Source organism: Salvelinus fontinalis, chromosome 36 (genome assembly GCF_029448725.1).
Source record: "Salvelinus fontinalis isolate EN_2023a chromosome 36, ASM2944872v1, whole genome shotgun sequence".
In the NCBI taxonomy this organism is placed as follows: Eukaryota; Metazoa; Chordata; class Actinopteri; order Salmoniformes; family Salmonidae; genus Salvelinus; species Salvelinus fontinalis.
Window position 1 is genome coordinate 3,366,526 of NC_074700.1, and position 72,089 is coordinate 3,438,614.

A 72,089-nucleotide genomic window follows, 5' to 3' on the forward strand; every position below is an offset into this window, starting at 1 on the left:
AGAGGGTGAATGGGCAAGACAAGAGATTTAAGTGTCTTTGAATGGGGTATGGTAGAAGGTTTGAGTGTGTCACGAACTTCAATTATGCTTTTTAATGATGCTTCTGTCACCCCCTGGCCTTAGTATTCTTTGTTTTCTTTATTATTTTAGTTAGGTCAGGGTGTGACATGGGGAATGCTTGTGTTTTGTCTCGTTTTGGGTGGTTATATGGAAAAGGGGGTGTTGGGTTTAGTGTATGGGTTTGTGTTGAGTGAGTGTTTCTAGGTATGTCTATGGTTGAGTGAATGTTCTAGGTATGTCTATGGTTGCCTGAGTGGTTCTCAATTAGAGACAGATGTCTTTCATTTGTCTCTGATTGGGAGCCATATTTTAGGCGGCCATAGGCATCATGTTTTTGTGGGGTCATTGTCTAGGTCTGTGTCTAGGTTGCATGTTTGCATTTCGTTCGGTTCTAGCTTCACGGTCGTCTATTTGTTGTTTTGCTTCGTTCGTTTTCTCCTACATAAAGAGAAGATGTATTTTTCACGCTGCGCCTTGGTCCTCTCTCTCTCCCATGGTCGATCGTGACAGCTTCCTGTGTGTATCAAGAATGGTCCACCACCTAAAGGGCAGCCAACTGGGGGGGGGGGGGTTTATCAAACCTGTTCACAGGGTTGGTTAACTACGGAGACTCCTTTGGTGTCTACAGAGTTAGGTAAGTCAGCCTTTAGTTTGCAAGTCTTCTTCTTTGGTGTCTACAGAGTTAGTTAAGTCAGCCTTTAGTTTTCAAGTCTTCTTCTTTGGTGTCTACAGAGTTAGATAAGTCCGCCTTTAGTTTTCAAGTCTTCTTCTTTGGTGTCTACAGAGTTAGATAAGTCAGCCTTTAGTTTTCAAGTCTTCTTTGGTGTCTACAGAGTTAGATAAGTCAGCCTTTAGTTTTCAAGTCTTCTTCTTTGGTGTCTACAGAGTTAGGTAAGTCAGCCTTTTAGTTTTCTTGCTCCACATGTTTGGCATGATCTCCAAAATACATTTAGAATAGATGCGTTAGTGTCCCTAGGGCAGTTCAGGCAGCGGACAGAGAATTTTTATAATGAAGAATGTGTTTTAGTTGACTGTGTTTTGTGTATATTGTTAATATTTATGTTTATCTGTGCAATATGTGTGGTGCTGTATTTTACTTGTTTTATATTTTATTTTGTGTGTATTTTATTGAATTGTACATTGGGGTTCCCTCATGAAAGAGACACTGGTCTCAATGGTGACAGATCGCCTCTTTGAGTGGGAGTGGTCGATCTGATCTGATGATATGTTGATTATTTCATGAGGTTGGACTGTCGGACTGAAAACTTCCATTATCCATATTTTATGACAGTATTAGTATCAACATTCTATCACTGGACTTGTCTGCTGCTGTAGAATCTCTCTCTCTCTCTGAATGTGTAGAAGATAGACTTGTTGTATGTTTCATTATGTTTGTTTACTGTTGGACTCGGACAGTCTCCCTGTTTTGTCAGCCATGTTGTTGTAACTGGTTGTGTAGTTGCGCGCTACTTAGCAATAATGACGGGCTTGTTTGTCAAGGGACATTTGTGGTGTTTTTTCCTGTCTACGCCACTGCTACAAATGTGTTATTAAGTCGTTATGGATGTAGGTACCCTTCAAGTAAATTGTTACCCTTCTCATAGTGTAAGGGAATGAGATAATCAAACAGAGTTAACAAAATCCCCATATCAAACACATTTGCAGCAAAAATAACATTTGCTCCTGCTTGCAGGTCTCTGGGCAGGTACGTATCTTGTTGTAGTTGTTAGCAAGTTTTTTGTTGCTCTGTACTCAGCCCAAACAAACATTTTCAATCTCTTTGAGTACAGGAACATATTTTATTTAACCATTTCCTACTTATGTATCTACAATGATCCAGACAAATTCCAGGCAAAATGGCTTTTTGACTACAAGAGCACAGAGCAAATATACCATTAATATTACACAATAAATAAACTGTAGAGAGCCTATCGATGAAGTGCAGTAGGAACTCACTCATGATTGTGCATCGTCTCATTGCTTGTGCAGCCTATTTCACACTTGATGGATTTTTTCACTCTGTTAAAACAGGCGCCTTTTCTTCACTGCAGGACATAAAAGGGAGCGGGTCAGTCAATGTCCTTTCACAATCGAAAGGCTTTTCATTCTCAGGTGAACTGTGAGACCAATCAATGGCAGCAGCCTAGCATAAACACACACCAACACACACAGATACACATACGCCCACTGTATATCTATCGAGTTGTTTGTTTCTCTGCCACAAATCTCTGAATCAAACGGAGGCTTTGAATGCATGAAAGGATAGGATAAAGAGAGGGAGAACATGTATCACTCGGATGATGAGGGTGTGTGTGTCCTCATGTCATTTAATATTCTGTATGTGTTGAAACAAAATATATTCCATCATAAGGGGGCAGAGTTAATAGCTAGAGATTGTTGTGTTTGTTTCCAATATCCTATGTTTGGTACTGCATGTTTAGTCCATGTGTAAATTCATTTTGTAATTGGTTGAGGCAACATTGTGTGAGGACAGACGCTGGGAGACGAGAAGCAAGTACAGGGAGTGAACATTTAATAAATAACAGGCATGACACAAATCACGGACAGCGTCAGGACAGGGGAAACAAAACAACATTAATGCAGAAACGGGGAAGAAACTGACGAAGTGACAGATATAGGGGAGGCAATCAATTAAGTAATAGAGTCCAGATGAGTCCCATGAAATGCTGATGTGCGTAACGATGGTGACAGGTGTGTGTAATAGTGGGTCCCCTGGCGCCAGAGAGCGCCAGAGAGGGGGAGCAGGAGCAGGCGTGACAGTACCCCCCGCCCCGCTCTAGGGGGGCCACCCGGAGTCTGACGGGCCTTGGGAGCCGGCCGAGGCCTGGGAGCAAAACGAGCCAGCTGAGGCATGACATGGGATGGGAGCCTGATGATCCGGCTGAGGCATGGGAGCCCAACGAGCTGACTGAGGCGTGACGTGGGATGGGAGCCTGATGAGCCGGCTGAGGGATGGGAGCCCAACGAGCTGACTGAGGCGTGACGTGGGATGGGAGCCTGATGAGCCGGCTGAGGGATGGGAGCCCAACGAGCTGACTGAGGCGTGACGTGGGATGGGAGCCTGATGAGCCGGCCGAGGCCTGGGAGCAAAACAAGCCAGCTGAGGCATGACATGGGATGGGAGCCTGATGATCCGGCTGAGGCGTGGGAGCCCAACGAGCTGACTGAGGCGTGACGTGGGATGGGAGCCTGATGAGCCGGCTGAGGGATTGGAGCCCAATGAGGCGGCTGAGGCATGACTTGGGATGGGAGCCTGCCGAGCTAACCGAGACAAGAAAACCTCTCGATCCAGCTAAGGCATGGAAGCCCCGACGAGCCAGCTGAGGCACCCCCGGTTCCTTCGGCAGCGCCATTCGGACCCGACGTCACCAACCCCCCCCCCCCAAAAATAAGAAAAACTCCCTGATGCTTCCAATATTAGTGTCTGCATTCTGTGAGGACAGACGTTGGGAGACGAGAAGCAAGAACAGGGAGTGAACATTTAATAAATAACTGAAATGAAACAAAACACAGACAGTGTCTGGACAGGGGAAACAAAACAACATTAATGCGGACATGGGGAAGAAACTGAGGAAGTGACAGATATAGTGGAGGCAATCAATGAAGTAATAGAGTCCAGGTGAGTCCCATGAAGCACTGATGCACGTAATGATGGTGACAGGTGTGCGTAATGATGGGCAGCCTGGCGCCCTCGAGCACCGGGGAGATGGGAGCAGGCGTAACACATTGTCATGCCCCAACCTTCACGAATAACAAAATTGATAATCACATTGCATTCCGACTTTACAAAAAGCTGGGCTAGATGCTGGAACCTCCATGCCTACATTACTGTTAGCTCAATCCATTAGAGAAATACATGTTTGCTGTGTTGTATGACATATCTCTTGTCATCCCTCATTCCTTGCTCCTATTGAAGTGCCTATTTTAGACATTCTTTCCTGTTTATCACTCCTCCTCTCTCTGCCTCTAGCTTTCTCTCTCTGCCTCTAGCTGTCTCTCTCTCCCTCTCTCTTTCTCCAGTGTCCTCTCTTTCCTTCATTAATTCTCTCACTCATTGTATCTCTTTCTCTCTTTTTGCATCCTCAGCTTCCCTCTCTCCTACTTTCTCACTCCCTCTCGCTCCCTTTCCCTCTCTATTGTGCAGGCGAGGCAGAGGCTCATTGCCATGCCTGGGAGCAGGTGGTGCTGTGCTTTGCAGTGCGGTAGTCCTGGGAGAGTGTTTGACGTGGCACTCAGTGACGGTAGTGGAGCGGTTAAGGGGAATTAACCAGCGGCCCCTCTACTGGGACGGGGCTCCTAATGCAAAACACGTAAACAGCTCTGTCTACTACGCCACAACAAACCCCTTGATGACACAACAGTAGACACCTCCTCCTCTGACTCTGAGCCACACGCATGGAGCTGTGACAAACCCTATGAATGTGCTCTTGTTACCCAAAAACTCAATGTTTTTCTTTCTTTCTTTCTTTTGCTCCCCATCTCTTTCTGTTTCTCTCTCACTACAATCCTTAGGATGTGATAATCTCTCTCTCTGTTTCTCTCCCCCCTCTCTCTCTTTCTCTCTCTGAATGCTTTTAACCAAACAGCATTCAGGATTAGACCCATCCGTTCGTTGTATAATTTGGGACACACATATGTCTGTATTTTTTTTTTGGTGCCCTCTCAGGTTCCATTAGACTACCATGGTACTTACTGCCTTTTCATTCTATTTATTTGGTCTCTCTTTTCATTTCCGGGTCTCACACCACAACTTTATTACACACCAAATATACTTCCCCTTTCTCATCTATTGCAGTTTGTAAAAATGTGAATGATTTATCCAAAATAAATATATACTGCACATTAACTGGTAGTTTATTGCTTCTTCTCCTCCATTCTCTTGCATTACTGTAGAAAATCACTATGGGAACCAAAGGGTATTTTTCTCCCTGTGTTGTGTTATTGCTGTGACTGTGATGCTTGCTGGAGGTCTTCTATTTGAGGCATTTTAGTCATCCCTGAGCATTTCCAGATTAGCAAGAAAACTATTTGATAGATGAAAATCATATTTGGAACGCTTAGTCATCACTCCGGCCTTCACCGATATATTTATATTACGTTTCGCAAGGTTATACAATATCGATAGTCTCATGAGAGAACACATACAGTGCATTCGGAATGTATTCAGACCCCTTTACTTTTTCCACATTTTGTTACGTTACAGCCTTATTCTAAAATGGATCAAATAAAAACATTTCCCTCATCAATCTACACACAAGATCCCATAATGACAAAGCAATAATAGTTTTTTAGAAATGTTTGCAAATTTATGAGAAAAGAAAACTGAAATACCTTTTTACATAAGTATTCAGACCCTTTGCTATGACACTTCGAACATTGAGCTCAGGTGCATCCTGTGATCATCCTTAAAGGTATTCTACAACTTGATTGGAATCCACCTGTGGTAAATTCAATTGGTTGAACAGGATTTGGAAAGGCACACACCTGTCTATATAAGGTCCCACAGTTGACAGTGTTATGCTGATGAAGGAGGACCCAAAAGCGACGAAATAGAAACAGAGTCTTTATTCCAGTCTTAGACAAAAAACGATACTCCTGATATATCTAAGGTAAAAACAAAACAGGAAAACTGAAATCCTCTCGTCAGTAGAGATGAACGACTGGAGACGCGACCACTAGACACCTGCTCACACGCAGCATCTGATGAAGGCAAAAACACGATAGGGCGGAACAAGGACACAGAACAGCAAACATCAAACAAGAATCCGACAAAGACAGAAGCAGAAAACAGAGGGAGAAATAGGGACTCAAATCAGAGGGCAAAATAGGGGACAGGTGTGAAAGAGTAAATGAGGTCGTTAGGAGAAAGAGAAACAGCTGGGAGCAGGAACGGAACGATAGAGAGAGAGAGCGGGGGAGGGAGAGAGGGAGGAGGAGAGAGAGGAATAGAAAGAGGGAAAGAACCTAATAAGACCAGCAGAGGGAAGCACAGGGACAAGACATGAAGATCAAAGACAAAACATGACAGTACCCCCCCACTCACCAAGCGCCTCCTGGCGCACTCGAGGAGGAACCCTGGCGGCGACGAAGGAAATCATCAATCAACGAACGGTCCAGCACGTCCCGAGATGGAACCCAACTCCTCTCCTCAGGACCGAAACCCTCCCCATCCACTAAGTACTGTTGACCACGTCCCTGAGAACGCATGTCCATGATCCTCCGTTCCTTGTAAATAGGTGCGCCCTCGACAAGGACGGGAGGGGGGGAGGGAAGACGAACGGGGGCGCGAAGAAAAGGCTTGACACAAGAGACATGGAAGACAGGGTGGACGCGACGAAGATGTCGCGGAAGAAGCAGTCGCACAGCGACTGGATTAACGACCTGAGAGACACGAAACGGACCAATGAACCGCGGAGTCAACTTGCGAGAAGCTGTCGTAAAGGAAAGGTTACGAGTGGAAAGCCACACTCCCTGACCGCGACAATACCTAGGACTCTTAATCCTACGTTTATTGGCGGCTCTCACAGTCCTCCCCGCAGACGAAGGCAGACCGGTACTAAAGTCTAAGGCGATCTGAGACCATGGTCGAGAAGGAATGGGAAGCGGTCTAAGACGACCGGCATGAGGAGAGTTACCTGACTTAGTCTGCGCGCAGTCCGGACAAGCAGCCACGAAACGGCGCGTGTCCCGCTCCTGAGTAGGCCACCAAAACCGCTGGCGAATAGAAGCAAGCGTACCCCGAACGCCGGGGTGACCAGCTAACTTGGCAGAATAAGCCCACTGAAGAACAGCCAGACGAATAGAGACAGGAACGAACAGAAGGTTACTAGGACAAGCGCGCGGCGACGCAGTGTGAGTGAGTGCTTGCTTTACCTGTCTCTCAATTCCCCAGACAGTCAACCCGACAACACGCCCTTCAGGGAGAATCCCCTCGGGTTCCGATGGCGACAATCGATGAGAAAAGTAAGCGCAGGGATGGACCTTATCGTCAGACTGGAAGCGCTGGGACAGAATGGCTCCCACGCCCACCTCTGAAGCGTCAACCTCGACAATGAATTGTTTAGTGACGTCAGGAGTAACAAGGATAGGGGCGGATGTAACACGCTTCTTGAGGAGATCAAAAGCTCCCTGGGCGGAACCAGACCACTTAAAGCAAGACTTGACAGAAGTCAGAGCTGTGAGAGGAGCAGCCACTTGACCGAAATTACGAATGAAACGCCGATAGAAATTAGCGAAACCGAGAAAGCGCTGTAACTCGACACGTGACTTAGGAACAGGCCAATCGCTGACATCCTGGACCTTAGCGGGATCCATCTGAATGCCTTCAGCAGACAGATAATCATCGAGAGCCTTACGTTCGGAAGCCGACAGAGAGAATAATCTACCCCGAGGAGAAGTGGTCCCCGGATGGAGATCAATACAACAATCATACGACCGGTGAGGAGGAAGAGAGTTGGCTCTGGACCGACTGAAGACCGTGCGCAGATCATGATGTTCCTCCGGCACTCCTGTCACATCACCAGGCTCCTCCTGAGTAGAGGGGACAGAAGAAACAGGAGGAATAGCAGACATTAAACACTTCACATGACAAGAAACGTTCCAGGATAGGATAGAATTACTAGACCAATTAATAGAAGGATTATGACATACTAGCCAGGGATGACCCAAAACAACAGGTGTAACAGGTGAACAAAAAATCAAAAAAGAAATGGTCTCACTGTGGTTACCAGATACTGTGAGGGTTAAAGGTAGTGTCTCATATCTGATACTGGGGAGAGAACTACCATCTAAGGCGAACATGGGTGTGATCCTCCCTAACTCTCTGAGAGGAATGTCATGTTTCCGAGCCCATGCTTCGTCCATAAAACAACCCTCAGCCCCAGAGTCTATCAAGGCACTGCAGGAAGCAGCCGACCCGGTCCAGCGTAGATGGTCCGACAAGGTAGTACAGGAACTTGATGGAGAGACCTGAGTAGTAGCGCTCACCAGTAGCCCTCCGCTTACTGATGATCTCTGACCTTTAACTGGACATGACATGACAAAATGTCCAGCAGAACCGCAATAGAAGCAAAGGCGGTTGGTGATTCTCCGTTCCCTCTCCTTAGTCGAGATGTGAACACCTCCCAGCTGCATGGGCTCAGTCTCTGAGCCGATGGAAGGAGATGGTCGAGATGCGGAGAAGGGAAGCCCCGCTGACGCGAGCTCTCTTCCCCGAGCTCGGTGACGAAGATCTACCCGTCGTTCTATGCGGATGGCGAGTGCAATCAACGAGTCCACGCTGGAAGGAACCTCCCGGGAGAGAATCTCATCCTTAACCTCAGCGTGGAGTCCCTCCAGAAAACGAGCGAGCAACGCCGGCTCGTTCCAGTCACTGGATGCAGCAAGAGTACGAAACTCTATAGAGTAATCCGTTATGGATCGATCACCTTGACATAGGGAAGCCAGACCCCTGGAAGCCTCCTTCCCAAAAACTGAACGATCAAAGACCCGTATCATCTCCTCCTTAAAGTTCTGATAAACGTCAGAACACTCAGCCCTTGCCTCCCAGATAGCTGTGCCCCACTCCCGAGCCCGCCCAGTAAGGAGTGATATGACGTAAGCGATCCGAGCTCTCTCTCCAGAGTATGTGTTGGGCTGGAGAGAGAACACAATATCACACTGGGTGAGAAAGGAGCGACACTCAGTGGGCTGTCCAGAGTAGCATGGTGGATTATTAACCCTGGGTTCCGGAGACTCGGAAGACCAGGAAGTAGCTTGTGGTACGAGACGAAGACTCTGAAACTGTCCTGAGAGATCGGAAACCTGAGCGGCCAGGGTCTCAACGGCCTGACGAGCAGCAGACAATTCCTGCTCGTGTCTGCCGAGCATTGCTCCCTGGAACTTGACGGTAGTGTAGAGAGAATCCGTAGTCGCTGGGTCCATTCTTGGTCGGATTCTTCTGTTATGCTGATGAAGGAGGACCCAAAAGCGACGAAATAGAAACAGAGTCTTTATTCCAGTCTTAGACAAAAAACGATACTCCTGATATATCTAAGGTAAAAACAAAACAGGAAAACTGAAATCCTCTCGTCAGTAGAGATGAACGACTGGAGACGCGACCACTAGACACCTGCTCACACGCAGCATCTGATGAAGGCAAAAACACGATAGGGCGGAACAAGGACACAGAACAGCAAACATCAAACAAGAATCCGACAAAGACAGAAGCAGAAAACAGAGGGAGAAATAGGGACTCAAATCAGAGGGCAAAATAGGGGACAGGTGTGAAAGAGTAAATGAGGTCGTTAGGAGAAAGAGAAACAGCTGGGAGCAGGAACGGAACGATAGAGAGAGAGAGCGGGGGAGGGAGAGAGGGAGGAGGAGAGAGAGGAATAGAAAGAGGGAAAGAACCTAATAAGACCAGCAGAGGGAAGCACAGGGACAAGACATGAAGATCAAAGACAAAACATGACAGACAGAGTATGTCAGAGCAAAAACCAAGCCAGTGAGGTCAAAGGAATTGCCTGTAGAGTTCAGAGACCGGATTGTGTCGAGGCACAGATCTGGGGAAGGGCCCCAAAAACGTTCAGCTGCATTGAAGGTCCCCAAGGATGCAGGGGCCTCCATCAGTCTTAAATGGAAGAAGTTTGGAACAACCAAGACTCTTCCTAGACCTGGCCGCCTGGCCAAAACGAGCAATCGGAGGGAAAGGCATTGGTAAGGGAGGTGACCAAGAACCCGATGGTCACTCTGATAGAACTCCAGAGTTCCTCTGGGGAGATGGGAGACCCTTCCAGAAGGACAACCATCTCTGCAGTACTCCACCAATCAGGCCTTTATGGTAGAGTGGCCAGACGGAAGCCACTCCTCAGTAAAAGGCACATGACAGCCCGCTTGGAGATTGCCAAAAGGCACCTAAAGGACGCTCAGACCATGACAAACAAGATTCTCTGGTCTGTTGAATCCAAGATTGAACTCCTTGGCCTCAAATCCAAGCGTCACATCTGGAGGAAACCTTGCACCATCCCTAAAGCATGGTGGTGGCAGTATCATGCTCTGGGGATGTTTTTCAGCTGCAGGGACATGGAGACTAGTCAGGGTTGAGGTACAGTTGAACGGAGCAAAGTGCCGTGAGATCCTTGATGAATCCTCGCTGTTCCAGATCACTCAGGACCTCAGACTGGGGCGAAGGTTCGCCTTCCAACAGGACAGCAACTCTAAACACATAGCCAAGACAACGCAGGAATGACTTCAGGACAAGTCTCTGAATGTCATTGAGTGGCCCAGCCAGAGTCCGTAATGGAGCCCAATCGAACATCTCTGGATAGACCTGAAAATAGCTTTGCAGCGATGCTCCCCATGCAACCTGACAGAGCTTGAGAGGATCTGCTGAGAAGGGAGAAACTCCCCAAATACAGGTGCGCCAAGCTTGTAGCATCATACTTAAGAAGACTTGAGGCTGTAATCACTGCCAAAGGTGCTTCAACAAAGTACTGAGTAAAGTGTCTGAGTACTTACTGTATGTAAATGTGATATGTCCGTTTTTTATTTGTAATAGATTTGCCAACATTTCTAAAAACCTGTTTTTGCTTTGTCATTATGGGTTATTGTGTGAAGACTGATGAGGGGAAAAAACAATTCAATACATTATAGAACAAGGTTTTAACGTAACAAATTGTGGAAAAAGTGAAGGGGTCTGAATACTTTCTGAATGCACTGTATCTCAGTCCTTATGATATACACACACATTTTCAAGTTTCTCTTGTTAAGTTTAAGCAAAACAAATTTCTTCAATCAAAACTTGTCGAGCAAGCACTACATGCACCATAAAAATAAATCTAACCCAAAACACCGCTATCCCTTGTCGCCAAACTCTGTGCCTATTTCTACCTCTTACAAATAGAGATGGATTTCCTCTGAAACCCAGACAGACAGATAGTAGTACTGGCAGTGGGCAGAGTAAGAAGTAAATAAGAACTTGGAATATAATGCTAGCCAGAGCCGATGCTTTTTGATCGAAGCGAGATAAGAGGAAGGGAGTGAAATCCGCCAGGGGGAAGGAGGGAGCCGGAGGAAGGATGTGTTTTTTTTTGCTTTGGAATACACCTGGGAGAGTCTGGGTGGGTACAAAATGGTTGCAGGAAGGGAGGGGTTGGCGGTAAGCAACCCAGAGACAACAGGAATGCATGGTCGCCCTGCGTTACGCTCCCACACATGTACATCCAAATTCCCCTTGAGTGGCACACATACCGGAGGTGACAAGGTAGCAACATGGTAGCTAGGGATTTATACCAGAGGAATCTGGTGGGAGGAGCTATAGGAGGATGGGCTCATAGTAATTACAATGAGGCTGTCGTTCTATAGCTCCTCCCACCGGCCTCCTCTGATTGATATGACATTGTTGCTCAGGGGAACATGATGCGACAGCGTACGCTCCCCCATCCATCCATTCCTTTTGTTTGTGTGGTGTGCTACAGCTGCATAACAGGTGTAGGATTTTCATTTGATCACCCTGTTTCAGGAGAACTGCATTGCAGGACATTTTTACATTTTAGTGTATGAGGTTTAAAAAGGCTTCTGAAGTTTGAAATGCTTAGACAGATGGATAATCCAAAGCAAGGGAAGAATTGAAGATTTCAGAGTGTATCATGGGCACATTAGTGGCAGCAAATCGACACAATAAAATCCTCAAACACCAGATACACACACACACGCAGGCACACACACACACACAAACTCTCCTCAATATAACTATTTCCCTAGTCAGATTATCTTTCAAGGAAATGTGTGTATCAGCATATAAACGTTAATCCGGTATGATTTTCAAAAAGATAGGAGTCAAGGAACATGATGCTTTTTGAGAGCTTGGGACTATATAGTTTTATCTGCAAAAAGATGACTGAGATAATTGGCTTTAATTAAAGTTCCGAACCCTCTTTAGTTTGAATGTTGTCAGCGTCAACACATTACTTTACATTGCTACTGACCCCAGGGTTAGGGTCTATTCTGAATTTAGTTGCAAATTAGTTTAAAATTAGTTTTCAGTTTTTTAATTTGAATTGGCCACACCCCACCGGAAGCAGAATTTGAATAGAATTTTAATTAAATTAGTATAATTTAAATGAATTAAACTAAATTCAATAATTTATTCCATCACTATGCACATGCTTATTTTGACATCATGTATGGTTACTAATACTACAGTGGTTCCTCCTTTAAAAGTTGCGAGCTTACGTTGCGGGGGTGATTTGAGGTGATTTGTGATTTAGTGGTGATTTGTGATTTAGTAAGGTACCCTGCGTCACCACTTCATTGCTCCAGACCAGCGCAAGGGGGAGTTAGAGCACTGATTACACTTTTGGGTCCTACTGTGTCTCTAACTGACAATGAATGGGTGATATAAAACTAATAGAAACTGATAATTATGCACGACTTCAGTGTTGCTTAGTAAAACTGTTGTTACACTAAGGTTTTTATTATTTGATTTTGTTAGGATTATTTTTCTCTTACTGTAGTATTGTATGCCACTCCTGACCAGTTACATTGTATAGTGCCTGAGCGGCACAACAGTCTAACACACTGCAAGCTGTGTTGCTAAAGATGCTGGTTCAATACCTGGTGCAGGCCTCAACTGGGAGACCCATGAGATGACTGTAGGTTTTTGTTTTTTCTCCCTCTGAAAACAGAAATAAGTAATTCTAAATAACACACTAACTTTATTTACAAATTAGTAACAATGTCTCACCCCATGTTCAAGAATGGCATTTTTCTTGCTCATTCTATGTTATTTGAAAAGGAAATCATCACCAAAATACATATGGGGCATTGCTTTAATAATGGCGCTGACTAGGTAAATGTTCCCGCTGTTCAGTTCTTAGTGCCAGTCTGCACATTCAAACTAAAACAATGTAACTATAATAATGGCATCTTTATGCTTTCATTAATAAAATTACGATAAAAATACTCTTAAAATGCCTATGTTTATTTAGTTATGGATCCATAATGAATTAATTATCATGGGAATAAATCTCACTGAATTACAGAAATATCCTCCAATCCTCTATATGTAATTATTGGCGGAGAGTCACGGCAAATCTTTCGATATACTGTACGCCAACAGTAGGCGACATGAGTCATCTCACTAGTGTTGAGTAATGTGCTGTTAAAAGTGGTGTAGGTCTTATTTATTTAAAGAGCATTTTGAAGTTAGAAGCAGTAGCCTACAACTATTTTAGCATCGTTTCGCGCTGCTCTGAGACAAGGATGGGGACTGGTCTTGATAAATCAATGAGATTTTTATTTTCACTGAATCTCCGTTTGGGTATTGGTTAGACTAGAATTAGAAAATTAGGGTGTAGAAATATTATGCTCTTGGTATAACCTTTATTTAACTATGCAAGTCAGTTACAAACAAATTCTTATTAACATGGACAGCCTACTCCTTCCTCCCCTTCGGGGAACTGAACCCCGGTCTCAGTACTGTACACCCGACTGTCATGTTGTACAGTGCCATATTTTCCATTCCGTCCTCCTTTTGTTTTCCTTGGAATAGAAACACCATGATATTAATGAAATTAATCCCAAACTCCAAAAGTAATTGTAAAGACATATATACATTATTTGTGACATTGTGGTTACAATAGAGAATGTAAACAAGATGTAGACAAGCTGCTGTGTTTTAATTCACAGTAGTGATGGACAGCTGGTGGCATTTTGAAAACAGGTTTTCAAACACATGTAGCCCGATTAGCAGGACAATAGACTCTTTATAGCCTGGCTAATGTAGGTGTGAAGTACTCCGAAGTGTTACATTTCTAACTCAAAATAGCAGTGCAGTATTTCTTCATCAATATATTTATGCATTCATTCATAAAATAATGATAAAAATACTCTTTCAAAATGCTGATGTTTATTTAGTTACCATGGAAATAAATATCAGTGAATTACAGAAATATTGGAACAAAGTTGCCTAATGAAGGTAAAAAATGTGTTGCTTAATGGAAAATGCTCTTTCAAACACACACGGTCACATTGTACAGTGCCAATTTGGCTATTAGTAGGGCTATATTTTGGCCATTATGGGCGGCGCACAATTGGCCCAGGGTTCCTTCCCTCTAAAAACGGAAATAAATGTTTTGGCCTTTACAAATATAATTTGGGCCTTTATTGAGATTACAATTGGCCCAGGGTTCTTTTGTTTTTTTTTAAAACAAAATAACCTCTAAAATATTGTTAAATATTATCAAGCGGATGACACAGTCATATAGCGGCACCTACAGTTGAAGTCGGAAGTTTACATACACCTTAGCCAAATACATTTAGTCAAATACATTTAAACTCAGTTTTTCACAATTCCTGACATGTAATCCAAGTAAAAAGTCCCTTTCTTAGGTTAGAAATGTCAGAATAATAGTAGAGAGAATGATTTATTTCAGCTTTTATTTCTTTCATCACATTCCCAGTGGGTCAGAAGTTTACATACACTAAATTAGTATTTGGTAGCATTGCCTTTAAATTGTTCAACTTGGGTCTAACGTTTCACAAGCTTCCCACAATAAGTTGGGTGAATTTTGGCCCATTCCTCATGACAGAGCTGGTGTAAATATGTCAGGTTTGTAGGCCTCCTTGCTCGCACAAGCTTTTTCAGTTATGCCCACAAATGTTCTACAGGATTGATTGAGGTCAGGGCTTTGTGATGGCCACTCCAATACCTTGACTTTTGCCACAACTTTGGAAGTATGCTTGGGGTCATTGTCAATTTGAAGACCCATTTGCGACCAAGCTTTAACTTCCTGACTGATGTCTTGAGATGTTGCTTCAATATATCCACATAATTTTCCTCCCTCATGACGCCATCTATTTTGTGAAGTGCACCAGTCCCTCCTACAGCAAAGCACCCCCACAACATGATGCTGCCACCCTCGTGCGTCACGGTTGGGATGGTGTTCTTCGGGTTGCAAGCGTCCCCTTTTTCCTACAAACATAACGATGGTCATTATGGCCAAACAGTTCTATTTTTGTTTCATCAGACCAGAGGACATTTCTCCAAAGGGTAAGATCTTTGTCCCCATGTGCAGTTGCAAATCGTTGTTTGGCTTTTTTATGGCGGTTTTGGAGCAGTGGCTTCTTCCTTGCTGAGCGGCCATTCAGGCTATGTCGATATAGGACTCGTTTTACTGTGGATATAGATACTTTTGTATCTGTTTCCTCCAGCATCTTCACGAGGTCCTTTTGCTGTTGTTCTGGGATTGATTTGCACTTTTCGCACCAAAGTACGTTCATCTCTAGAAGACAGAACGCGTCTCCTTCCTGAACGGTATGACGGCTGCGTGATCCCATGGTGTTTATACGTGCTTACTATTGTTTGTACAGAAGAACTTCCAACTTCAACTATATATAAACAATTCTCCACCAAGTCTCTTTCCAGCTCTGTGAATGAATCCCTCTCAGTGCTGGAGGAGCAGTCCAGTTGTGGGACCTGGGTGTGTTCATTGCTGGGGGGGTGACTATCCTTGTCTGCAGGACAGTTTGAAGAGTCACTCAGGATGGGGAAGTCATCACAGAGAGAGAGCTTTCTTGCTGTGCTCTCTCTTTGATCCAATAAAAGTCCTGATGGAACTGAATGCCCTGCACCATTACTGTCCCAGGCTTGTACACGTTGACAGAGGTTGTTTCAATCTCCTAAATGTCTAGTATTTTGAGTTTCCACCCTGGGCTAATACTCTCTTGAGTATTAGTAATACGATCTTACCTCCCTCACTAGCTTTTAGCACCAGCTGTCAGAGCAGCTTACATATCACTGCACCTGTACATAGCTCATCTGTAAATATCCCATCCAATCTACCTCATCCCTGTACTGTATTTATTTACTTGTCTTGCTCCTTTGCACCCCAGTATCTCTACTTGCACATTCATCTTCTGCACATTCTACCATTCCAGTGTTTAATTGATGTATTGTAATTACTTCACCGGCATGGCCTATTTATTGCCTTACCTCTCTTATCCTACCTCATTTGCACATGCTGTATATAGATATATATATATATTTTTATCCTACTGTATTATTGATTGTATGTTTGTTTATTCCATGTGTAACTCTGTGTTGTTGTATGTGTCAAACTGCTTTGCTTTATTTTGGCCAGGTCGCAGTTGCAAATGAGAACTTGTTCTCAACTGGCCTACCTGGTTAAATAAAGGTGAAAAAACAACAACATTTAAATATAGGGTAGAGTGCTCTTAGTGTGCCATGCCAGGGCATGGTCTGTGTGGAAAATTAAGTTGCTTACCTTCCCCTCTTTGTAGCAGTCAGCAAATAGTGTCTATGGATTGTCCTTGAGGAGCTTTTTTTATACTTATTCCGTGCAGTGTTATTTTTTATATCCATGGGGTGCTCTATTGTAATGACCTCTCCACAGGGATAAGCCACGAGGGCTTCAAAGGCCTCTGCATTTTTTTTGTGGGGGGGGGGGTGCTGTTAAACTCTCCTGCCATTGTGAAGCTCAAGACTTTTCACACCTCTCACTTCACACTTCAGTGCTAATTGAATTGCAGCCAGGTCAGCAGCTTAGCAGGCTTATTTTTTAAGCTATATATAGCAAACTTACCTAGAGATTATTGTCTTTTTACTTTTTGGTTTCAGAAGTAGGTTCAGACGGAACATTACTCACTCAGTGCTGTGTTGGAGGGTATTTCCAGGTTCCGATGTGTTTCTTCTGCAGGTTTGGTTTGTTAGACGTTTTTTCTTGATAGTCCTTGGTAGTTATAGTCCATTCAGGCAATTTAGTCCAAAATCAAGGTTATAGGTATGGAATGTGGATCTGGATTGAAGGTATTGATGTTGATCCTGTATAAGTCCTTGCGAAATAATGCATGTTTATCTATATTTATCCAACTCTTATTCTATCTTTTTGCAGAATAACTCAGGAGCCCATGAGCTCACTACCTCTCTCTCCCTCCTCTCTTTCCTCAGCCCCCCTTCACCCTCTCCCTCTCTCTCTCTCAGTTGTGTAGTGGTTCCTGGAGAAGTGAGTATAAAACATTTTGCCAAAATCTTTCCAAATGGCCTGCCCGGTGAAGGAAATGCGCCCTGTGTGACAAAATCTGTTTTTTATCGGTTTTCCTACAGATCTTTCAGATGTTCACACTACTTTTTTTTACAGAAAAACTGAACACAAACATGTGAGGTTCTAAGTCCACAACAATGCTAAACCGCATCAGGAGACAATTTTTGAGGTCTGGGAAAAATCAAAAATATATTCATTTGGAGGGTGTACTTGCCCTTTAATTAAATTTAGCAAAACAAATGCCCTCCCCATTGATACAAATCAGCATGATATCATTATGTCAGGGAGGTTTACTTTGCAGAAAACATTTAATTGGGAAGGTTTGTTGGGAATGCCATTAGAAGTGTTCATGCTAACAACGCATGATGACTGAATTGTGCATCGCAAAAAACCTACTAAAAAAGAATTCAGACCAAACTTTTTCAATACCTGGTTTGCATACCCATTGTTGCCTAAGTTAGCATTCACTAGTAGATATCATAAGTTAAAACGTCTTTCCTACCTACCCTACCAGCTAGTGATGCCGTTCTTCTGTGAGCTGCTCCATGTGACAAGTTGAGCGCTTCTCGCTCTTGCTGCCTGCAGATGCTTCCAATTTTGTGGACACAGTTTACAGTTTGGGAAGGCCCTTTCCTGATTCAGCATGACAATGCCCCAGTTAAAAAGTGAGATCCATACAGAAATGGTTTGTGAAGATTGACCTCAACTGCCTGACCTCAAAAGCACACAACAGTTTTTGGGGTAAGACAAACGGGAGATGTTAATCAACAGCAATAGACATCATCCATTGTCCCATGACATCGTAGACTCCCTTTCCTGGACACTGCTGCTGATTCTTTAACTCCTGTTGCAGTTTCTTTAAGTCATCCATTTGGTGCGTAATGTCAGTGTCCAAAGGATCCTCAGCTGTCTTCATCTTCCGGCCATTGGGTCGGCGAGATAGACTGGAGGTTGATGGAGTTGCAGGGCAGAGAGCACTGGTGCACCTGGACATTGTGTTGGGGGTTGGTGAGAAGAGCCTGGGCTTTAGGGAGAGGGGCCCGAGGGTTGATGAACCATCCTGGGGAGAAGATGAATCAAGGGGTGATGAACCACCTATATATTGGCAGTCAGGACTCAGCTCCATCTCTGGACTGTCCAAAACACCACCCCTCTCCAACACCTACAGTGGCTTGCGAAAGTAATCACCCCCTTGGCATTTTTCCTATTTTGTTTCCTTAGAACATTGAATTAAAATGGATTTTTTGGGGGTTTGTATCATATGATTTACACAACCCAGCTACTACTTTGAAGATGCAAAATATGTTTTATTCTGAAACAAACAAGACATAAGACCAAAAATCTTTTTTTCTTATTTCTTGCAAAGTTATTCACGACCCCAAAGTCAATATTTAGTAGAGCCACCTTTTGCAATAATTACAACTGCAAGTCTCTTGGGGTATGTCTCTATAAACTTGGCACATCTAGCCACTGGGATTTTTGCCCATTCTTCAAGGTAAAACTGCTCTAGCTCCTTCAAAGTTAGATGGGTTCCGCTGGTGTAGAGCAATCTATAAGTCATACCACAGATTCTTAATTGGATTGAAGTGTGGGCTTTGACTAGGCCATTCCAAGACATTTAAATGTTTCCCCTTTACTTCTCTAGGATAGGTGGGACGGCAGCGTCCCACTTGCACAAAATCCAGAAAAAATGTAGCGCGCCAAATTCAAATACACTGCTCAAAAAAATAAAGGGAACACTTAAAACCTGTTATGGCTGCACGCTGAATATTGAAAAAACTGGAAAATGTGTGCACATTTTCAAACGGCCTCCTAAGAAACTTTTTATTTTCCAATATGCATATATTTACTACTGTTGGATAGATAACAGTCTGTAGTTTCTAAAAAGGTTTGAATTGTTTCTCTAAGTCGAACAGAAATATTTTTACAGCCATTTTCCCAGCCGAATTGGGTTTTCCAAAATGCGATGTGTCTCTTTAAGACCTTCTCTATAAAAGGCCATTTGACTTGGGACGATAGAGACACGTCACAGGCGTTCTTCAGACTGTAATGCGGAAGTGAGAATTGAAAGGAGTCGAATATCTCGTCCCTGGACTGAATAACACAACTTCTTGTGAGACCTGCGCAGTTAAAAAAAAAATCCGGGCGCGAAGGATAATTTGGGCTCGGCTTCTGGAACAAGGTAGATAACGTTGAATATGATGCCTGACTACGATATTATTTGATACATGTCACAAAATCATCCTAAAGTATGTTTTTTCAATATACTTTAATTATATTATTGCAATTTATTCTGGACTTTAGATGTGAAACGACGGAAGAATTTTTTGAAGAAATGCTTTCTAGCGCAGCAATGCTATCGTGCTAGCTAACCAAAGAGGGAAATAATTCGTTCTGGAACCCAACTAAAGACTCTACTGGACATTGGACCCCGTTACAACATTCTGATGGAGTACCAAGAAAGATAAGACCCAATTTGGGATGCTTTTTCATATATATGTCGAACTGTTGAATGCTAACTCTGCTAACTGTGCTAGGCTAGCGCTTGACTAGAATCAATGCTGCCTTATGCTAGCTTATGATGTTAGCTAATATAACGATATATTGTGTTTTCGCTGTAAAACACTTCAAAAATCGGAAATGTTGTCTGTATTCACACGATATCTGTCTTTCATTAGTTATCCACCATATGTTTTTCTGAAATGTTTTATGAGGTGTAATTAGTAGCCGACGTTGGTGTATGTATTTTCTCTGGCTACTCCCGGCTGGATTCAGACTCAAGCTATGTATTAGCATTTTTGGGTAGCATCAATGTAAAACTGATTTATAGCTAAAATATGCACTTTTTATGAACAAAACATAGATTTATTGTGTAACATGTTATATGACTGTCATCTGAGGTCGTTTTTTCTGGGCTCTTTAGGTTGGTTTTAGTTTATTTCGGTTGGTTGTGCATGCTACTTCAATCATAATTCATACTTCATAATCATAATTCATACGTGTCTGTCCACTTTTGTATTTGGTGGTGAGCTAACATAAATATATGTGGTGTTTTCTCTGTAAAACATTTAAAAAATCGGACATGTTGGCTGGATTGACAAGATGTTTATCTTTCAAATGCTGTATTGGACTTGTTAATGTGTAAAAGTTAAATATTTTTAAAAAATAGATTTTGAATTTCGCGCCCTGCAGGGGTGTCATTTTCGGTCCGAGGTCGGGCTTGCACGCCAAACAGGTTAAACAACACAATGTAACTCCAAGTCAATCACACTTCTGTGAAATCAAACTGTCCACTTAGGAAGCAACACTGATTGACAATACATTTCACATGCTGTTGTGCAAATGGAATAGACAAAAGGTGGAAATTATAGGCAATTAGCAAGACACCCCCCAAAACAGGAGTGATTCTGCAGGTGGTGACCACAGACCACTTCTCAGTTCCTATGCTTCTGGCTGATGTTTTGGTCACTTTTGAATGCTGGCGGTGCTCTCACTCTAGTGGTAGCATGAGACGGAGTCTACAACCCACACAAGTGGCTCAGGTAGTGCAGTTCATCCAGGATGGCACATCAATGCGAACTGTGGCAAAAAGGTTTGCTGTGTCTGTCAGCGTAGTGTCCAGAGCATGCAGGCGCTACCAGGAGACAGGCCATTACATCAGGAGACGTGGAGGAGGCCGTAGGAGGGCAACAACCCAGCAGCAGGACCGCTACCTCCGCCTTAGTGCAAGGAGGTACACTGCCAGAGCCCTGCAAAAAGAACCTCCAGCAGGCCACAAATGTCACTCTTTGGTTTTATAACCTCTGAGAGCTACGTAGGAAGCCCATTTCACTTCTCATTGGTTACTGACATCCAGGGGAAGGCGGGTGCAGTTCGTGTCGTTCCATAGGATATACACACCCCTTTAAACTGAACTGAGATCAGAGCTTCGCTCTCAGACCTTCGCAAAACCTGTCATGGATTTCGCTGTAGAAAGAGTTCTGTTCCACTCAGAGACATAATTCAAACAGCTATAGAAACTAGATAGTGTTTTCTATCCAATAATAACAATAATATGCATATTGTACGATCAATAATTGAGTAGGAAGCCGTTTCATCTGTAGAGACAATTATGCTAATTTGAAACAGCACCCCCTATAGTCGCAAGAAGTTAATGCAACCGCTGTGTCAGATTTTAAAAAAAAACTTTACGTAAAAAGCACACCATGCAATAAACTGAGACAGCGCTCAGATTTAACAATATTTCTCCGCCATGTTAGAGTCAACAGAAATACAAAATTACATCATAAATATTCCCTTACCTTTGATTATCTTCATCAGAATGCAGTGTCAGGAACCCCAGTTCCACAATAAATTGTTGTTTTGTTCAATAATGTCCATTACTTATGTCCAATTAGCTAATTTTGCTAGCATGTATAGTACACGTGTCCAAATGCTATTCCAGGTCGAATAAGCTGGTCAAACTTAGTAGAGAATCAATCTTCAGTATGTTGTTATCATTTATATCCAATAACGTTCCAACCGAAGCATTCTTTCATGTCTGTATAAGTAATGGTACGCAGGCGACAACATGAGGAAAGTGCGTGACCAAGAACTGTCAATCTGCCAGACCACTGACTCATTCCCCTCCCATCCGATCCCACAACACAGTATAAGCTTCATTCCACGTTCTACTGACTGTTGACATCTAGTGGAAGGCGTATGAAGTGCAAACAGATCCATATATTACAGGGAATTGAATAGGCGATGACTTTAACAACGACCACTCTCAGAATTTTCCCTTCCTTTTTGGATTTTTTCAGGTTTTTGCCTACCATATGAGTTCTGTTATAATCACAGACATCATTCAAAAAGTGTTAGAAACTTCAAAGTGTTTTCTATCCAATAGTAATAATATGCATGTATTAGCATCTGGGACAGAGTAGGAGGCAGTTCACTATGGGCACGCTATTCATCCAAAAGTGAAAATGCTGCCCCCTATCATAAAGAAGTTAAACCACACAAGTGTTGCTTTGCAGTATGCTTAGGGTCATTGCCCTGCTGTATTTAACACCATCCATCATTCCTTCAATTCTGACCAGTTTCCCAGTCTCTGCCGATAAAAACATGATCCACAGCATGATCCTGCCACCACCATGCTTCCCTGTGGGGATCGTGTTCTCGGGGTGATGAGAGGTGATGGGTTTGCACCAGAAACAGCGTTTTCTTTGATTGCCAAAAACCAACATTTTTGTCTCATCTGACCAGAGAACCTTCTTCCATATATTTGGGGAGTCCCCCACATGCCTTTTTGGCATTGTTTTTTTCTTTAACTTCTTGGAACTATAGGGGGTGCTGTTCCGCATTAGCATATTTGTGTCTCCAAATTAAACTGCCTCGTGCTAAATTCTTGATCGTACAATATGCATATTATTGTTATTATTGGATAGAAAACACCTTCTAGTTTCTATAGAAGTTGGAATTTTGTCTCTGAGTGGTACAGAACAATTTCTACAGCACTTTTCATGACAGGGTTCAGATTTCAGAAATTTTTACCTCTGATCTGGGGTCTGTTTTTAAGGCGACAGTGAATGCTATGAAGAAACCGACACTGCCTACGTCTTCCTCTGGGTGTCTGTACGTCATCACGTTTTCAATGGAATCGATGGGACATTCACAGCCATTATAAAAGACCAAAATGTATAGAGACCGCCCTTTCTCGTCGTGCGCCTGAAGCGTGAAGGACATCGGACCTGCCTCGTTCCAAATCGTTTTCTAACCAGCAATATTTCTCCGGTCATGTTTTTACTCGTTATAGGTGTTAAAAACATCATAATGTAGTTAATTTGAACCGTTTTATAGCAATTTATATCCGTTTAGTGCGATTTTGAGGAATTTATTTGTTGTGCACTCTGAAACTTTGGACACGTTTTGGGGTGTCGGTCGTTGGTGGTGGACATTTCGAAGGACAGAGGACATCTATCGACCAAAAGACGTTTATAACATAGAAAGGATACATTGCCCAAGAATCTGATGGAAGAACAGCTCAAAGTAAGCAATATTTAATATGATAAATCGTGTTTCTGTCGAAATATTTTAAACGCATATTTCGCCATTTTGTTTGGTATAGCTTCACTTGGCGAACCCTGTATTGAAAAGTAAGGATAATTTTAAAAATGTAAATCAGCGGTTGCATTAAGAACTAATTTGTCTTTCGATTCCTGTAAACCCTGTATTTTTTAGTCAAGTATATGATTAGCTATTAATTAAACTAGATCACTCTGAAAGATGGCGACCGACATTTTCAGGCTTGTTTTGCTACTATTTTCATTGTGTAACCACGGTTTTGTATGGCTAAATATGCACCTTTTCGAACAAACTGTATATGTATATTGTAAAATGATGTTACAGGAGTGTCATCGGAAGAATTCTGAGAAGGTTAGTGAAAAAATTAATATCTTTTGGCGATGTTGACTTTTATCGCTCACTTTGGCTAGAATCAATGCTGGGCTGCTATGTGCTATGTGCTATGCTAATATAACGATTTATTGTGTTTTCGCTGTAAGACACTTAGAAAATCTGAAATATTGTCTGTATTCACAGGATCTGTGTCTTTCGATTAGTGTATGCTGTGTATTTTTACGAAATGTTTGATGATTAGTAGTTAGGTAAACACGTTGCTCATTGTAATTATTCTAGTCCATTTGTGACGGTGGGTGCAATTGTAAACTATGTCAGCTACCTGAAATATGCACATTTTTCTAACAAAACCTATCCCATACCATAAATATGTTATCAGACTGTCATCTGATGAGTTTTTTTCTTGGTTAGGGGCTATAAATATCTTAGTTTAGCCGAATTGGTGATAGCTACTGGTGTTGGTGGACAAATAAAAGATGGTGGATTATGCTAATGTGTTTTTAGCTAATAGATTTACATCTTTACATATTGTGTCTTCCCTGTAAAACATTTTAAAAATCTGAAATGGTGGCTTTATTCACAAGATCTGTATCTTTCATCTGGTGTCTTGGACTTGTGATTTAATGATATTTAGATGCTACTATCTACTTGTGAAGCTATGCTAGCTATGCTAAACAGTGTGTGGGGGGTGGGGGGTGCTCCCGGATCCGGGTTTCTGAGGCAGTAGAGGTTAAGCAATGGCTTTTTTCTATCCACTCTTCTGTAAAGCCCAGCCCTGAGGAGTGTATGGCTAAAAGTGGTCCTATGGACAGATAGTACAATCTCCGCTGTGGAGCTTTGCAGCTCCTTCAGGGTTATCTTTGATCTCTTTGTTGCCTCTCTGATTAATGCCTTCCTTGCCTGGTCTGTGAGTTTTGGTGGGCGGTCCTCTTTTGGCAGGTTTGTTTTGGTGCCATATTCTGTTCATTTTAAATAATGGATTTATTGGTGCTCCATGGGATTTTCAAAGATTCTGATATTTTTTTATAACCCAACCCTGAGCTGTACTTCTCCACAACTTTGTCCCTGGCCTGTTTTGAGAGCTCCTTTGTCTTCATGTGCCCCTGCTTAGTGGTGTTACAGACCCTGGGGCCTTTCAGAACTGGTGTATATGTACTGAGATCATGTGACAGATCAGATCATGTGACACTTATATTGCACACAGGTGGACTTTATTTAACTATTTATGTGACTTCTGAAGGTAATTGGTTGTACCAGATCTTATTTAGGGGCTTCATAGCAAAGGGGGTGAAATACATATACACGCACCACTTTTCCGTTTGACATTCTTTTGAATTTGTTGAAACAGTTATTTATTTAATTTCACTTCACCAATTTGGACTATTTTGTGTATGTCCATTACATGAAATCCAAATAAAAATCTATTTAAAAATGACAGGTTGTAATGCAAAAAAATATGAAAAACACCAAGGGGGATGAATACTTTTGCAAGGCACTGTACAAGCAGATGGCAAATACATTAGAATACAATGCAAGCAATCTTAAGACATCTCCATGGGCTCCTGTCAGTTAGAATGTTTACCCAAAAGGACTCTTTTTTTTATACAAACATCTCAATCTAATTAACACACACACCAGACTGTCTGTTGTCTGATGTTTGAACTGCAGTTGCTCTGCTAATCTCTATAATTTGACAACACAGTCACTGAATCATTTCCCACTGACAATTTCTCCTACCCAGAAAAGAGCTGATTTCACGTTCTAACTACGTCTGCTGAACATAAGATCACAGACACACACACTGACTGTACAAAAAGGACTCGACTACATGATAATGTATCTGGCATATTGGTGTCTGTCTGACAATGTTTCACGTAAACACGAAGCCAATCGTGTTTACGTTGTCTGACAATCGTTAGGACACACACACCAGCGGCAGCCCCATTCCTCCACCCTATTCACCTTTTCAGATTGCGAACATACCGGTCCTGAATCTTTCTCCATGTTTCTTTGATATCCTCTAAAGGATCACATACACCCCCCCCCCCCCCCCCCCGACACGGGACAGTTGGGCTAACGTAGGCTAATGTGATAAGCATGAGGTTGTAAGCAACAAGAAGATTGCCCAGGACATAGACATATCTGATATGGGCGGAAAGCTTAAATTCTTGTTAATCTAACTGCATTATCCAGTACAGTAGCTATTATAATGAAAGAGTACCAAGCTATTGTTTGAGTACAGTGCACAGTTATGAACTTGAAAATGTATCAATAAACTAAATAGGCACTATTGGGCAGACTTCATACAACATGTTGAACAGGAATACAATGGTCCATTGGATCAGTCTAAAACTTTGCACATACACTGCTGCCATCTAGGGGCCAAAATGCATTCGGGGGCTCGAATGGGCTCGAATGCATTTCAATGATGCATGTTTTTTTTTTTGTATTATCTTTTACCAGATCTAATGTGTTATATTCTCCTACATTAATTTCCCATTTACACAAACTTGCCAAAATTGAAATTGCGCCTCACCTGGAATAATACATTGTGACCTTTCTCTTGCATTTCGATAACTGTATTTGTAGCCCTTTAATCTGGACGAGCATTTGTTGTCACCATATAAAACCTTGAAGAAGATATCTGAAAAGGGGCAGAAATAAAAGTGGATTTTCCATCAACTAAATAAGTGAACAACGACAAAACCATGACAGTATAGAAAATATGTACACACATGACAAAAATAGAGAATTCCAGATGTATATTCCTCAGTTACATACACTATATGGAGAAGCCACTTGATGAGCGAATTCCTTCCTCTCAGGGCAATTAGGCCTTCAACAGCTGTGCACAAATTTCAGCGTATGCTTTCACAATTGCAACAACAACACACGCACACTTGTCAGGCCCACACAATGATCGCCACAGGGAAGACGGTCCGAGGGATGTGTGTGGGGCCTTGGTCAGAGATGGAAGAGGAAAAAAACTCCACTCCCTATTTTTTTCTGCTTACGTTACATTCAAGGAACTAAGCAGACCAGACCGAGCTGCTATTGCATTGGTGTCGATGGGAGAACCACGCCGTTAAGAAGACCGGAACTGCCTATCATCATTTATTCACCATCTTTGGGCTTGGTAAATCAAACATAACATTTTTCTCTGGTCAGAAGAGAGTGTATTTCTTCAACGCTAACATGGTCTACTTTACATTGGAGTGTTTTGTGGTAATAATGCCACAGAGTGATTCCAGAGCTTTCTGTTGCTATGAATGGTAACAACGAGTGATGGCAGACTGCTAATGTAGATATTGCACAGCTACAATAGGTGTTCAAGGTGTTCAAACACATACACAAGCACTCAAGATACATAACCAAAGATACTCATATTCACGGGCCTCCCGAGTGGCACAGTGGTCTAAGGCACTGCATCACAATGCTAGCTGTACCACTAGAGATCCTGGTTTGAGTCCATGCTCTGTCTCAGCCGGCCGCGACTGGGAGATCCATAGGGGCGGCGCACAACTGGCCCAGCGTCGTCCGGGTTAGGGGAGGGTTTGGCCGGCTGGGATGTCTTTGTCCCATCGCGCTCCAGCGATTCCTGTGGTGCCCGGGGAGCATGCACGCTGACACGGTAGCCGGATGTACGGTGTTTCCTCTGACACATTGGTGCGGCTGGCTTCCGGGGTAAGCGAGTGTTGGGTAAAGAAGCAGTGCGGCTTGGCTGGGTCGTGTTTCGGAGGACGTACGGCTCTCGATCTTTGCCTCTCCTGAGTCCGTACAGGAGTTGCAGCAATGGGACAAGACTGTACCTACAAATTGGAGATAAAAAGGGGTAAAAAAAAAATAAGTATACACATATTCATACATAACACACGCCCTGGCTTGAGGTAGGTATGTAGGTAGGTCAGCCTCCACTCTCCTTCAGCACTACAGTCTCTTGGAGTGGGGTCTTTAACCTGTCTAGGATCAGCGTGGCGCTAGCGGCACCCCCCCCCCCCCCCCCACTGAAAAACCAGTGCCGCGAAATTCAAAAAAAATATTTTTTTAAAATATTTAACTTTCACACATTAAAGTCCAATACAGCTAATGAAAGACACAGATCTTATGAATCCAGTCAACATTTCCGATTTTTAAAATGTTTTACAGGGAAGACACAATATGTAAAGATGTACATCTATTACCTAAAAACACATTAGCATAATCCACCATCTTTTATTTGTCCACCAACACCAGTAGCCATCACCAATTCGGCTAAACTAAGATATTTATAGCCCCTAACCAACAAAAAAACTCATTAGATGACAGTCTGATAACATATTTATGGTATGGGATAGGTTTTGTTAGAAAAAAGTGCATATTTCAGGTATATGGCATAGTTTACAATTGCACCCACCATCACAAATGGACTAGAATAATTACAATGAGCAACGTGTTTACCTAACTACTAATCATCAAACATTTCGTAAAAATACACAGCATACACGAATCGAAAGACACAGATCCTGTGAATACAGACAATATTTCAGATTTTCTAAGTGTCTTACAGCGAAAACACAATAAATCGTTATATTAGCTTAGCACATAGCAATTAGCAGCCCAGCATTGATTCTAGCCAAAGTGAGCGATAAAAGTCAACATCGCCAAAAGATATTAATTTTTTCACTAACCTTCTCAGAATTCTTCCGATGACACTCCTGTAACATCACATTACAACATGCATATACAGTTTGATCGAAAATGTTTATATTTAGCCACCAAAATCATGGTTAGACAATGTGAAATGTAGACAAGCTGGTAAAGAAAACGTCCTTGCGCCACTTAGACAGTGATCTACTCTTATACATAAATACTCATAAACGTGACTAAAAAATATAGGGTGGACAGGGATTGATAGACAATTTAATTCTTAATACAATTGCGTTATTACATTTTTTAATTTATCCTTAGTTTTCAATACAGTTTGCGCCAAGCGAAGCTACGTCAAAAAACATGGCGTCCTAAGCCACTAAAATGTTTCGACAGAAACACGATTTATCATAATAAAAATGTCCTACCTTGAGCTGTTCTTCCATCAGTATCTTGGGCAAAGGATCCTTTCTTGGGAGAAATCGTCTTTTGGTGGAAAGCTGTCCTCTTGCCATGTGGAAATGTCAACTACGTTCGGGATGAACTGAAAAGCGTGCCCAACTTTTCACATCGTTGCAAAAATAAATGTCCCAAAATCGCACTAAACGGATATAAATTGCTATAAAACGCTTTAAATTAACTACTTTGTGATGTTTGTAACTCCTATAACGAGTGAAAAGATGACCGGAGAAATATAACAGGCTAAACTAACGCTTGGAACAGGAGAGGGTCGGTGTCTTCCACGCGCGTTACGCAGCAAGAAAAGACTTGCTAGCTAAAGGTTTTTTTCATTTGTAGGGCCTGTGAACGAGCAATCGAGCCCGTTGGAATCGTCATCACGTAAAGGCATCCAGGGGAAGACGTAAGAAGTGTCCGTATAGTCATAGCAACGACAGTGCCCTTTTAAATGACTTCAGAAAAGTGGCCAACGTTTCTCAAATCTGACTCCATGTCAGGGAAATTGCTGTAGAATGGGCTCTGTTCCACTTAGAGACAAAATTTCAACTCCTATAGAAACTATAGACTGTTTTCTATCCAATAATAATAATAATATGCATATTGTACGATCAAGGATTTTGTGGGAAGCCGTTTAAAAAATTAGCCACATTAGCATAAATAGTCTAAACAGCGCCCCCATCCCCAACAGGTTTTAAAGCATTGAGGAGTGAGAGGGTTGTTGTGTGTGCGTCATCCCATTCTCGAAAACCAGTCATTAAACAAGAGCATCTAATTCAGTGGGCATTATGGCCAACTATCGGCAGGGCACACACACACTCCAGACACTCCACACTCCACACATTCTGGATACACACACACACACACCAGATATAATGACCCATCATTTAGATTAGATGTCGCCCGCCTCTTCACATTCCCTGAATCGGCATCTCTGTAAATTATACCTTCTTTAAAATATGACCACTAAGTGCAACCAAGTAAATCATTTTCGAGCCTTGTGTGTACAGACCCTCCATGCAGTCGCCATGCAAATAGAGATTGGGATTTTTCTATTTCTTCACCAAACCTTTTTTTTGTCAACATGATATCATTGATACGCATAAGATAGGCCTCAAAGAACATGACTTTAGTAATTGTATTCAATGGGGGGGGGGGGGGGCTAAATGAAGGACGCCTGGAGAAAGGCATCGTGAACATGACGCCTCAACAATCATTCTGTGAAGCAGAAAGATATATTCGTCACGTGGCATGATGCACAAGTCGACACACTGCATTGAATGCAAAAAAATGTGTGTCAAGATATTGGCACATACATACATGTGCATCGAGGGAGTATATTGCGTTCTTGGGAAAAAAAGTTGGTGATAAAGCTGCAATGGGTATAGTGAGGAAAGACAGACAGACAGACATGTCGGTTTTTTAGCTTTTCTATCTCTCTCTCTCTCTCTCTCTCTCTCTCTCTCTCTCTCTCTCTCTCTCTCTCTCTCTCTCTCTCTCTCTCTCTCTCTCTCTCTCTCTCTCTCTCTCTCTCTCTCTCTCTCTCTCTCTCTCTCTCTCTCTCTCTCTCAACCTCCTCTTTATCCACTCCTCCTTCTCTTCTCTCTCCCTCCCCCTTCATTCACCCCCTCCACACTCTCCCCCTCTCTCTCCCGACTTCTCTCCCTCCCTCTCTCCTCCTCCTCCTCTCTCCCCTCCCTCCTTTAACGTCTCCACTCTCCCCCTCCCTCACTCCACACCTTCTCTCTCTCTCTTCCTCCTCTATTCTCTCCCTTCTTTTGTCCCTCCTACCCTCCACATCCCTTTCTCCCTCCTCTCTCCGACCTCCACCTATCTCTCCTGTCTCCCACTTCTGCAGACAGGATATTGAGGCATAGGTAAATACATTGCATTCAATGCAAACATATACAGTACCAGTCAAAACTTTGGACACACCTACTCATTCCAGGGTTTTTCTTTATTTTTACTATTTTCTGCATTGTATAATAATAGTGAAGACATCAAAACTATGAAATAACACATGGAATCATGTAGAAATGAAAAAAGTTTTAAACAAATCAAAATATATCCTATATTTGAGATTCTTCAAATAGCCACCCTTTGCCTTGATGACAGCTTTGCACACTCTTGGTATTCTCTCCACCAGCTTCATGAGGTAGTCACCTGGAATACATTTGAATAAACAGGTGTGCCTCGTTAAAAGTTAATCCGTCTAATTTATTTCCTTCTTAATGCATTTGAGCCAATCAGTTGTGTTGTGAATATAGCCCTATTTGGTAAAAGACCAGTCCATAGTATGGCAAGAACAGCTCTAACCAAATAGAAGCAACAGCCCTTCATTACTTTAAGACATGAAGGTCAGTCAATCTGGAAAATTTCAAGAACTTTTCAGTCGCAAAATCCATCGAGCACTATGATGAAACATGAGGACCGTAATAGGAAAGGAAGACCCAGAGTTACCTCTGCTGTAGAGGATAAGTTCATTAGAATTAAGTATTCTGGCCTTAGAGGGCATTCACTTGGGTGTGGCTATTGACTGGACACAAGTTTGCATGAAACACAAATCTCATTTAGAAGGCTAAAATCACATTTCTCTCTTTTCAAAAATAGTTTCATATTTAATCTATACATTTTTATAACATTAAGATGTAAATCTCATATATACAGTGTGAAAGCTCTTAAATAAAGTTACAATGCTTCCGTTATAATGTCTTTCTGATCATTTTCATGACATCACAAAATAGACGTACATTGTCAATATTCTGAACCCATCATTCCCAACATTCGGATGTTGAAATATATTGTCATGGTGTCCATTGTTTGATGTTGAAGTTTTTGGTGGCTAAGTCTCTCTGTGTAACAAAGGATTTTCAGCCTTCCAATCCTGCAGAGCCAAAGGGAGTTTCTGTAAGGTTTTAAGTCATAAAACAGGCCAAATCCCCCCCTCTCCTATCTTGTGGGAGAGAGGGGGGGGGGGGCTTTGGCTATCCTCAAACATTTGCCTAGCTGTTGGGTCCTTTTGATCCTCACCAAGGAGAGAGAGTCATGACACAGTCAATGGCAAAAAATATGAGTGTCAAAGGTTGATGTTTATGTCAATACATTGCAGTCAGTGGGAAAAGATGAGTGTCACAGTGTTGATGCTTATGTCAATAGGAAAAGATGAGTGTCAAATGGTTGAAGCTTATGTCAATATATTGCATTCAATCTGAAAAGATGAGTGTCCGAGAGTTGATGCCTAAGTGAATACAAAGCATTCAAAGAGGGAACATGACAATCACATGGCATCACAATATGGAAGCATGGAGAAAGGCATCACAGCCACGACCTCTCCCTTTCTCCTCTCCCTATCTCTCTCTTTCTCCCCTCCCCCTTCACCCTCTCTCTCTTCCCTTTCTCTCTCCTTCCCCTCCATTCTATCTCCCTTTTTCTCCCCCTCCCTCTAATCTATCTCTCCCACCTCCACCTCTCTCTCCACTTCCCCACCTCCACAGACATACATAAAGTACATATCCACTCACAGACAGATGGACAGACAGTTAGGGTTATGGTTGAACTGGAAGTGGACATGCAGCCAGGGTTAGGGTGTCAACCCTAGACACAACCCTAAACTGAACAATTAATACATGTGCCCCTCCCCCAGCTACATGGCAGAAAGGTAGGTATCATTTGAAGCCTGACCTAGAGTTCAACGTGCTTTTGAGGGACCTTTGCAGAAGGGTTGAGCCAAGACGTGAAGATGAAGCGAGGGTTGTTAGGGTTAGGTCATTTTTATTTATTTTAATTTAATTTTAACTTTATTTAAATTGGCAAGTCAGTTAATAAAGAACACGTTCTTATTTACAATGATGGCCTACCAAGAGGCAAAAGGCCTCCTGTGGGGGCGATAGGTGGGATTAATTTTTTGGGACAAAACACCCATCATGACAAGAGAAACACCACAACACAACATAGCGAGAGACCTAAGACAACAACGCAATACAACGTGACAACACAACATGACAACAACACAACGTGGTAGCAACACAGCATGGCAGCAACACAACATGGAAGCAGCATAAACATGGTACAAACATTGCTAGGCACAGACAACAGCACAAAGGGGAAAAAAGGTAGACACACCAATACATTATGCGAAGCAGGCACAATTGTCAGTAAGAATGTCAATGACTGAGTATTTACATGTAGAGATGGAGATAAAACGGTCCAGTTTGAGTGTATTTTGCACCTTGTTCCAGTCGCTAGCTTCAGCGAATTGCAAAGAAGAGGAGGTCAGGGAGGTCTGTGCTTTGGGGACCTTTAACAGAATGTGACTGGCAGAACTGGTGCTGTATGTGGAGGATGAGGGTTGCAGTAGGTATCTCAGATAGGGGTGAGTGAGGCCTAAGAGGGTTTTATAAATAAGCATTAACCAGTGGGTCTTGTGCCGGGTATACAGAACCACATGACCTTTGCTTATGGAGGTGTTCAGGACAAGGATAAGGGCAGAGAACATTTATTGGACACTAAAAAAGCTTTGTTGTAGAGCGTTTATTAACACTATAACTGGGGAGGGGCCAGCTGAGTATAAGACTATCATCTGCATATAAATGGATGATAGAGCTTCTTACTGACTGAGCTATGTTGTTGATGGAACTTGAGAAGAGCGTGGGGCCTAGGATCAAGCCTTGGGGTAGTCCCTTGGTGACAGGCAGTGGCTGAGACAGTAGATGTTCAGACTATCCATTGCACTCTTTGAGAAAGGAAGTTAGCAAACCAGCCAAAAGACACCTCAGAAACGTAAATATTCCTTAGCCGACACACAAGAATGGAATTGTCTAAACAGGGAAAGATAGAAATTGGCTTAGAAAAGTTAGGATCAGCTTGATCTCCCCTTTAAACAAAGAGCACACCATGGCTGCCTTCCAAGCACTCAGAACATCCACAGAGAAGAGAGACAGGTTTAAAACGTTTGCTATGGATGATAGGGGCTGCAACCTTAAAGAAGAAAGATCAAACCATCTGACCAGATTTTTTTTTGTTTGGGTCAAGTTTAAGGAGCACCTTTAGCACCTCAGACTCAGTGAATGCCTGCAGGGAGAAGCTGTGTAGCGGGGCAAGGGAAAAAGATGGAGGAGTATCAGGGCTATTTTCATTAAGAGATCTACAGACAATATGCAAACAGGGCTGACGGAGTAGAGTGCAAAGCTGCAATGTTGTTATTCGTCACAAAAGGGGCGGCGGTTCCTTGTACTACGCTTGTAATTCCTACATGGAAATGAGGAATGAGACGCAACAGCTCTTTTCTTGCAAAGACTGAGGGGCAGTATTGAAGGAGTTTTGCGACGCAAGTTCCGCCCCTGTGTCAACATCACATCTTTTCAAGTATCCCTTCTGATATAAACATAGAAGAGATGGACGTTCTGCTACTTCCCTTCTACTACATGCAAGCTTCCTTTTTTGTCCTTTATATTTCGAGGTTTGCTGAGTGCAATTATGTCTATGTCCAGGTTGGAGGAGCATCTTTGCAAAATGGCGAGACAATAAGAAAACCTTGACAACCTTTTTGATTTGGTTGTATTCGGACAAGCAGGCAAAAGACAGCAGCATGAAATGTGAACACCGATACTAATATCCTCTTAACGGCGTCAGACCGAGGCTCTGCATCTGTCCTCGTGCTCCTAGACCTTAGTGCTGCTTTTGATACCGTCGATCACCACATTCTTTTGGAGAGATTGGAAACCCAAATTGGTCTAAACGGACAAGTTCTGGCCTGGTTTAGATCTTATCTGTTGGAAAGATATCAATTTGTCTTTGTGAATGGTTTGTCCTCTGACAAATCAACTGTAAATTTTGGTGATCTTCAAGGTTCCGTTTAAGGACCACTATTGTTTTCACTATATATTTTACCTCTTGGGGATGTCATTCGGAAACATAATGTTAACTTTCACTGCTATGCGGATGACATACAGCTGTACATTTCAATGAAACATGGTGAAGCCCCAAAATTGCCCTCGCTAGAAGCCTGTGTTTCAGAAATAAGGAAGTGGATTGCAGCAAACTTTCTACTTTTAAACTCGAACAAAACAGAGATGCTTGTTCTAGGTCCCAAGACACAAAGAGATCTTCTGTTGAATCTGACAATTAATCTTGATGGTTGTACAGTTGTCTCAAATAAAACTGTAAAGGACCTCGGCATTACTTTGGACCCTGATCTCTCTTTTGACAAGCATATCAAGACTGTTTCATGGACAGCTTTTTTCCATCTACGTAACATTGCAAAAATCTGAAAGTTTCTATCCAAAAATGATGCCGAAAAATTAATCCATGCTTTTGTTACTTCTAGGTTAGACTACTGCAATGCTCTACTTTCTGGCTACCCGGATAAAGCACCGAATAAACTTCAGTTAGTGCTAAATACGGCTTCTAGAATCCTGACTAGAACCCCAAAAATGGATCATATTACTCCAGTGCTAGCCTCCCTACACTGGCTTCCTGTTAAGGCAAGGGCTGATTTCAAGGTTTTACTGCTAACCTACAAAGCATTACATGGGCTTACTCCTACCTATCTTTGCGATTTGGTCCTGCCGTACTTACCTACAAATATGCTACGGTCACAAGACGCAGGCCACCTAATTTTCCCCAGAATTTCTAAGCAAACAGCTGGAGGCAGGGCTTTCTCCTGTAGAGCTCCATTTTTATGGAATGGTCTGCCTACCCATGTGAGAGATGTAGACTCGGTCTCAACCTTTAAGTCTTTACTGAAGACTAATCTCTTCAGTAGGTCATATGATTGAGTGTAGTCTGGCCCAGGAGTGTGAAGGTGAACGGAAAGGCTCTGGAGCAACGAACCACCCTTGCTGTCTCTGCCTGGCCGGTTCCCCTCTCTCCACTGGGATTCTCTGCCTCTAACCCTATTACAGGGGCTGAGTCACTGGCTTACTGGTGCTCTTCCATGCCGTCCCTAGGAGGGGTGCGTCACTTGAGTGGGTTGAGTCGCTGACGTGGTCTTCCTGTCTGGGTTGGCGCCCCCCCTTGGGTTGTGCCGTGGCGGAGATCTTTGTAGGCTATACTCGGCCTTGTCTCAGGATGGTAAGTTGGTGGTTGAGGGCTGTGCTTTGGCAAAGTGGGTGGGGTTATATCCTGCCTGTTTGGCCCTGTCCGGGGGTATCATCGGATGGGCCACAGTGTCTCCTGACCCCTCCTGTCTCAGCCGCCAGTATTTATGCTGCAGTAGTTTATGTGTCGAGGGGCTAGGGTCAGTCTGTTATATCTTGAGTATTTCTCCTGTCTTATCCAGTGTCCTGTGTGAATTTAAGTATGCTCTCTCTAATTCTCTCTTTCTTTCTTTCTTTCTTTCTTTCTTTCTTTCTTTCTTTCTTTCTTTCTTTCTTTCTCTCTCTCTTAGGACCTGAGCCCCAGGACCATGCCTCAGGACTACCTGGCATGATGACTCCTTGCTGTCCCCAGTCCACCTGGCCCTGCTGCTGCTCCAGTTTCAACTCTTCTGCCTGCGGCTATGGAACCCTGACCTGTTCACCGGACGTGCTACCTGTCCCAGACCTGCTGTTTTCAACTCTCTAGAGACAGCAGGAGCGGCAGAGATACTCTCAATGATCGGCTATGAAAAGCCAACTGACATTTACCCCTGAGGTGCTGACTTGCTGCGCCCTCAACAACTACTGTGATTATTATTATTTGACCATGCTGGTCATTTATGAACATTTTAACATCTTGGCCATGTTCTGTTATAATCTCCACCCCGCACAGCCAGAAGAGGACTGGCCACCCCTCATAGCCTAGTTCCTCTCTAGGTTTCTTCATAGGTTTTGGCCTTTCTAGGGAGTTTTTCCTAGCCACCGTGCCTCTACACCTGCATTGCTTGCTGTTTGGGGTTTTAGGCTGGGTTTCTGTACAGCACTTTGATATATCAGCTGATGTAAGAAGGGCTATATAAATACATTTGATTTGATTTCATCTTTGGCATTTTGAAATCATTTATTTATAGTCATTTAATATTGTGCTTGTTTCGGCCCGCAGAAGAAGCAGGTTGCTTAGTGGTTTCTTCACGCGCTCTCACTCTACAGTGGCTCTTGCACCAGCTTGCCTAGTCAGTGAGTCAGTTGAATGGTTGTCACTAGTTACCACAGCCACAAAGCTTTAATTGGATATCATTCAAATTCATGAAAACAAACATGTTTTTTGGTCTTAATTCAAGGTTAGGATTAGGCGTAAGGTTAGCAGTGTGGTTACATTTAGCAGTGTCGTTAAGGTTAGGATTACCCGAAAAATGGTGGGACACAGACCATCATGATAATACTGTACAATGTAAGCAACTACCATGCTTTCATGTTTCACGAAATGCAAAACCATGTATTTTTGTTTTGTTAGTACAATGGTATTTTTTTCATTGTACAATCATGGTTTTTCGGTCACTACCGTGGCAGGACAAATACCATGGCTTTCCTGCCAAAACTTTGTTCTCACCATAGCAATGTTAGCTTAGCTTCCCTCGCTGTACTCTCTACTGCCCTTATTTGTTGTGATTGAATGGCAAAGACACACCCAAGAAAAACTCACATCAAACCACACCCTCAAAACAACTCTTTTTTGGCTTTAGTCATGGGCACTAGCATTTCTTAATGAGCAAGCTTAAAAAAGAGGCAGAAGTTCAGCCCCCTTTTGATATGTTAATTAAAACCATGATTAACAGTCATTGAAGGATGTCAACTCCCTTACACAGCCATTCACATGCTATTTAAAGGTCACTACTTGTGTTATTTTGTTATAAATCGACCTTGATCAGACCCTAGGCAGTATAGGTCTCGCCACTCTCACGATCCTCTCCTTAGTAGTCATAGATACACTCCCTAGATGTCCTACCATTTAACCTCAGCAGTCAATTCATTTATTGGGATATCCAAAGATAGCGCAACATGCTCAGCCTTCCCCCACTCCTCAGGCCCTCAGCCATGCTACAGGATTCTAATCACACATATACGATTTGAGATCGCTGCCCAAGATTGGAAATTCCTCCAGACTCCTAAAATAAGATCTTTCAGGCACATGCTGTGAATCCAAACATGACATCCAAAGTACATGATTTATCTGTGTCGTGAATTTACTTTTATTAATCTGATGACTGTTATTCATCTAATCAACTAACTATGTTTAAATGTTACCCAATTAAAATAATCATGTAACAATTAACTCATTAGGAATTGGGGCACCACGAGGACAGTTCTTTAAAGAGTTACCATCTCCCAAATTAAACTCTAAAGGTTTTTACCGATCACATCCATAAACAGTCAACGGATTAACCATAACCTCATATCATATCATCATTCCGAACAGTCATAACCTCCTACTAGCTAACTAAATGGTAACACAGGATAAGCATACACACGTAATACATTAAAATAGGTCCCCAGCGGACAGACACAATATGGTGGCTTGTTACAAAGAGATGAAGAGGGGAGGGGGGGCGGAGAGGGACAGAGATTTAATAATTCGGTACATTTACAAACCACTCTCCCAGTAATCATATACTTTGCACACGGACCGCCGCCCATTTGGAGTAAGAAATCATTCATGTATTTACGTGTAAATGTCTTGGTTCTTTGGGTATTTCTGTCAGAGCCAGGCCTTCTTGGAAAGGGTGTTGGGCCTTTGTGCGGCACGCTTGTCAGGCTCTGATTGCCCAAAAGGAGTCCCCACCCATCTCTTCTACTGTTGCTCTCCTCAGCTGTCGTCCAGTATCCAGTGACTTGTCGTGTAGTCCTGAACAGAACTAGAGTTTTTCATCCTTACATTTGCTCTGATAGTCACAGCCATGTATACAACCCCCCCCCCCCCAAAGCAGATAACTCAACAGCCCTGAAAGAACTTCACTGGACTATGTGTAAACTGGAAACCATATATATATCCTGAGGCTGCATTTATTGTAGCTGGGGATTTTAACAAAGCTAATCTGAGAACAAGGCTTCCTAAATTCAGCATATCAGCATATCAAATGTGCGACACGAGCTGGTAGCATTCTGGACCATTGCTACTCTAACTTCCGCGATACATACAAAGCCCTCCCTCGCACTCACTTCGGCAAATCTGACCATGACTCCATTTTGTTGCTCTCAGCCTATAGACAGAAACTAAAACAGGAAATGCCCGTGCTCAGGTCTATGCAATGGCAGTCTGACCAATCGGATTCCATGCTTGAAGATTGCTTCGATCACGTGGACTGGGATATGTCCCGGGTAGCCTCAGACAACAACATTGACGTATACGCTGACTCTGTGAGCAAGTTTATTAGCAAGTGCATCGGTGATGTTGTACAGTACACACTGTGACTATTAAAACCTTCCCTAATCATAAAGCGTGGAATGATGGCAGCATTCGCGCAAAACTGAAAGCGAGAACCACCGTTTTTAATCATGGCAAGGCGACTGGGATCATGACTGGATATAAACAGTGTAGCTATTTCCTCTGCAAGGCAATCAAACAAGCAAAGCATCAGTATAGAGACAAAGTATAGTCGCAATTCAACGGCTGAAACACAATATGTATGTGGCAGGGTCTACAGTCAATTACGGATTACAAACAGAAAACCAGTCCCTTCGAGAACATTGACGTTTTGCTCCCATACAAATTAAACAACTTCTTTGGTCGCTTTGAGGAAAATACAGCGTCACTGACATGGCCCGCACCCAAAGCCTGGGGGCTATCCTTCACCGTGGCCAACGTGAGTTTAACACCATTTTAACCTCCAAACTCATCATTAAGCTTGAGACCCTGGGTCTCAACCCCGCCCTGTGCAACTGGGTCCTGGACATTCTGATAGGCTGCCAGTTGGTGAGGGTAGGAAACAACATCACCACCCCGCTGATCCTCAACACAAGGGTGCGTTCTCAGCCCTCTCCTGTACTCCTTGACTGCATGGCCATGCATGCCTCCAACTCACTCATCAAATAGTGGAGAAGGTGGAACGTTTTAAGTTCCTTGGTGTACACATCACGGACAAACTGAAATGGTCCACCCACACAGACAGCGTGGTGAAGAAGGCACAACAGCGCTTCTTCAACCTAAGGAGGCTGAAGAAATTTAGCTTGTCACCAAAAACACACAAACTTTTACAGATGCACAATTGAGAGCATCCTGTCAGGCTGTATCACCGCCTTGTACAGCAATTGCCCACCCACAACTGAAAGGCTCTCCATAGGGTAGTGCGGTCTGCACAACGCATCACTGGGGGCAAACTACCTGCCCTCCAGGACACCTACAGCACCCGACGTCACAGGAAGGACAAAAAGTTCATCATGGACAACAACCACCCGAGCCACTGCCTGTTCACCCCGCTATCATCCAGAAGGTCAGGTCGGTATAGGTGCATCAAAGCTAGGACCGAGAGACTGACAAACAGCTTCTATCTCAAGGCCATCAGACTGTTAATGCCCTGAGGGTGACACATTTATTTTGGACGCGTGTGAAGCCGAGCGTGTTAATTAATATCATTTGAGGTGATTAATACATAAAATAAGTCTTTGGAACTTATTTATTGCTTCTGCAAAGGCAAAAGGAAGTTAATGTCACAGGTGGAAAATGTCACACAATGGAAAATAAATTCCAGAGAACATTCTTTACCCTTGGGCTTGTAATACTTAACCAGCACTTAACCCCTAGGTAAGAATAAACAACCCTCCCATTAAGACTGGAAACTTAAAAAAAATATCAGATTGAATATTATGTGGAAATCAACCAGGGAAAAGTGTCTTCACAGCTGACATGATTGTTCTGTAAGGATCCAAATAGGTCTGATCAGCTTTGCAATAAATAACTTCAGCCAGACCCCATCTCACCCGCAGAGAGGGGATAAGGGAGATGGTGGGGTGTTGACAGCTCACACCCTCTTGTAAATCAAAGAGAAAACATCCCTCTCCAATGTTCACCACAGGAATGTGCATTTGTTACCCTGCCAAAACTCGTACATGTTCTAAAGCGAATACTGGAACAATATTTCTAACAGAGAACGTGGGAACTGGTCAGAGGTGACCCAGAGACCACGAATGCCATTTGGTTATTTTGTGACGTCATAAAAAATGTTATGAAGAAATACACAATACATGTACGAAGTTTCCATCCTGTATGTTTTGTATGAAAAATTATGAATGTGTTTTTGTTAAGAGAGGAATATGATCTTAGAAACTATAAGAGAAAATTGTTCAGTGAGGTCAGAGAGCACGTCAGCCAACAGAACCGCCCATTTTGAACTAACTGTATGAAACGATGGGTTAATGTGTGTTGGGAAATAATCATGCTGTCACGATCGTCTTGACAATAGAGAGAGGACCAAGGCGCAACGTGTGCAAAATACATATTCTTTTATTATAGAAGAGAGAAAACAAGAAACTAACAACTATACAAAAAACTAACAAAATAACAAACTGATGACCGTGAAGCTATACATATAAATAGTGCTGACACAAACACTACACACTGACATAGACACATACAATTACCCACAAATGCATGATACCCATGGCTGCCTTAAATATGGCTCCCAATCAGAGACAAATGAAAGACATCTGTCTCTGATTGAGAACCACTCACTCAACCATAGACATTCCTAGAAACATTCACTCAACACAAACCCATACACTACACCCAACACCCCCTTTACCATATAACCACCCAAAAACGACAAAACACAAACATTCCCCATGTCACACCCTGACCTAACTAAAATAATAAAGAAAACAAAGAATGCTAAGGCCAGGGCGTGACACATGCAGAGATATGTCAGCCTGGCCTCAAAGACTAAATGTAACATAGTAAATCGGTGACACTCAAATTAGTATAATAGTAATGTTTGGTATAGTTACATAAGACAGAAGGTTATTTAAAGGTCAACTGCTTCTTAGAACCAACTTCTCTGGTTTTAAACGGCCTTTGTGACATTGATGTGAGTCAGAAACAGAAATTATAGTGTCAAAATTGACAAAAAAGTGTAAATGGGATAATTTTGGTCAATAATTGCACTCTATCTGCTATGTGCACTCTATCCAATCATAGCAGCCAGAACCTCCAGACAGTGAGACAGAGCTGTCCATTACACAGCGCCTTTAGACTTGTTTACATAACACAACATGTTGCCAATGTTATGTTGAAATAACCTTTTGCCCTAAGCCCATTATGGAGTGGCCACTTGCTGATGTGTATGATAGTGTCCACATTCGAGTCTGCCAAATTTTGGGGCAAAATGAGAATTGAGACGATCAGAGCTGCAATTTGTCAATATTCCAAAACAAATTTAAGAGCATCTTCCATCCCCCACAACCTGCTTTGATACATGATTCCCTATGAAAGACTTCCAGATAGACATACACTCTTGTAATAGATAAAGAAGCACACACATCGCCACTCGCCAGTGAATTGATAAACTGATTGCAGCCTAGTTGCTCATTTTTGTTATTTTATTTTACCAGGTAAGTTGACTGAGAACACGTTCTCATTTGCAGCAACGACCTGGGGAATAGTTACAGGGGAGAGGAGGGGGATGAATGAGCCAATTGTAAACTGCCATGTACTATTTAATGATAGCTTTATTGACAAACACAAAGTTAGCAAGCACAAACACAAAGATAGCAAGCTAGCATGTTTAGGCTCTAGTTTGTGTAAATTGTGCTTTATTTACGATAGTTTGATGACTTGCAGAAGATTAAGTTGCAGACATGTTATTGTTCTCAGAAATAAGTCCTGAGTGTGAAGCCAGACCTACCAGACTCGATTGACTATATGCAGTGCACTGACTAGTTCTTCATGCACATATTTTAACTTTAGAAATACTGCACCAAACACCTTAGCGACTCAGCAAAACTCAGAAAAACCTACTCAGCAAAAATGTCAAAATTACTTACAGAATTCTTGATTTTTTCAACAATCATTCTGACTATTTAAAGGAAGTGACTATTTTGAGGAACTGGCTATGTTGTTGCTACGGTGACTCAGGAGGGCCAAGCAAAAAGTACTTGCCAGGGTTCTTCATGCGAACATAACACACCCATGAGGCCAAATCAGGAAGTGCAGTCGCCTTTTAAGCCAGAAACAAAAGGAGGGAGGCTAATCGTGGAGACTGGGCATGTTCAAATCACATCACGGACAACTTTAGCATTTTAGATAATTAGCTACTTTGCAACTACTTAGCATGTTAGCCAACACTTCCCCTAACCCTACACTAACTCTTGCCTTAAACCCAAGCCTAGCCACCTAGCTAAGATTAGCAACAGAAAAGTGGAATTCGTAACATATCATACTTATTGCAAATTCATAACATACTGTTAGCAATTCGTAACATATAATGTGAATTGTAATTTTTCAAATACCATGCAAAATAGATAATGGACCTCCCATCACCCCGAGAACACCATCCCCACAGTGAAGCTTGATGATGGCAGCATCATCAATCAATCAATCAATCAAGTTTATTTTATATAGCCCTTCGTACATCAGCTAATATCTCGAAGTGCTGTACAGAGACCCAGCCTAAAACCCCAAACAGCTAGAATGCAGGTGAAGAAGCACGGGGATGCTGTGGGGATGTTTTTCATTGGCAGGGACTGGTTAACCTGTTTGGCGTGCAAGCCCGACGTCGGTACATTTATGACAACAGCCAGCTCAAAGTGCAGGGCGCGAAATTCAAAAAATATTTTTTTTAAATATTTAACTTTCACACATTAACAAGTCCAATACAGCATATGAAAGGTACACATCTTGTGAATCCAGCCAACATGTCCGATTTTTAAAAGGTTTTACAGGGAAGACAAAATATGTAAATCTATTAGCTAACCACGTTAGCAAAAGACACCACTTTTTTTACTATAACAGTTTATTACTCCATCAGTAGCTATCACAAATTCGACCAAATAAAGATATAGCCACTAACCAAGAAACAACTTCAACAGATGACCGTCTGATAACATATTTATTGTATAGCATATATTTTGTTCGAAAAATTTGCATATTTCAGGTATAAATCATAGTTTACATTTCAGCTACAATCAGAAATTGCACCGAAAGCAGCCATAATATTTACAGACACCAACGTCAAATACCTAATTACTCATCATAAAACATTTCTGAAAAATACATAGTGTACAGCAATTGAAAGACAGGCAGGCATCTTGTGATTCCAGACAATATTTCCGATTTATTAAATGTTTTACAGCGAAAACAAAATGTAGCGTCATATTAGCATAGCCACAATAGCCAGAAACACTTGGGCGCCGACGACCAGTTCACATGCGCGACAGATATTCGAAATAGCATCATAAAATGTTTCTTACTTTTGGTGATCTTCCGTCAGAATGTTGGACAAGGTGTCCTTTGTCCAGAACAGTCGTTGTTTGGATCTGGAACGTGGCAGGGTCTACAGTCAATTACGGATCTGGAACGGCAAATTTCCCTCTTCATTTAGCATGGGCACTTGCCAAGTGGCACGGATCTCTCCAACGTCAACAAAGTCAGAGAACGGAATACAATACTTATATCTTTATTTATATCTTTATTTGGCCGAATTTGTGATAGCTACTGATAGCTACTGATGGAGTCAAAAACTGATGGAGTAATAAAAGTGGAGTCTTTTGCTAACGTGGTTAGCTAATAGATGTACATATTTTGTCTTCCCTGTAAAACATTTCAAAATCGGACATGTTTAAAAATCGGACATCTTGGCTGGATTCACGAGATGTGTACCTTTCATATGCTGTATTGGACTTGTTAATGTGTGAAAGTTAAATCTTTTGAATTTCGCGCCCTGCACTTGAAGTGGCTGTTGTCATAAATGTACCGACGTCGGGCTTGCACGCCAAACCGGTTAAACAAATCCTCATCAATCTCCACACAATACCGCATGATGACAAAACGAAAACAGGTTTTTAGAAATGTAAAAACAGAAATACCTCATTTACATAAGTATTCAGACCAGTTGCTATTAGACTCAAAATTGAGCTCAGGTGCATCCTGTTTCCATTGATCATCCTTGAGATGCTTTTACAACTTTATTGAAGTCTGCCCGTGGTAAATTCAATTGATTGGACATGATTTGGAAAGGCACACACCTGTCTATATAAGGTCCCACAGTAGACAGTGCATGCCAGAGCAAAAACTAAGTAATGAGGTCGAATGAATTGTCCTTAGAGCTCAGAGACTGGAATGTGTCGAAGGCACAGATCTCGGAAAGGGTACCAAAACATTTCTGCAGCATTGAAGGTCCCCAAGAACACAGTGTTCTCCATCTTTCTTAAATGGAAGAAGTTTGAAACCACCAAGACTCTTCCTAGAGCTGGCTGCCCAGCCAAACTGAGCAATCGGGGGAGAAGGGCCTTGGTCAGGGAGGTGACCAAGATCCCGATGGTCACTCTGACAGAGCTCCAGAGTTTGACTGTGGAGATGGGAGACCCTTCCAGAAAGTCAACCATCTCTGCAGCACTCCACCAATCAGGCTTGTATGGTAGAGTAGCCAGACGGAAGCAACGCTTCAGTAAAAGGCACATAACAGCCTGCATGGAGTTTGCCAAAATGCACCTAAAGGACTCTCAGACCAGGAGATAGAAGATTCTCTGGTCTGATGAAACCAAGATTGAACTCTTTGGAATGAATGCCATGGTTAACATTTGTAGGAAACCTTGCACCATCCCCACGGTGAAATATGGTGGTGGCAGCATCATGCTGTGGGGATGTTTTTCAGCGGCAGGGACTCGGAGACCAGTTAGGATCGAGAGAGCCGTGAACACAATCAAACATCGCTGGAGAGACCTGAAAATAGCTGTCCAGTGGCGCTCCCCATCCAACCTGACAGAGCGTGAAAGAATCTGCAGAGGATGATGGGCGAAACTCCCCAAGTGCAGGTGTGCCAAGCTTGTCAAACCCTAGAAGACTAGAGGCTGAAATCGCTGCCAAAGGTGCTCCAACAAAGGGTTTGAATACTTATAAAAATTAGATATTTCTGTTTTTTATTTTTAATACATTTCTAAAAACCTGTTTTGCTTTCTCATTAGCGGATATTGTGTGTAGATTGATGAGAAAAAACAACAACAATTTAATCAATTTTAGAAAAAGGCTGTAATGTAGCAAAATGTGGAATAAGTCAAGGGGTCTGAATACTTTCCGAATGCACTGGAGCTTCACTTGTCCATATACCAGAGATGGGACCAATACACTATTTAGCAAGTCCTAAGCAAGTCTCAAGTCTTAACATTTGATTCTAGAATCAAGTAGACAAGTAATAACGGGAAGTCTTAATTTAGAATTTCGAGTCCTCACATGAATGGGTAAGTGTTTTATACCAATTTCAATGCAATTTTTTAAATTCAAGTTATATCTTTTGTTTTCCTTACACTAGATCTACTAGTACAATACATTGGCCTACATAATAAACTTCACAGATCCTGAAATAAATGTTTTTTTAATGATCATTGCTATTAGAAAGACCTTACAAGTGATTATGTACAGCTAGTGTTGATAGTACAGCTACAGTTTGTCTGACATTTCCAGTTAAAATCAAGTGTTGTTGTTTTCCCCCCTGCCCACTACATGCATGTTAAAAGGTCTGTGGTTGGCTGAGAATAAACATTCACTGAACGTCTTGCTCTTGTATATTCAAGCTCTGATTTTCCCGTTGCCTTTTCGCGCCTGCCGGCGCCGCAGCGCTAGGCAGGACATCATTTACAGGTCATTTCCAATATAACCCAATGAAATTCTTCGCTTTGAGCAATGAAATTGCCACGAATATGTGTTCACAGTAAAATATCAGAATTTAACAGGAGAGGAAGTTGGTGCTGCTCTTTTGGGAGGGGGAAATCCAAGTCTCTCGAGTCTCTTGAGTATTACAAGTCGAGTCCAATTTAAGTCCTGAGTCATACAGTAGATGCTCATGTCAAAGTGAACTGTCACAAAATTCGCGACACGAGTTGTACTCGAGTTCACATCTCTCCCACATACAGACTCAATAATATTAGCATGTTTGGAAATACACAACTAAAGAAAAAGTGGCATTATTGTGGAGTCATTAACGTTGTGTTAACAATGTAACAACATCATTTATGGTTTCAGGGTATGAACTATCAAAACTTTCAGGGTGTAAGCTTTGAAAATAGTTGAAGAAAGTACCATCTGAAACAGTTCAACAGACAAAGCGAGGACGATAGAGGAGGGGATCGTTAGGAAAACTGGCAAAGCGTCTTAATAAAGGATAAGGATCCAACTGCAGGCTGAAAAGGTTTTAGCTGGACCAGTGTCTGTGACCACCCTAGTTCAGGACCATCAACTCAAGATAATGGTCTCCCCTTGGTGTCTCGTTCTCAAAGCACAGACACAGGGAGCACCTGGACATTTAAAGTATTTTCAGTAAAAAGAGATTGGAAATCTTTGAAAACATGCGATTGTGACATGCAAAGGTAAAGTTGTGAAATTCACTGGTTACCTGAACATCTATGAGGAATTCTAAAGAGAGGTCCCTCGAGAGGCCATCAATGAGCTTTACACCGTTGCAGCTTAGAACTGTGATGTTTTAAAAACGTTACAATCGATAAGTTTGAACTGTGAAATCCATACAGTGCACTTGCACTTCATTCACATGTAACTCTCACACTTTAGCGTTAATCAATAAGCCATCCAATGAACAACTGTCTCTTTGACACATGATTTCTAACACTCCTAATTGGACATTGACTAGAGTGAACCACCAATCGCACTTCATATGACATATATTTCAATATTCAATTAAGCATTTTTTGGGGTACTTTTTCTTTTTCAATTGCAAATGGCTGCTGCACAGACTTTCTTAAATGTGTTTGTTATTTTTGTTGTGGTTTGGTGACCATTTACTTCTTACTATGAGTTCCCACAAACACACACAGTGCTGCCACATTTGAGCTCTTCTATTCTGTTCAGTTAAGTTTTGACCTGCCTCCTCCCTGCCCTCGCCAAGCCACGCTACCGTAGAAACCAGCCGCTCGGAGCAGATGTCTAAGAATGAACTACTGAACGAACCACTGTCTTCCATATGCATGATGACTCATCACTTCCTGCCATTCCAGGAAACTGTGAAGTGGATCGACCAGACTTGACCATCTGGGACTGTATTTTTGGCACACAGGCATTAAGACAACACCCACAGCATTGATTGTGTTACACTTAGGCCATTGATCTGCAGTTCGAAGTTAAAGGTGGGTGGGAGGGTGAAGGAAGAAAGGGTGTGTGCGTGTGAGTGTGTGCGAGTGTTTCAGGGATGTCTTGTGCACTAGCTTTGTGGTCATTGCGCCGTTCAAAGAAAGGGGAATGGTAAACGAGACAGATCACAGACGACTTCACTTCCGATGCCGTTAGGAGGTTAGGGATTGCTTTCCAAACAAACACGGCAGGCGATGCGGGGATGACTTCACACATAGACACAGCCGCAGCCGTAGACATACTCAACATCGCAATGACTCGTTTTCAAGATACAGACTGTTCTCATTGGTATGTAGAGTTTATTTCCAAACGCCATATGCGTACATTTTTTACATCTGTGTTTTTTCATCAGAAATTATTGCTTATGTGTGTGGAAAATACTATTGTTGTCAGTTTTTTTTATTAATCGATTTTAGATGTGTATGATTTTTTGGGGGGGGGGGGCATAACACTATATATCCATCGATTAGCTTGGATGGAATGTTCGTATGCTTCCTCCTAGCGCATGCCACATCTGTTTCTAGGGTATAAGCACGGTTTATCACACAAACAGTTCACACCTCTCTTGTTGGCAGAGAGGACATTGTGCAGTTTTAAAGCTTATTTCCTGCAATTCTACACATTTTGCTCTGGGTTGCCGAGAAAACGGTGCACTTTTAAATCATGTTTTTGAGCATTTCTATACATTCCGCCATGTCTACTGTGTATTCATGTGATGTTAGAGTGACTCAAACATTACAACAAAATCTATGGGCTAAAAAGCCTAGCTAAAACATGTTAACTGACATGGGCTAGTTGATCTGGACATTTCTGACAAGTTATAAATAGCTCTCTAAAGTATGCAATGACTGACATGACAAGAGGAAAACTGATGATGTAATACCCAATTTTGAAATTGCAACTTGTCCTTTCTACTATTATAACTTTCAAGACAAAGTTGAAAGCCGGACTGTTCCTTTTTTTTTTTTTTTTTTTTTAAATGTGCCCCCCTGGCTGACCCCTCGCACCCCACAGTTTGGGAACAATTGTGCTAAATGACTAAAATGTCAAATGTAAATGTTTTATATACAGATCTCATATTACTGTTTTGAATGATTAAAAAAAAAATATATATATTTGTATTATTGATGTCACAAATACAGTATATCATTTGTACAGTGCTTTATAAAAAGTTAACTTTTTTTGTTACATTTGACTGTTTAGAACCTAGCAGTACTAATCTCTGAAATGAAACCATCAAGTGATATTGTTTTTGCAAATACATGTCTGTCATTAAACAACCTCATGCCATGATTAAGTTGTGAAAAAACAAATCAATCTCGTTCTTGATTTATTTAAATGTTAAAAGCTAATATACCAACATTTCTGAAAATGTATATATGGCATTTTGGAATGAAACTCTTCATGAAAAGTAAGAAAGAAATGTTTTCCCGTATTGAATTGAGACTGAAACTCCTAAGGCTTCCATAGATCCTTTAATTACAGATCGCCTTTTTTAATCCCATTTGCACTTTACAAATGTCTGGTGGATCGTTCTGATGTTGAAGGACTCAGACTAGTCTTTATGAGTCATTCAAGCCCTCAGAGGTCTAGTTCCCTGTTCCTGGCAGGCACATCAACACAGACGGTTGAGAGCTAAGGATAACTGGTAGGTCCTGAACTCTGAGGGAAAAAAGTCCTATCTCACCGTTCTATACCCTAGGTTAATGATGTGTTTACACCAGTGTCTATTCCTAGTCTGGTGACTTCAGAGAGACTAGTGAAGTCATAGCTGTGCTAACTAAAGTAACATGTCACAAGTGTATATAGTACAGAGTAGTGTATGTATCTAACATAACAATACACTCCATTTGTTTGACATCCATACGCCTTTGTCATATTCAAAATGTAAATCTATTTGTTGGGATGGTGACTACAGGGCAAGTGGGTGTACTAAACTTGACATTTGCAAATACAGATGAGATTGCAAATCATGGTTTACTGCTGTCTCTTAGCAGGACAAGGCACACATTCATTTATTTGTACTCTTAAATTACTACCATCAGTCAGAGCGTAATACATTTCTTCCCTCATCAATAGGCAATCTGCTAAATGCATGTGGTGGATCAATTTCTGCAGGGTGGAGCGCCAAAATACAAAGCAACTTTCTTCTCTCACTATCTCTCTGACGCACACACTCGCATGCATGTGCACACATACACACGATTGCATGCGTCTTCACACACATACACACACACGCAGACACACACGCACGCACGCACGCACGCACGCACGCACGCACACACGCACACACGCACACACGCACACACACACACACACACACACACACACACACACACACACACACACACACACACAGCATTCAGGAATGACCTACTTAAATAGAAACATTGCTTCCAGTCAAATGGTTTGCCTGTAGTGGGAAACAGAAGAAGTGGAGATGAGACGCATGAGAGGAGCTCTGTGTCTATGATAATTCGGAACTCTAAGGCATCCATTACTCTTTTAAAACTATTTTTCATTGTTGAGTACATTAATAAGTCATGGTTGTGACCAGGTGTTGTAACCAAAATTATTTTCCAGTCTTTTTCTTCTGATCAGAACCATCATTTTGTTTTGTGCTTTCCACTGTTTTGAGCTGCAAAATAATGTTCAGAACCGGTCCGAAACCCAAAACAGTTACGGTTTATTTCGTTCCTTTCTGTTCCTTTTTAAACGTCTGAAATCAACATTTTTTTTACGTTTTTCTCAACAATAAATTACTTCAACAATCGGTGCAGATAGAGCTGCTTGCTCTGGGGTGGGCAAGCTATAGTTGTTTACATGCGTGATGCACAGACAAGTGTAGGGAGCGAGATGAGACTGGCATTTTGTGGGTGAGGTGAGAGCGAGAAAGGGTGGAGGAGGAGACTTGGTTTGAAGTGTGGGCATTTTGTTATGACATGCATTATCTGAACTAGGCCCACTGAATTATACCTCTTGGAGCAGCAGATTCTATGGAGGAATTTTCGGAACTTCTGAGAGTTAGCTTAACGTTGGACCAGAGAGGACCAGCAAGGTAGCTAACTAACTAGCTAAGAAGCTTGTGTGTGCAGCGCAGCACCAGAATTAAAAACACGTCTTACCTTTTTGCAGTTAATAAAGCCAACGTGAAACGTGATAACTGTAGTATCATTACCTAGCATTGAAAGAGTTATTTAAAAATATATGTGAGGGCTTTGCATAGGCCCTTTGTTGCGTTATTTTGTGGGACTGAAAAAAATGACGGAACATTATTAACAGGTTCCCATGCTTTTAAAAGGTTGGTTCTGTTCTGGAACAGTATAGATTACTTTTGTTCCAGGTTCTGATTGTGTTCTTCAAAAAATGAGATTATTTTATGGTTTTCGGTTCTGTTCCCTGAACTGGATCAAAAGGATGTGACACTGCCATATGCAGACATACAAACAGACTTTTACAATCTCTCTTTCTCGCTCTCTATTTCTCACTCTGTCTTACTCTAACTCACACACAAACACACACACACACTCACACATGGAGGCGCTGCCGACACAGCTCAGGTAATTGAGGGGGGGGGGGGGTGTCAGAAGTGATAGCTGTGACTGGTCCGTTCAGAGGGAGAAATAAGACGAGACGCATCAGGAATTTTTCCAACACTGACAACACACTCTTCAACTCGCTGACGGCTTTATGTAGGACATATTCAGATTGGTCCTGCAGTTTACACCTAATGAAATGTCAATGAGCAGTAAAGCTGCCTATCCCACCTCTGTGGTTGTAAATCACGCTTGCTCCCTGGGTCCTGTCGTTACAGTAAATAAACCTGCAGATTTCCATTCACAGCCATGGTTAAAGTGGCCACGGGTCACTGTGTACCACTTTTAGCCAATGATGTTGAATTCCCACTAAGATAAAAGGAACACAATTGCAAATATCTGCAATTATGAAACAACTCCCCGTGAGTTGCTCTCCACCTTGGAAGTGGTAGTAATGTCACAGGCATTCCTTTTCAGAAGTGCCGTAAGTGCCATTTGCTCTTGTGATCTTTACGAGTTGCAGAGAAAGGTGCTACCTGGCGCTGTGGAGAAGCATTCTCTGAAGGTAGCCTTAAGGGCACTTGAGGAGGGATAACAGCATAGTGACACGACGTTTGAGTGACTGCTTAAGGAGAAATCATCTCGGCATTGAAGGAAGTTGACAAGAAATGCCAAGCATCACTGACCAAAAAGACGAAAGAGTGAAAAGGCATAGCTACAGGACAGGAGGAAGATGATTTAGTGATACATAGCTGATCTTCACAATCAATGGGTAATGTAAGCATTTGTAACATGTGCAAGAAGTAAAGGAAGTAATTTTGATTAGGGTCTAATACACAAACACATCCTCACTAAATCCCCCAACATACACTACATTACCCAATTTATGTGGACACATGCTCGTTGAACATCCCATTCCAAAATCATGGGAATTAATATGGAGTTGGTCGCCCCTTTGCTGCTACAACAGCCTCCACTATTCTGGGAAGGCTTTCCACTAGATGTTGGAACATTGCTGTGGGGACTTACTTCCATTCAGCCACAAGAGCATTAGTAAGGTGATGTTGGGCGATTAGGCCTGGCTCGCAGTCGGCGTTCCAATTAATCACAAAGTTGTATGATGGGGTTGAGGTCAGGGCTCTGCGCAGGCCAGATCTAGTTTTTCCACACCTATCTTGACAAACCCTTTCTGTATGGACCTCACTTTATGTATGGGGAATTGTCCTGCTGAAATTGGAAAGGGCCTTCTCCAAACTGTTGCCACAAAGTTGGAAGCACAGAGTCGTCTAGACTGACATCGTATGCTGTAGCATTAAGATTTCCCTTCACTGGAACTAAGGGGCCTAGCCCGAACCATGAAAAATAGCCCCAGACCGTTATTCCTCCTCCACCAAACTTTACAGTTTGCACTATGCATTGGGGCAGGTAGTGTTCGGGCTGCCAGATGGTGAAGCTTGATTCATCACTCCAGAGAACGCGTTTCCAATGCTCCACTGAGTCCAATTGTGGCGAGTTTTACACCTCTGCAGCCAATGCTTGGCATTGCACATAGTGATCTTAGGCTTGTGTGTGGCTGCTTGGCCATGGAAACCAATTTCATTAAAACTTCTTTGGGACAGGGGGGCAGTATTGAGTAGCTTGGATAAAAAGGTGCCCAGAGTAAACTGCCTGCTACTCTGTCCTAAAAGCTAGAATATGCATATAGTTAGTAGATTTGGATAGAAAATACTCTGAAGTTTCTAAAACTGTTTGAATGATGTCTGTGAGTATAACAGAACTCATATGGCAGGCAAAAACCTGAGAAAGAATCCAACCAGGAAGTGGGAAATCTGAGGTTTGTAGTGTTTCAACTCTTTGCCTATCCAAGATACAGTGGCAATGGGATCATGTTGCACTTCCTAATGCTTCCACTAGATGTCAACAGTATTTAGAACCTTGTTTGATGGTTCTACTATAAAGGAGGGGGGAATGAGAGGGGATTGAGTCAGAGGTCTGGCAGAGTGCCACGAGCTGGTCACATGAGAGGTAGCTTGCGTCCCATCGCATTTCTGAAGACAAAGGAATTCTCCGGTTGGAACATTATTGAAGATTGATAAAAACATCCTAAAGATTGATTCTATACTTACATGTTTCTACAAACTGAAATATGACTTTTTGTCTCAACTTTTGCCTGGACCTGCCAGCGCGTCGTCAGTTTGGATTGTGTACTAAACGCGCAAACAAAAGGAGGTGTTTGAACATAAATGATGGACTATATCGAACAAATCAAACATTTATTGTGGAACTGGGATTCCTGGGAGTGCATTCTGATGAAGATCATCAAAGGTAAGTGAATATTTATAATGCTATTTCTGACTTTGTTGACTCCACAACATGGCGGATATCTCTTTGGCTTGTTTGGGCTCTGAGCGCTGCACTCAGATTATGGTGTGCTTTTTCGGCAAAGATTTTTTGAAATCTGACACAGCGGTTGCATTAAGGAGAAGTTAATCTAAAGTTCCATGCATAACACATGTATTTTCATCAACATTTATAATAATTTGATGTGGCTCTCCGCAAAATCACCGGATGTTTTGGAAGCAAAACATTACTGAACGTAACGCGCCAATATAAACTGAGATTTTTGGATATAAATATGAACTTTATCGAACAAAATACAACAATATATATATATACAATATACATGTATTGTGTAACATGAAGTCCTATGAGTGTCATCTGATGAAGATCATCAAAGGTTAGTGATTAATTTTATCTCTATTTATGCTTTTTGTTACTCCTCTCTTTCGCTGGAAAAATGGCTGTGTTTTTCTGTGGCTATGTACTGACCTAACATAATCAATTGGTGTGCTTCGTCATATGGCCTTTTTGAAATCTGACACGTTGGCTGGATTCACAACAAGTGTAGCTTTAATTTGGTATGTTGAATGTGTGATTTCATGAAAGTGAACTTTTTATAGTAATATATTTGAATTTGGCGCTCTGCATTTTCACTGGATGTTGGCCATGCTGGACGCTAGCGTCCCACATATCCCAGAGAGGTTAAGCTCCCGATGAACAGTTATTGTGCTGACGTTTCTTACAGAGTCCGTTTGGAGCTCGGTAGTGGGTGTTGCAAACGAGAACAGATGATTTCAGCACTCGGCGGTTCCCATTCTGTGAGCTTGTGTGGCCTACCACTTTGCGGCTGAGACATTGTTGCTCCTAGATGTTTCCACTACACAATAACAGCACTTAAAGTTCACCGGGGCAGCTCTACCAGGGCAGAAATTTGACGAACTGACTTGTTGGAAAGGTGACATACTATGACGGTGCCACATTGAAAGTCACTTAGCTCCTCAGTGAGGCCATTCCACTGCCAATGGTTGTCTATGGAGATTGCATGGCTGTGTGCTTGATGTTATACACCTGTCAGCAACGGGTGTTGCTGAAATAGCCGAATCCACTTATTTGAAGGAGTGTCCACATAAATTTATATATGTACTGTACTAGCACACACACACACACACACACACACACACACACACACACACACACACACACACACACACACACACACACACACACACACACACACACACACACACACACAGACACACACACACACACACACACACACACACACACACACACACACCTTCACCACTCCCCCCTCCCACCATTACCAACACACAGGCCTCCTGTATGTCTCCCCTATTTAAACAGAGTGGACAGGACCAGTAACCTTGACACTGAATGCCCTTTACCTGTGTAACAGAAAGGCAATTATCAGACGTCTCTCTTCAGACATGGCTCTAATCAGTCACCGGTTGCCCAACCTCAGCACGGCATTAAACTTAACTTAGATTAATCTCTATGACAACTGGACACAGATGGTGCCAGACGTACACCTCCTGCCGGACCAAAGGGGAAGGAGTGACCTCACAGCCAGTTATTAATGTGGCCATGACCATAGGACAGTGTGTATATGCATGTGTGTGTATGTGTGTGTGTGTGTATGTTTGTGTGCACATTCATGCATGTACGTACCTGCATAACCTACAGCGCAGGTGGGAGACACAACACCCTAAATCCTCCACCTTACACAGATTAGCAAGATTAATCATATGTATCAAATCATCTAATTGACTTGATACATATGTGTTTCAGCCATTGTTGTGCAGGTTCTTGGAGAGCAGCCAAGAGTGGATGTAGTGAGGGCCCACATGCAGGGCTGCGTCTGTCATAGTGTTGTCGCTATCCCATAATGCAGCTAAAGGCCTTGGGTGGAGAGGTAATGGGGACACGAGGGGACACAGCTAGGTGACGGTAAACAGGGAGGCAAAGCCAGGGGGCGTAAACACACACATACCTGGGGAGAGACGCACACCTGGACACCTGTATGGTGGAGAGGGAGGTCTCTCTCACTGCAGAGCATGCTGGGTAGTGATATCTTTGTGTGTCACTGTGTGGCTGAACAGCACTAAGCATATTGCAGGTGTGAAGGGAAATCAAAAATACTTTAATTAACCTGATTTATTATTAGTGACACAGATATCACATTAGAATATTGTTCTCAGATTTAGTTATCTTTCCTATTTTTTATTTAGTTCATTTCATCCATTGTTTCAGAAAATCTTGATTTTACAGCCTGGTTAAATTGATGGCGCCAACTAAACATACTTTTTGGGGATTTTATCTAACAAAATGGCCATGCATGTTGTAGCTGGGACCCTTGGGATTGCAAATCAGAGGAAGATTTTCAAAAAGTAAGTGAATATTTAATTGCTATTTGTGATTTTACGAAGACCGTGCTGGTTGAAAAATATTTTGATCTGCGGCGCCGTCCTCAAACAATCGCGTGGCACGCTTTCGCTGTAAAAACCTCTTGTAAATCGGACAATGCAGTTAGAATTTAAGCTTTCAACCAATATAAGACACTTGTATGTACCTAGGTCTTTAATATCCATCATTTTTATGATTATATATTTGAATTGCGCGCTCTCCAATTGCACCGGAAGTCGCCTATAGGTGTCCCACTGACACCTATAGTGCGCCTAGCCCTAAGAAGTTGGTGAACTCAGAAACAATGTTTTTTAACAACTTGATTATTACTAGAATGCCAATCACAGCTATCTCTGTCAGAGAAAGCAGATATTCCATTAACATTGATCCAACCTCTACACACAAAGTCACAACAGGAACGGTACTGCAGCCAAAGTACAGATGTAGGATCTTAATCTGATCACCCTGTTGCATGAGAACTTTATTTGTCATGCAGGAAATGTTACATGTGTAGTGTATTTGAGGTAGAAATAGGTTTCGGCTTTGTAATTTCCACACCCTATACGAAAAATGTATCAAACCCTACAAAAATGTCCATTCATTATAATCCACATAATAATTCACATTTGCTGTTATTTTTCTGCTGTAGCAAACAGTCTCAAATTAAAATCCTACATCTGCACTGCCAGTGTGTTTTGCATTTCTGGGGTTGCTTATCTGTGCCTCATGGAACTGGTGTCTGACAGGATGTGAGCTAGCCAACCGCGACGACCCAAATGGGCTCCCTACGAAAGGTCAGGAACTGTAGTGTGGAACTGACCAATGACAGCCAAGCTACGACTACCTTGATTGGAGGGGATGGGACAGTTGGAATGGTATAGCCGTGGGCACGCAACATGGAGATGTGCAATTACAAACACAGTGTGACAACATAAAGCTAGTGCTGCCTCACATAGATAAAACACTGACTACATGCTAATTTCACAGTGGAGGGACATATGGATGTAAAAGCTGAGTGCCAATTTAGGATTGGGTAGCATGCAGGGTTATATTTTGTACAAAATGTTCAAATAAGATATTTTGTTTGTGTAACATATGGTGTCCTCTCTGTCTTGGAGTGAGCTTCATCCAGATAACAATACAAATCACAAAATCAGATCACAATTTTTTTTTCCTCCTTAGCGAGTGGCATAGTCCTGCACCTGTCAGTCAAGAGGCAGTCTTCTTCTTAGTAGACGTTATCTGTTGACTCCACAATGTTGAGAGACAGGTGTATAATAAACTGCCCCTCTCTCTCCCAGGCCAGCAGCGAGCCACCTTAAGCGATGAACATACTTATGGTCACTTATGCACATTAGCCTGGTGCTCTAGAACGTTGTGGAGACACACAATGTTTGGTCATTAACATCTGCTCAGGAAGAAACCGCTCTCCTGACCTGCCAATCATCATGTAGCATTCAATCAGAGCCCCGCCTGCCATAATTGAATGTCCAATCACACCTGCCATAACTGAAAGTCCAATCACACCTTATCTTCTCTGTCACCACTGAGAGAACTGCACTAGAGAGAGACAGGTCTTCTGCAGCCTCCCTTCCTAGACCTAAGACCTGAGATTCCAGGGTTGCACTTCTAGTACTTTAAGCTCATGTAAATCACCTAAACTGCCATTTCATTAATGGCACAGTATGACACTGGGGAAAGCGATGGATACAATGAGGTGTCACGTTCAGAAAGCGCCATTCCACTAGATTTTTCTCTGCCTGTGGCGTACGGAACTATGTCAAGCAGCCCGGAACAGTGCTTTATTAGAAGTGTTTACAATTACTGGGCTATTGACTAAACACACCTAAAGAATTCACTGCAATGTTCACACTAATGCAAAACCAACGCACGGCAATAAGGATCCGTGAAATGTTCATGGGCTAGTGCACGGTGTATTGGACAACAAAAGATTTGTATATTTTGGTATGGTAGGGTTATACCCCCTCCGTTTCTTTCAGTGTTTTGCTGTGACCTGCTGTACTGATGAGGAAGGAATACTGCATTTCCAAAGCCCACTCCTAAATACCCAATATGACACTGTGATAAATATAACTCTTGTCACATGAGAGCTTGCAGAGTGATATCCCCTATCCTCTCCCTACTCTAAAAGTATGGCTTAAATCCACCAGCTCTCTCTTTTCCTTTCCCCAGAGCCACATTTGCTAAAGCGGGTCACCCCAGACAACCGCCCTTCTCCCCCTCCTCATCCCCCTCTTTGCATACTTTATTCATCAATCTTAAAACCTCCCTGTGGATTCCCCTCCCTGTGATGTAAATTGGGGTTTTCAACAACCAGAGTTTAGGAAGTACATTTTCAAGCCACTCCTTCCCCCCCCGCTTCCCCCCCTCCTCCACTCCTCTTCTTTCCTTATCTGTCTGCTGCTGTTATCTGCTAGTCAAGGCCAGACAGCCGGTTGGTGATCACACCCGATAAGGAAGAGGGGGGTGGGGGTGAGACTGGGTCGAGGTCAGGAGGGTTAAGTCTAGCTGGCTGAGTCTCATGATAGCAACGCTTGCCTTTTCTTACAATTATTGAATTTAGCTACCTCCAGATGCAATGGCATACTGTGGCAAATCAAGGTTATGAAATGGGAGTAGTACACAGCGTTGTACGAGATCTTCAGTTTCTTGGCAATTTCTCACATGGAATAGCCTTCATTTTTCAGAACAAGAATAGACTGACGAGTTTCAGAAGAAAGTTATTTGTTTCTGGCCATTTTGAGCCTGTAATCGAACCCACAAATGCTGATGCTCCAGATACTCAACTAGTCTAAAGAAGGCCAGTTGTATTGCTTCTTTAATCAGGACAACAGTTTTCAGCTGTGCTAACATAAGTGCAAAAGGTTTTCTAATGATAAATTAGCCTTTTAAAACGATGAACCTGGATTAACTAACACAACGTGCCATAGGAACACAGGAGTGATTGTTGCTGATAATGGGCCTCTATGTAGATATTCCATAAAAAAATCGGCCGTTTCCAGCTACAATAGTCATTTACAACATTAACCTTGTCTACACTGTATTTCTGATCAATATGTTATTTCAATGGAAAAAAAAATGGCTTTTTTTTCCAAAAACAAGGACATTTCCAATGTCGGTAGTGTACATTTTATGGATAGTACAATAGTTGGTTGCTACTTCAGTAATGTTGTCAAATCTAAACCAATAGTTTTCCTGCATTTTTGTGAATCCGAATTGATCTATATCTGTTTAGTCTTCCCTCCAGTTCCTTCAGTAGCATGCTCACATCTTCAGAGAGGGCGAGGGCGAAGAGGAGGAAAGGAATAAGGTAACACCTGCAGATTCCCACATAAGACCCTGGGGAGAAATTCCTGCTCACCACTGACTGACTCATCTTCTCTAAGACAGGAAACGGATCAGGTTTATGGAAGCCAGGCCCAGATTCCTTCAATTCCATTCCCTGTGTTCTACACTGAGGTGCGAGACTCAATCACTTACAGTACACTCGGACTGAAATGGGGAGATAGGTGGAGCGGGAGACGCTCCCCATTGTCATTTTTAATCTTCAATAGTTCAGGAGTTGAGGGTGTGGTCAAATAGGATTGTCATAATCTGTATTCTGATCTTCAGTAAAAAAAAGAAAAACATGAACATATCTGGTATACTGTATCTGCACACTGGTATTTTCAGCTGTTTTGAGTGTTTGAGGCAAAATAATTTTGAGTGTGCGTTTGACTCATCCTTCCATGCCTGAGAGAAAACACAGGCACAGACAAATAAAAAGAGGCCTTGTAGAATACACACAACAGCGCACAAAAACAAACATATCTCTTCTTTTCCTCTACTAGGGGAATGGGATTTTCTATTAAATAATTCAAATGGCTGTCCTAGAATGCCAATCAGACATACTACAGCCATAAAAGGCATGTCTGTAGTCGGTGCAGAGTCGAGCCCTGCAGCAAATTAAGGCATTATTCTTGTTATCCTCGGGAGGATGCAGCAGCGGTTGTACTTCTGCCTTCATATTTATTTATTTATTTATCTTCCTGGCAGAGGGATCGAAGGAGGGACGGAGCAGTGTTTGGGTAACTGCAATTGGACGACTGCCAGCACAGTTTATCCCCATTTCAATAGCAGCTTCCCACAATCACCGCCACTCCAAGGTGAAACGCGCTTTGGCGAAAAGTGGGTTAGTGGAAAAACTGCAGTGTCCGCTCCCCTGGTGAAGCTTTGATTTCTTACTGGAGGCCCGTTCATGCATAGTGCGTCAACCTTTGATTTAGATTAACTAACCCGTTATTTATTCATAATGCCAGTGTTTAATGAAAAATAAAGTAATATTATCACAGCCTACACTGTATTGACTATATTAGCTGATCATTAAATCAATTTGAAACTTTGTTCATAGCAGTGGGAAAATACTTCACAATAAAGTATTTGCAGGATAACAATAAAATACAATTCCTAATGTGTAGCCTAAGCATAGGACAAGATTCGGTAACAGTAGTCACCGCAGCCTAATGTAACAGTCCTGACCTGTTTTATGTTGTTTTTATGTGTTTATGGTCAGGGCGTTAGTTTTGGGTGGGCAGTCTATGTTATTTGTTTCTATGTTGGTTTTGGTTTGCCTGGTATGGCTCTTGATTAGAGGCAGGTGGTTTGCGTTTTCCTCTAATCAAGAGTCATATTTAGGTAGGGCATTCTCACTGTTTGTTTGTGGGTGATTGTCTCCTGTGATGTCTTCGTTGTGTTCGATGTTATTCACTATCGGGGCTGTTTGGCTGTTCGTACGTTTCGATGTAACGTTCCTGTTCGTGAGTTTACGTTTGTCGATGTAAGTTTATGTTCAGGTTCCGTTCGTTACGTTTTGTTATTTTGTAAGTTTGTTAAAGTGTTTGTTTTTTTCGTATTGCCATCTTCATCAGTTCATCGTTGTTATAAAAATAAAGATGGCATATTTCCCTGACTCCGCATTTTGGTCTGAAGATCCTTCTCTCCTCACCTCTTCCGAGGATGAGGAAAGCGACAGCCTTAACAGAATCACCCACCACGCTAAGACCAAGCGGCAAAGGGAAACTAAACGGAGTAAGGGACAGGAGAGAAAGGAGCAATGGACATGGGACGATGTTTTGGATGGAAAGGGTGTCTACACATGGGAGGAGATCCTAGCTGGTAGAGATCGCCTCCCATGGGAACAGCTGGAGGCACTGAGGAGAGCGGAGGCTACCGGAGAGAGGAACCGGAGCTATGAGGGAACGCGTCTGGCACGGAAGCCAAAAAAGCCCGTAAGTAATTCCCAAAAATTTCTTGGGGGGGGGCTAGGAGATAGTGGGCCAAGGGCAGGTAGGAGACCTGCGCCCACTTCCCGGGCTTACCGTGGAGAGCGGGAGTACGGGCAGGCGCCGTGTTACGCAGTAGAGCGCACGGTGTCTCCTGTACGAGTGCATAGCCCAGTGCGGGTTATTCCACCTCCCCGCACTGGTAGGGCTAGATTGGGTATTGAGCCAGGTGTCATGAGGCCGGCTCAACGCGTCTGGTCTCCAGTGCGTCTCCTCGGGCCGGCATACATGGCACCTGCCTTACGCATGGTTTCCCCGGTTCGCCTACATAGGACGGTGCGGGTTATTCCACCTCCCCGCACTGGTCGGGCAACCGGGAGCATTCAACCAGGTAAGGTTGGGCAGGTTCAATGCTCAAGAGTGCCAGTACGCCTCCACGGTCCGGTATTTCCGGCACTACCTCCCCGCCCCAGCCTAGTACCTACAGTGTCTACACTATGCACTAGGCTACCAGTGCGTATCCTGAGCCCTGTTCCTCCTCCACGCACTCTCCCTGTAGTGCGTGTATCTAGCCCGGTGCCTCCAGTTCCGGCACCACGCACTAAGCTACCAGTGCGTCTCCAGAGCCCTAAACACACTGTATCTTCTCCCCCTACTAATCCTGATGTGCTTGTCCTCAGCCCGGTGTCACCAGTGCCGGTACCACGCATCAGGGATAGAGTAGGCTTTGAGAATACAGTGTGCCCTGTTCCTGCTCCCCGCACTAGTAGGAAGGTGCTTATCCTTAGCCCGGTGCCTCCAGTTCCGGCACCACGCACCAGGTCTACAGTGCGCCGTATCCGGCCAGAGCCATCCGTCTCACCAGCGCCATCTGAGCCATCCGTCTCACCAGCGCCATCTGAGCCATCCGTCTCCCCAGCGCCATCTGAGCCATCCGTCTCCCCAGCGCCATCTGAGCCATCCGTCTCCCCAGCGCCATCTGAGCCATCCGTCTCCCCAGCGCCATCTGAGTCATCCTTCTGCCAGGAGCCTGCAAAGCCGCCCGTCTGCCATGAGCCTGCAAAGCCGCCCGTCTGCCATGAGCCTACAGAGCCATCCGCCAGACAGGAGCCGCTAGAGCCGTCAGCCAGACAGGAGCCGCTAGAGCCGCCCGCCAGACAGGATCTGCCAGAGCCGCCAACCAGACAGGATCTGCCAGAGCCGCCAACCAGACAGGATCTGCCAGAGCCGCCAACCAGACAGGATCTGCCAGAGCCGCCAACCAGACAGGATCTGCCAGAGCCGCCAACCAGACAGGATCTGCCAGAGCCGCCAGCGAGCCATGAGCAGCCAGAGCTGTCAGAGAGCCATGAGCAGCCAGAGCTGTCAGAGAGCCATGAGCAGCCAGAGCCGTCAGAGAGCCATGAGCGTCGAGAGCCGTCAGCCTGCCATGAGCGTCGAGAGCCGTCAGCCTGCCATGAGCGTCGAGAGCCGTCAGCCTGCCATGAGCGTCGAGAGCCGTCAGCCTGCCATGAGCGTAGAGAGCCGTCAGTCTGCCATGAGTGTCGAGAGCCGTCAGCCTGCATGGACCTGCCAGAGCCGTCCAGCCAGGACCTGCCAGAGCCGTCCAAACAGGACCTGCCAGAGTCCTTCAGCCGGGATCTGCCCCTTGTCCCGGTGTTGCCCCTTGTCCCGGTGTTGCCCCTTGTCCCGGTGCTGCCCCTTGTCCCGGTGCTGCCCCTTGTCCCGGTGCTGCCCCTTGTCCCGGTGCTGCCCCTTGTCCCGGTGCTGCCCCTTGTCCCGGTGCTGCCCCTTGTCCCGGTGCTGCCCCTTGTTCCGGTGCTGCCCCTTGTTCCGGTGCTGCCCCTTGTTCCGGTGCTGCCCCTTGTCCCGGTGCTGCCCCTTGTCCCGGTGCTGCCCCTTGTTCCGGTGCTGGCCGTTTATTTAGGGGAGGGTAGTGTTAGGGTGGTCATTAGAAGGGGTAGACAGAAGAGGGGAGTGACTATGGTGGTATGGGGACAGCGTCCTGAGCCGGAACCACCACCGTGGTCAACTGCCCACCCGGACCCTCCCCTGGACTTTGTGCTGGTGCGCCCGGCGTGCGCACCTTGAGGGGGGGGTACTGTAACAGTCCTGACCTGTTTTATGTTGTTTTTATGTGTTTATGGTCAGGGCGTTAGTTTTGGGTGGGCAGTCTATGTTATTTGTTTCTATGTTGGTTTTGGTTTGCCTGGTATGGCTCTTGATTAGAGGCAGGTGGTTTGCGTTTTCCTCTAATCAAGAGTCATATTTAGGTAGGGCATTCTCACTGTTTGTTTGTGGGTGATTGTCTCCTGTGATGTCTTCGTTGTGTTCGATGTTATTCACTATCGGGGCTGTTTGGCTGTTCGTACGTTTCGATGTAACGTTCCTGTTCGTGAGTTTACGTTTGTCGATGTAAGTTTATGTTCAGGTTCCGTTCGTTACGTTTTGTTATTTTGTAAGTTTGTTAAAGTGTTTGTTTTTTTCGTATTGCCATCTTCATCAGTTCATCGTTGTTATAAAAATAAAGATGGCATATTTCCCTGACTCCGCATTTTGGTCTGAAGATCCTTCTCTCCTCACCTCTTCCGAGGATGAGGAAAGCGACAGCCTTAACACCTAAAGTAAATTGAAATAAATGTGCCAAAATTATGTAATTACTCCTGTCTATACAGATATAAACAAAATACTTTACCGGAGCGCATGACTTAGGCACAGAGGACCATTCACTTCTTTTAAAGCTGTGGATTGTTTCAAATCACAGGCGTGTAGAAGTATATGCCGAGTTGGGAAGCTGATTATTGAGATGTGTGACAGTCAGTGAAAAGCAATGCATCTAAAATATGTGTGAAGATAATGTGTCTTGTGTATAATTTGAACTGTTGAGACAGGAAGAAGGGGAGGGGTGTGGCAAAGATATTGACACATTCCAGACAATTCTTGCACATTAATTGTTTTATTGTGTTAATTGTTTGCCCTTTGTTAATTTTTTATAAATTATCTGTTACATACAGTATGTCACCAGTAGTAAACGTACCATTAATCCCAGTCATTTGGCAACATTAACTAAGGGAAGTGCCCATTTGGAGATGTATGGTTTCTAATTGTCTTATCTCACCACCACTAATAAGCTCAGCTTTTCACAAAAACAAATTCACCTCACACAGTAAGTCATCAAAGTCAGTTTTCTTTTTTTATCCATTGTGAATGATATTAGTTCCTCTTCCCCTCGATAATCACCAGGCCTCGGTGTGAAAGAGGTAAATGTCATGTTCTGAGGATACCATATAGCTGCTAAATGTCATAAAATACCTATACAGGGGGAATGGAGAGATGAATGTGATTGAAAGAACCTGCATTTTCATCAAGATATTTTCTGGTTTTATTTGTTGGCTTGATCTATTTTTACTTAGTTGACAATGAAAGTTAATAGCCTACTGCTAGTTCAATGCCTACTCTTAGTTCCATGCGTTCATTTCTTTAGCTGCCAATGACTCACAGTGAATCAATGTGTCCATTTGGCAGAGGCTGGTACTCTAGCATCAGCAGATCTGTATCATTTTCATTCCGATTTGTATTATTAATCACGTGACGATGATTTTGAGATATGAAAACATCTTTATTGAAATTAAACTTTTCCACGAAAATACGCATATGAAAATCATAACTGGCACGCGAAAATCATAACTGGGGAGGTGGAAAGTTGTTGGGAGACTGTTGCGGCAAAACATAAAGTGCTGCCCATTGGTTGACAGAAAGGGATGTGATTATTGCACGAGTGAACCCATAGATTAATCAGCAGGTGTGGTGGAAATGCCTGAGTGTGCTGTACTCATTGGCTGAAGTTAATAGGTGAATGACGTTCCGCCCGCTTGCTAATGGAAAAGTAGAGGCGAGACGTGACACTATCCTGATGAGTTAATATTATTAACACTACCATATACAGTAAATACCTGCTTTGCTGATGGGTTAATATGGACACTCCCATATCAATACCTGCTATGCTTATGAGGTACAATTCTAAACACTACTATGGATACCTGCTATGCTAATGAGGTACCATTATTAACACTACCCTATAAATACCAGCTGTACTGATGACGCATCATTAAAACCACTTACATACAAATACAGTGGTTCCTCCTTTAAAAGTTGCGAGCTTGCACCGCGGGACATAGAGGTACCGAGCATCACGGCTTCATTGCTCCAGACCACCACAAGGGGGAGTTAGAGCACTCATTATGCATTTGGGTCCCAAGGTTTTTATATGACCAAACATATCGACTGGTTCCAATGACGAATTTTGACGCGAGCTACCCTTCCCTTGTGGCGTTCTTCAACAAAGATGGCTGACAAAACATTACGGTGGAACCAGATGTAAGTTGTTGTAACGTCATTACAAGTCAAGCAAAAAATTTACATTTGAGAGGAATATGTTAGTTAATGTAGAGAGAAACGTTTGTGCATATTTTTTTGTCATAAATGTATTTATGAAAATCGCTATTTAGCAAGTTATCTGACTAGCCAACATTAGCCAGATAGCTAATTTGTAATTCGTTTTTTTTAATGTTTTAGGGACTCCTGAGAAAACCAGCAAACCAGGCTGTCGTCTTGTGAAACAGTGGATGTAAAGAATCTAGCTAGCTAAAGCATTTACTGCAAATTGAATGTACAATTGTGTAAGCTTGCCTTGCAATTCAGCTGAAGTAACATAGCTAGCTAACTATTTTCTTGCTAATTGTGTAGAGGAGGATAAAAATAACTGTATGCCTATGGATGTGTAGCTAGCTACAGTATGTAGCCGATCTGTGTATGGACCTTAACACGTTAGGTTCTGAACTAATATTCATACCAATCGATGAACCTCAGCTATCATAGTTTTGTATAAACTTCAAATCTGAATGGCATTAATGATGCCTATGGATAGAGTAGAATATATTAACTTCATTGTGCCAAGGATGCAAGTCCTATATACACATGTACTGTAGTTATTACCACACATTAGATTCCCACATTGTAACCTGTACATTGAATATATTCACTGATCATGTACTCTTCCTTTGCAAATAAATGTGCAGTTCAAGTATGAATCTCTGAGACATTATTTCTCAGTCATATCAAACTCCATTATTTGAATGATGCTGTGTCTGCATGTATGTGTTACAATTATACACTTCAACAGTGTTTACCACTCCTGCTCCTGGAACATCAATGATTACACATTGTAACTATGCAATAGACTAGAAACATGATTGATTTGTAATTCATATATACAGAAAAAAAACGATGCATATCTAACTCTCTTCATCTGCATTAATCTGAGGACACAGGATAGTATTTCAATGAGATACTTAATTTCAACCAGTGGACAATGTGAAACGCTTTATTGAAAGAAGTTCATTATCCAGGTGTTATAAATACATAAATGCATTATAATTATAATATTATAAATACAAGTTCAATCTGTACTTCAATGCACATATGGTGTGCATTATAAAATGAGGAAGAAAGACGAGGTTGGTAGAGAGGGGTAGAAGACAGAAAGGGAAAGAGGTAAGGACAGCAGAAGAAATACAGTGTTACCCTAATATTATCTTAGTTCATCACAATTGCGGTGTCTCCTAACCAGCCTTGGGCCCCCAGTTGGCCCAAGGTTATCTTAAGAGTGGGTGAGGTGGTGATGACTGGACTGGCTACCTCTCTCACATCAAAACATACCTGCAGACGAGCGACAGATGGATAGAGAGAGAGCATGATTAATAATTAAGCCGTGTTTTTTTTATTCTAACACGGCAGTCATCTTAAATCAGGAGGTGTAATGCAAAACTGACCTTGAATCATTAACTCTGGGACTACTACATCTCTGTCTGTATTTCAATGTAAAGAATCTCTTCAATAATACTTCCTGTCGACCCGACCAAGTGACATCTCACCTATGATATTGCTGTGCCCTCTGTGTCAGCCAGTTCAGATGCGGGAGGGGTTCACCAAAACAGCTGATATGTCCTAGAGGAATTAGGGAGAAGGGGGAGAGGGATGAAGTGAAGAAGAGAGACTGTTATTGTATGTGTGTGGTCTCACCTGGTGTCATGAGGACAGACAATAGAAGATAATGTCCATAGAAGATACTGTATGTGACACAGACACCAATCAGACTGTAACTGAAACATTGAAATATAGAGGGCTATGTGTCTCACCACTTGGTTATTGCAAGGCTAAACCCCCAGGGAAATCATGAATTGGCAGCAACAGATATTTCAGTGAAAATGACTGTGTTTATGAGGTGTAAATCTGAAAATTAGCAGCTGACATCTTAAAGTTTTTTTAATTAATGCATGTGAGACAGGTTCCATGTACAACAAGACAGGCAGAGATAGAGAAAAAGAACACAGAACAGTTTAATTACCTCTGGTTTTGCCAGCAATAAAGCTTCCACGGCCTGTTCCTCGGACAATGACAATATCTGGCAATATCTACATGTTTGACCCCTTGGTCAGCTTCCTTTCTGTAAGTAAAGAAAACAGCTTTTTTTTTTGATATGAAAACAATAACTGAGATATGACCGTTCAATCTAAAGCAGCAGATGACATTTTTAGAATAGATCAATACAGCCCAGTGCTGCTTACCTGAGATGCCATCTTCGTAGGTGTCCGCTTTGACTTCCTTTGTGTCTGAAAAAAGTTGCTTTCAGAACAATTATTTTTGATTGAAAATATAAAAGCTTTTGCTCTCGACAAAAAGACACAAATGTACCTCCATAGCATATAACAATTTGCCTGTGAATAACCACACCTTCATACAAACGTGCTACTGTATGCAGAATTCTTGACGCACAACCAAAGATGCTGCCATATCCTGCCAGCACGCCCACAAGTAAGCCACTCAGGAGCAGAATGATGATGCGTGGAAGAGGGAAAGGAATGAGATGGGAACAGCAATTTTGGAAGTTGGGGAGGAGGGCTAATAGCTGAACAATAGACTATTCAACTATTCAACCTTTACTAAATAGACTAATAGCCGAGCTAGGTGTGATTCCCCCCCCCCCCCCCCCCCCCCATCACAGACCAGATTTGTCCTTATGAGCTTGCTACACAACGTAATAAAGTAATGACTTTTCAAATAAGTATAATAACTATTGACTTGATTATTCTCGTCATTCTTAGCTTAGCTAAATGGTATAGTCGTTGTACTTTCTCAATGGACATTCGAGTGCTTTCGTAAATTAGCTCTGGCTCTCTATAGGCTGGACAATAGAATGAGTCAAAATTCACCCAAAGCTGAAAAATGACTTAAGCGTGTTGGCTAAACTGGAACACTAGCGCCAACCCATAGCAAATAAATGGAATCGAACATTCGCAGAGCCTGTTTTCTGGACTAGTGATCGATAACAAACAAGCTCGCTGCCCAGACTTACATAATTACAAAGAGGAGATTATCCTGATTAAAATGGTGCCTGTAACAGTTCTTCTTCTGTCCCTCTCCTTGCCCCTAACTGGGTTCGAACCCTGGACCCTCTGCACACACAGACAACAGCCACCCTTGAAGCATCGTTACCCATTGCTCCACAAAATCCACGGCCCTTGCAGAGCAAGGGGAACAACTACTTCCAGGGCTCAGACTGAGTGAGGTCACCGATTGAAACGCTATCAGCGCCCACCCCGCTAACTAGCTAGCCATTTCACACCGATAAAACCCGAATTAAAAAAAATCAAATGATACACATTGCGAGATATTTGGCGAAATATACAGACATTCCTATATTTACCGCAGAGTTCCAATATTATTTTTGTTGTTTACATTTGAAATATAAAACAACGTGAGCAGGTCTCATTGCCAACCATAGCAAAGCAGGCATTGTGACGTTGAACAATAAGCTGGGAATAGAACGTTCGGAAGGCGAGTTGGTGCCATGGTGCTCAATAGAACTAACTGGAAGTGGCAGGGTGAAACATGCACTAAAATAAGGCCTGTTTTTTTGTGATTACTTCGAAACAACGGCAAGCAGCTGGGAAATATGGTCATATTATGAAACTAGGCTATGAAATATTTTTTATCAGAAAATAACTTTGTTAAAAATGTCATGTGTCCAGCCTACAATCTACACAGATTTCAGAGCACTCTCATCTGAGTGTACCAGAGCGAAGAATAATTACTTTATGAGACCTCAACACCCGTTGAAAATGGCCGGTGTCAGTAAACGTCGGGGAAAAAAGCGTAAATAAATTGTTTCCAGCAGCACATTGACAGCCACCAATGTTCTGGTTAACACGAAAACTGCCTTACCAGCTCTGCTAGGGCGAGTAAAATGGTCAGAGTGGTTTCATTTGTGTCTGGAAGTAGCTAGCCAATGTTAGCTTGGGTGCTTGACTGCCGTTGTAAGGCCAGAATGCTCAAATTAAACCTACTCCTCGGCACAAACGTCCAGTGTGCGCTCCGAGAGCAGAACGGTCTGAATTTAAAACTGACATTTTTTCTCTGAACGGTAACACCATAATATGAATCAAATTAATTAAGCCAAATTTCTTAAAATCAGTCCCATATACTATGCTATTACAACAAAGGTTTTAAATTCTCTAGTAATACCAATACGGAATACTATCAAATGCTTCTCAAAGATGCCCTCTGGTGCCGCAGTACGACGCAACTTTTAAAGGAGGAACCACTGAATGCTGATGAGATAGGAATCGATGTGAATGAAAAAAGTTTACTAAATGAATGAAATAACAATCCATTTAGACCAGCCTTACTGATTGAAATGTAGTAACTACATAAGACTTGCATTACTCTTTTTGACAACATCTGCAATTACAAATTACAATCATGAGGTTGGAGTAAGATCTTTCATATATAAGGCCCAAATGACAGGAATAATGTACCTATAGAAATCTTAAGAAAGAACTTCAGAAAGCCCTTTTTCAAATGTTAAGAACAAACTCTTTGTGTTTTGTATTAGTAGTTGTAAAACAACTTTGATCATTTGTTTTAGCTGTTAAAAACTCTTTAAGGAGTAAAAAAAAAAAAAATTCACCTAAAATAACAAACCCAAATCTAACTGCCTGTAGCTCAGGACCTGAAGCAAGGATATGCATATTCTTGATGCCATTCAAAAGGAAACACTTTGAAGTTTGTGGAAATTTGAAATTAATGTAGGAGAATATAACACATTAAATCTGGTAGAAGATAATACAAAGAAAAAAAACATCCGTTCTTTTGTATTTTTTCTAATAATCATCTTTGAAACGCAAGAGAAAGGCCATAATGTATTATTCAAGCCCAGGTGCAATTTAGATTTTGTCCACTAGATGGCAGCAGTGTATGTGCAACGTTTGAGACTGATCCAATGAACCATTGCATTTCTGTTCAAAATGTTTTATCAAGACTGCCCAAATGTGCCTAATTGGTTTATTAATAACTTGTCAAGTTCCTAACTCTGCACTCTCCTCAAACAATAGCATGGTATTTTTTCACTGTAATAGCTACAGTAAATTGGACAATGCAGTTAAATTAACAAGAATTTAGGCTTTCTGCCAATATCAGATATGTCTATGTCCTGGTAAATGTTCCTGTTACTTACAACCTCATGCTAATCGTATTAGTTTACGTTAGTTCAACCGTCCCATGTGTGGGACACCGATCTGTAGAGATCCTTAAGAGTTTTTAATGCAAGTCTTTGTTTTGACTTATTGTTATTTCATTGTTATTTTTAGACAGTAGTTGCCATATTATCCTTTTTTTAAAGTATTAACATAACATAATAATTTATCTGAATCCACTAGAACATTTGCTAAACTGTGTAAGAGACCAATAACCTTTGATTTGACTTTCATTTAATTTGTTTTATTAATTTGGAAGATGGTACGTATCAAGAGATCCTGCAAAAACATGTATATATTTGTTTTAATTTCTAACTAATAAATAACAAGATCTGTATGTTCTATCGTTGCCATGGCGCCTAGTTGCAGTCTAGGCAGCGGGCTCCTGTATGTGTACATTTAACTTTACATTTTTTATATCTCTGACTATTGAAAGCATACAACAATGACCTGCAATCTTGAATCACTGAGTTGCAGGACTATGACGGTACAACTGTTGGGCTTCTAGTTTTGGACAAAGTATTGCCTTTTTTGTTTCACCTGCCGGTACCTGGAAGGACAAGGACTGTTTGCGGAGATGGGATGACTGTTGTTGCTCGTTGTTGCCTAGGGACTTTCGTCCATGGAAGACTAGATCCCTAGGAGCGGCTAGCTACGACAGAGAAACAGTGAATGTCTGAGACGGTGAGGTACACTTATGAAGAGCTCCTGGTCTGTGTCAATATGACTGATTATCCCTGGCTGTAACATCGATGCCCCCCTTCACCCAAGCCAACAGCAGATTATGAACATTATTACTAGCTACTTTCATAAATATTATTAATTGCTCCTATATCTGTTTGTTTATTGTATTTTGGAATAATATTGTGTAAATGTAAATTGTACTCGCAATTCAGCCTGATGCTGCCAGTTGTACAATGTTCTCTCTCTGATCTGCCACAGTATATTGTATTGGCAGGCATTTATTTCCAATCCATTTACTTTCCCTCTCTTATTTCTTATTTTTCTTCACTGAATGGGCGCCATGATGCAAATTCGTATGAATGTGTAGATTAAGTAATCTGGATGGTTGAAATTATGGTGGTGGTGATGAAGATGATGGTGGTGGTG